We start from the raw sequence: 72,089 nt of genomic DNA, 5'->3' as shown, positions 1-72,089 counted from the left end.
AAGAAAGAAACCCACCTGACTCAGTGAAAAGTGTTATTTAAGTGTTTCCTGGTTATATTAAACGTTACTAGTGAGGTTAGTTAAAAATTATAGCATCAGAAAATAATATCTACTTTAGTCTGCATACTAAAATTGAATTTCAATGTACAATTAGAAAAAAATAAGAAAAGCAAAAAAGTAGATTCAGTCCCATTTGCTAGTTCCATTTAAAGGTATGTAATGAAAAATGCTAACACCAAAAGTCACTTTGAAAAAATGTTTTTTAGTAACAATCCCCCAAAATTTAGTTCGGATTGTATTTTTCATTTAATAATTTGGACCCAGCATGTCTGCAGTGTTGTTCTAATTAATCTCAATTATTATTATTATTATTATTATTATTATTATTATTATTATTATTATTATTATTATTATTATTATTTCATTTAATACAAAGAACCGACAAATGCACATGGCATATACACTATTTGGAAAATAAAAGATAATAAGATAGTTGATTTAGGGACAGTTACACATTATAGATTTATTCATCCTTCCAACGGCCTACCTCAGCTGTACTGATATAAAGCAGGACCTAACCTTCAATTGGACACACTGATTGTAGGACCCATTTAGATGTGGGATTAAAACAGGAGTACCCAGAGGCAAACCCACTGAGACACAGGGAGCACATCAAACAAAGAGATGTAAGGCAGAATCTGTGCTAACCACTACACCACTTGGTCATACTAGCTTATAATTGCACACAATTTGCGTGTATCATTATGATTTGGTTGATAAACTCACCTGAACTGATTCTGTTCTGTAGTGGACCCAGTGACCGAATCATACACTTTAGATGTTTCAGAAAAGCATATTCTGTAATGCTTTGCTTCCAACTGCCACAGTGATGCAACACTGTTTTAGGTTTATCTTTTAAAATACAGTATCATAGTATCATAGTATTAGAATGTCAGAAATAGTAAAATTTTAAAATATTTGAATTTGCTCCTATTTCGATACTAAATTATTACTTTACATCAATTTAACATCAATTTTTCCCAGTTAAACAATGAATCAACATTGAATTGGATAGTTGCATCCAAGTGCAATGGCAGCCTTGTGGTTTATTTCCCAAGTATTAGGCAAGAGGCTACCTCTGTAGGTGAAAAATTAAACAAATATACTTTTCATTCTAAAACAGCTTCATAGTGCATAATATGGAATACAATATCAGAAACACTAAACAATTTGTATCTTATTATATATAAGCTGTTATGTGTTTATAAATTAGTTCAACTGTTACTACTATCTACCGTGCAAGTGCATCTTCTGAAATAAATTTTGAGAGTTGGATTGAAGCAATGGTGGGAAGTGAATAAAATACAAAAGCTGCTTCTATTAGAAACTGATCTTTAGTATCTCTTAGCATAATCTGTGCCTCCAAATAGTAAGAACCACTGTGTATGAGGAAAGAGCAGAATTTTTCTTTTATCATTTAAAAGTGTTTGTACTTTAAGGACATTTAAAAGACACTTTATTCCTTTTCTATGCTAAAACACCTTGCCCTGTTATATTTTAGATGTTTAAAGCAAAATGTACCTTGTCTCTTAATACTTTTTATATTTACATAAGAATTGCCCAAATATTTTAGTAATGAGTTTAATTAGAAAGTGTCAAAAATCTGTTGCATAATAAGCCCAGAGTTATCTTGCTTTAGGAATGTAGAGTGTTACCTGACAGGATCTAATAAATATTATTTTAGAATAAGAAGAAATATTTATTTCCACATTTCTTTTCCTTCTCCATTTATCCTTATTGCTCTATTAAACTCAACAATTTAGGTATGTTGACAACCTTTAAGTATTACTCCTTTGGCTATGCTCTCCTTCTCAGGGGTTGGGGTTGATTTGTTTTTAATCCTATTTTTTGTAAAAATTGATCTATTTGTACAGAATGATTACACTAAAATTAATAAAATATAAAAGAAAAAAGAAGGAATGTAGAGTGTTACTTTCTTACTGATAAGAGATCAACTGGTTTGAATGTGAAGTGAAACAAGCATGCTTTGCTTTTTTGCTTTGCTTTGCTTCTGACATTGTAAGTTAGTTTTGGGACAGGTAAGATTTATGAGGCACCTGAATAAGAGCCAATTTCCCCAGGGGACAGGACCATATCATGCTTTAGATTTAGTTTTATAAGGTCAGTCAATGAGCCTGAGGTACATAGAAAAGTTTAAGATGCCAAACATCAACGTAAGAACAGAGCCACATGGAAGATTGAATATCTAACACTACCAGATGGTATTGTGGATTGCCATACCTTGATTTGCTTTTTTTTGGCATATGTCTGTAAGATTATAGGGTACTGCCATAATTCACCAAGTTATGACTCCAATTGGGACCAGCCATTTGGCCGTATGTCAAAATGTTGATCACAAACATGTACAGGTCATTGCAATTGAGGTTCTGTGGGTCTGGTATGGGTCACCAATACACATACTTCAACTGCTGAGACTCAACAGCCTTTTTTCAGGATGCCGTACAGTAGGTTTGCAATTCCACTTAACTGCTTTCATGCTGTTCACTCACCCTTCCATGCAGCTGTTTGGACGTGCCGCACATCTGTGCTCTGAAAACTTCAGGAGGAACCGCTCTCAGTGCTTCATATTGATCGATTGATTCTTCATGGGGATGCCCTCCATGCTTGTCATTTACATGTTAGTGCTTTGCAGTGATCGATCGATACTTCCCTGAGGAAAACTTATGTAGTTCAGTAGGGCTGAAGAAATCGGTCAAAAAGGAAAGTACCTGCTAACCTACTGCTAACCTATTATTTACACATACTGATCAGTAAAAAACAAAACTTGGCTGCCGTCTGTAAATCAGCACATGACCGTATTAATTTTTTTAACATTATAATATTAAAGTGAGTTAACTGTCTGCTTTTCTACCTTGGAGTGTGTGTGTCAGTTAGGTCAGTGGGTGAGATGAACACTCTAATGGAATTAATACAGTAGCAGCAAAATATAGAATAAAGTGAAAGCTGTTTAGAACTGATACAGTAGCATGGTACTGAAAAAATAAATTCTCCAAATGCTGTTAAACATCAGAGTAAAAGATGATAAAATATTACACTGTCATATCCACATTAAAAAAGAATCCCTTGCAGGTAAGAGAAGGACCATGTTTGGAAAAGAGGTGTCCCCAAAAGCCTTTCAATTTGGATGTATCACTTTATTATGCAAAATTAATGTGTTGGGTATTTTATATTTGTTGACTATTTTCATTTGTGATTTTATTCCTCTTATTTATCTAGGATTTTATGAGATATCCTGTGATTGCTTTGTAGCTTCTGGTGGCTTTGGCAAAGGATGTGGCATGTCTGTTACAATATGCAATGCAAAAATGACATTCACCATCAAGAGGCACCTTTGTTGAAGACCAGCAGCAGATCTTGGGTAAGAACACATGCAGTAAATCAGAGGTAATAAAAAAACCATGGAGCCCTATCCCACAAACTGTAACATAACAGGTCCTGAAAACAGATGTTTCATCATTTTACAGTAAGTCAAGTCAAGTTGGGGAGCATGCACTGGTACAATGGGTTGCCGCACCCACTACACAACGAAACAACTCGGGATACCAGTTGGCAACCCCCCAGGCAGACACGCGGTCCAGTCCCACCCTCCAGAAATGACCCTCTATCTGCCACAGCCAGGTGTTACGTGGGCAACCCCTTGGCCTGGTGCAGCCACTCGAGTCCCCAACAATGAAGATCTTACGAGCTGGATCACCCTCGGGGAAATGCGCCACATGGCTGTAGTGCCGCAACTGACACTCCCAAACAATGCAGGTAATGTGCCTCATTCGGGACTCCATGAGCAACTGCTCATTCGACACAAAGTCAAACGAACGGTACCCAAGGATTTTCCGGAGAGACACAGTACCAAAGGAGTCCAGTCTTCGTCTCAGGTCACTGGATAGCGTCCATGTCTCGCAACCATATAGCAAGACGGGAAGCACCAGGACTCTAAAGACTTGGACCTTTGTCCTTTTGCATAGATATCGGGAGCGCCACACACCCCTTTCCAGCGATCTCATGACCCCCCCATGCTCTCCCAATCCGTGCTACTGACTTCATAGGAAGAGTCACCAGAGACATGAATGTCACTGCCAAGGTAAGTAAACCTCTCAACAAGGTCGACACTCTCTCCGCAAACAGACACACTGCCGATGGCTGTGCCCAAGAGGTCATTAAAGGCCTGGATCTTGGTTTTTATCCAGGACACTCGCAAGCCCAAACACTCAGACTCCTCACTCAGTCTCTCAAGTGCCCCGATCAGAGCCTTACAGTAAGGAGGTATCAAAAAACTTTTATTTTCTTTGATGTTGCACATAGCCCACTATCTATGAAACAGTTCAGGTGACTCAGCCTCTGTTTTACTCAAAAGGCATATGGCTTACAATTTAGGTAGAATGTTGAAACTTGGTTAAAATATGTGATCCAACATAATTGAATGTATCTATACCAATTAAAGGAAAAATGAACACTGATCAAAACAATGTTGGTGTTTGTTTATGTCTGGGGTAAAAGGCATGCACAAGCGCACTCCCACACACACACATATTTAAGGTAATAAATACCAAAGAGACTTGTTGAAAGTATTTTAAAAACGAAAAGACACAATGCTAGAGCACACAGCTCTGGCCAAGCTCCCTATTTTATTGATGTTGCCCCTCCCATCCAATGACTTCAAGTCAAGTTAGTGATTCTAGACATTAGATACCAGCAAGTCAAAGGAGTAGAGAGAGTCAAAATAAAAGCATCATTATTTAAACTGAAAATAAAATATCATGCTATTACTTTTGTATGACACTTGTTCTTAACATGGCAATGGGTTTATGCCTATTATTGGGAATTTTCTCACCAGGACATGAGCACATGGGAATCTATTATCACTTCTCTTCCAATTAACAGTGATTACATCTCTATTCATCAAATACTGATGTTTCTTGATTACCTTTCAACCATGATCAGATTGGTTTAATCCATTTCAGGGTCATGAAGATCACAGCCAATGGTGACAGTATCAGATGCAGGCAGGAACAAACCACAGGTGAATAGGCATCTCTGAATTGCCCCCCAGTGAGTGAGTGTAGGTATGTGTAAGAGTACTCCCTGAGATGAACCAATGCTTTTATTAGCATGCAAAAACAGACTAATGATTTATACAAATAACAAGAATACATGTAATACAGACCTGTTTTTACTCCTTAAGAAACTGGTAAGCACAATACCAGAAACCGTTATAGTCATGGTAGATAGATAGATAGATAGATAGATAGATAGATAGATAGATAGATAGATAGATAGATAGATAGATAGATAGATAGATAGATAGATAGATAGATAGATAGATAGATAGATAGATAGATAGATACTTTATTAATCCCAATGGGAAATTCACATTCTTCAGCAGCAGCATACTGATACAATAAATAATATTAAATTAAAGAATGATAATAATGCAGGTGAAAAAACAGACAATAACTATGTATAATGTTAAATGTTAACGTTTACCCCCCCGGATGGAATTAAAGAGTCGCATAGTTTGGGGGAGAAACGATCTCCTCAATCTGTCAGTGGAGCAGGACAGTGACAGCAGTCTGTCGCTGAAGCTGCTCTTCTGTCTGGAGATGATACTATTAAGTGGATGCAGTGGATTCTCCATAATTGATAGGAGCCTGCTGAGCGCCCTTCGCTCTGCCACAGATGTTAAACTGTCCAGCTCCATTCCAACAATAGAGCTTGCCTTCCTCACCAGTTTGTCCAGACGTGAGGCGTCTTTCCTCTTAATGCTGCCTCCCCAGCACACCACTGCGTAGAAGAGGGCGCTCGCCACAACTGTCTGATAGAACATCTGCAGCATCTTATTGCAGATGTTGAAGGACTAAGGTAGTATAACCGGCTCTGTCCTTTCTTGCACAGCGCATCAGTATTGGCAGTCCAGTCTAATTTATCATCCAGCTGCACTCCCAGATATTTATAGGTCTGCACCATCTGCACACAGTCACCTTTGATGATCACTGGGTCTATGAGGGGTCTGGGCCTCCTAAAATCCACCACCAGCTCCTTGGGTTTGCTGGTGTTCAGGTGTAGGTGGTTTGAGTCGCACCATTTAACAATACTATACTCCTCCTCCAGCCCATTCCTGATGGTAGTCATTAGAGTGCTTGAGGTGGATCACAGAACAATATCTTTTTTCACAAATAACCAACCCAGTTTACAAATAATAAATGCAATGATGTAAGAAACTATACTTTTAATTCTTGTCGGGAATACATTATTAATATGTCCACATTGTTTGCTTTTTATGTGTGTTGTATTATTAACACATCTCTGAGGGTTTCATCTCTCCCCACCTGCTTCAAGCACACAGCCATTATCCCTGTCCCAAAGAAAAATGAAGTAGACTGCTGTAATGATTACCACCCAGTAGCAGTAGCTGGTACTAGAACACATCAAGGACACCATCCCTGACAGTCTGGACTCCCTCCAGTTTGCCTACCGTTGCAACAGGTCCACTGAGGATGCCATTTCCATAACACTTTACACCATCCTGTCTCATCTGGAGAACAAGAACTGTTATGCCAGGCTGCTGTTTGTGGACTACAGCTCTGCATTTAACACTATCATTCCATCCCAGCTAATCGCTAAACGCCTGGATCTAGGGCTTAGCTCTTCACTGTGCAACTGGGTACTGGACTTCCTCACTGACAGACCTCAGCAAGTGCGTATTGGTGGAAAAACCTCCTCCATCAACACTGGCACCCCACAGGGCAGAGTGCTTAGCCCCCTTCTTTACTCTCTCTACACCCATGACTGCATAGCTAAGTACAGCTCTAACCCCATCCTCAAGTTTGCTGATGATATCACTGTAATAGGTCTGATCAAAATGGACGATGAGACGGCCTACAGGGATGAGGTCAGACTCCTGGCAGAATGGTGTCAGGACAACAACCTTACCCTCAATGTTAGCAAAACTGAGATGATTGTGTATTTCAGCAAACAGGCAACAGAGCACAGCCCCATCTACATTGGAAGTGATGCTGTGGAGCAGGTCGGCAGCTTTAGGTTCCTCGGAGTTACCCTCACTGATGACCTTAAATGGTCATGTCACACAGCGGCATTAGTCAAGAAAGCCCAGCAACGCCTCTACATCCTCAGGAGACTGAGTAAGGCCCGGATGTCCTCCACAACCCTGTGCAGATTCTACAGGTGTACTGTAAAATCCATCCTGACAGGATGCATCACATCCTGATACAGCAACTGCTCAGTTCAGGACTGCAGAGCTCTGCAGTGTGTGGTGAATACAGCACAGCAGATCACGGGCACACAGCTCCCAGCAATCCAGGACATCCACTCTACATGCTGTCTCAGGAAAGTGAACTGAATCAGGCGGGACCCCTGACACCCTACACTGTAACTTTTCACCCTCTTCCCATCTGGGAAGTGACTAAAGTCCATTCGGACACACACATCCAGGTTCAGGAACAGTTTCTACCTGACTGCAGTCAGACTTATGAACATTTGGTAAACTTGTGTCACCTCCACTGCTACCTGCACATATACTTCTGCTACTGTATTTATTCCTAGGATTATGGTTTTATTCATTTACTTATTTATATTCATTTATTTATTGAATGTTTTTTTGTCTATGTTCACTGTCTGCGGGGGCACATGCAAGCAAGCATTTCATTGTACATGGTATTTGTACACATGACAATAAAGAATTGAATTGAATTTATGTTCTATTTTTTTATTTGTTATCATTTAGTGACATCACCACTTCTCCATTTTGTAAGTTTGCTTTTTGTTTGGGTGCCATCATTTTTAACTAAGGACACTCATATTACAAAAAATACTTACAGCACTTCAGGGAGCATCCAAACATTAAATGTGAAAACTTCAAAGTAATAACAAGACTTGAGACAACATAAAGAAATTAGAAGTGATTTTGGTTTTGACTTAAATGTTTGCCCTGCTCATTTGAACACAGACTATCACCATTACTTCTAGTACCTAACTTGCTCCCAAGGTTGGTGTAACTTTTGAATTAACTCTTAAAGAAGGATGTCTTTTTTAATCTATGCCAATATGTTAACATCTACTAATCACGCACTTCCCTAAAATCACCGTTGTGACACGGCATTTAGATACAATCCATCCAAATGAGAAATATCGCTTTAAAATACAAGTTCAAATTGAGGTGTGATATTTTCTACATTCTGACATATCACCTGGAGGTTCAGGCCTTTCATTCATTTCCATGGTGGTCTGAGATTATAGGAGAAGACAAATCATTAGCCCTTGGCTGCAAGCTAACCTAATAGAAATTATAATGCTTTCTACATCAGGCATCATCCTTTGGGAAACAGACAAATGTATAATCTTTTACCAAAATGGCCTTGCTCTTTCAAATCTAATTCTACTTTTTTTTTAAAAAAAAACCACCTTATTAAAAGTATTTAATTGAATTATACATTATTCATGTAATAATAGGCTAAGTCTAGATAATACTAAAACTGATAGTCGTAAAACTACTTTTTTTTACTAGAGTAAACGTTACAGTTTAAACTTTGATGCAATGCCTATTTTCAGTGTGTATAATGTGACAAAATTAATCTGCACTAGCAATTTTATTTTTATCAGTTTTGCACTGATTTAAAATGATATTACACACAAGCTAGTAAAATGCATTTAGGTCCAGAAATAAGAAATGCACCTTTGCATCTTAGAGATTAGTGCTGCTTGCTACCACAATTGCAATGCATATGTTTCCTGGAATTCAATTCCATTCTGTATAACTCAGTTACCATAATGTAACAGACATATTTGATGCCATGATTATCACTGATTTTAGATGTTAAGCTCATGCATATTTAATGGTGGTGGTGCAGTGGTTAACACTGCTTTCTCAAAGATCAAATGTCCTGCATTCAAATCTCACTCCTCATTGTTGTCTCTGTGGATTTTCCTCTGGGTTCTCCAGTTTCTCTACCAAATCCCCCAATGTGACAATAATGACCCTATAAATCTAAAAACCTGTGAAGGTTTGTGTGTTAGATTGACAGGTGATTTCAAATTAGGTCCTTTGATGAACTGGTACCCAAGTCTTTGCTGATTCTGCCTTGCAGCAAATGTTGCCAAGAAAGGTTTCCGCCTCCTGTGCCCCTGAGTTGGATTAAATGGGAATGTTATATTTAATTGCATCTAAACTTTTTGTAATATTCTCCATATCAGAATGTCTTCTTCCATTTTTCAGTTTTCATCTCTAAATGTAAAACATTCTTTAACCACAAGATGGAAGTGTTTTCATTTCATACACATTTCAGTTTGCTAAACAGGATGCTAATACAAAGGATGCAATTAATAAGTTTAAATACAAAAATGAAATCTCCCTTTCATGCATTTCTTGCCTTGTTTACTTTCTTCCAAATATACATTTTATAACTTTTTTGCACCTTTGCCTTACTGTCACAGGCTGTGGTTTTGAAGACAAAGCAAAAATGTGATGTTTCAAAGTGTCAGTTGACAAAAATAAGATATAAATACCTTTCATTCAAAGTGTCTTGCTACATTTGAAATGCCATATAAATAGATAATGAATTAAACAATAATAACATTAAAATAAACAAATTGGCAGTTATTTTGGTAGTGGGGTTAACATATGTGTTTTAAGAAATATGGCAAATACTGTAGTTTGTTACCTCACTTAGACTTTGCTAATATGTGTATAATAACCTAATAAAAGGAAATACACATTTGACATGAAGTTCACCTCTCTTGCTAATGGATGCACTTCATTGGGATGAGTTATATATTAGTTTGAGGCTACACCACTGACAATCTATATAATAAAATAGAATATTTAAGGGAAGCATCATCAAAGAAGGACTTGAACAGCAAAGAGCACTCAGTGTTCAATTGCTGATTTGTACAGCATTGTTTGTTCTTGAAAAAATTACTTTTCTTTCTTTTTTTACATAAGTCCTTCCTGTGGCCTGCTGAAGCCTGTCATTTTCAAGCTCTCTCAAGTCACAATGTGTAATGCAAGCATTAGATTAAACCTCATTCGTAGTCTATAGTACATGATGCGCATAGGACACTGATGTGCATAGGACACTGCCTTCCCCGGAGCGGTAGATTGACTCCCCCGGGTTGTAGCAACTCCTCAGATTCCTGCAGGGCTCCATGGGCATTGTAGTTTGGAACAGCCCTGTTGGGTTCCATGGGGGCCACCAGGGAGAGCTGCAAAACCAAATTTGGGTTTCCATCACACCTGGGAGTGCTTCCAGTTAACACTGATTAACCTGGAATCAGAAGGGAGACGACAACACTTACCAGAGGAGGAGAGGAGGTGGAAGGAGGAAGAGAAAAGGAAGAATGAAGGATTGTGTATTGGTGCTTGGACTGTTATTGTACTGTACTGTGTTGCTGTGAGGAGTGAAAGAAAAGGGATTCCCCACATATAATAAACATATGCATTGCAGAGACTTGTGCCTGGAGACCGTCTTTGTCAGGGTTTGGGTGACTGGAGCAAACCATTGTGGCCTCAATAGATAGATAGATAGATAGATAGATAGATAGATAGATAGATAGATAGATAGATAGATAGATAGATAGATAGATAGATAGATAGATAGATAGATAGATAGATAGATAGATAGATAGATAGATAGATAGATAGATAGATAGATAGATAGATAGATAGAATCCCAAATGCCTGGAGAAATACCCAGTCAGACACAGCTAGAACATGTAAAAACCACAAACACTATAAACAGTGAACTGTGGCACATTGACTCAAATATACTGGAAACAAGGACATACAACTAGCCTAAATGTGCTATGTAGTGCTGTAGAGTAAATGCACATATATGCAGGGTAAAATAACACAAGAACAAAATGTGAGAATAAAAATTACAGTAAGTATAATACATTTAGTAACTTGAGTTATCACTAATGTTTCAATTTCAGAAGGCGGAATGTGGGAATCAGAGGCACCTCTGCAACCCAGGGGGGCTACCATCTAGTGTCTTGGGGGAGATAAAACCCTTGAGCACTCTCTCTACCCTAACCCTTCCATTATACTGGCGTTGTTTATAATGGTAGTGGGTTGTGACTGCTTCGATGATTGTGCTCAATCCACTAAGGGACATACCTCATTCCTACCACCAGTACATTGTGTAGACATTTACTTGGGAAACGGTGAGTCACAAAACCAAACAGTTTGACAAACACTGTTCTAGCAGATTCTATACTTAATACTACTCCAAGGCACTATATTTTTAACATCTGGAGTACAGGCAGGTCACATGGCTGCCTCACAGTTATGTAATGATTCAGAGATGACGCCTGAACTAGTAAGGAACTCTATATTACCTAGTTGGTGTTATAATTTGAAAATAATATGAACAGCTAAGGTTAATTAAGTTACATCTGAAGAATACAAATAATTTTGATATTTTAATTTTTTTTCCTGATCTACTGTTCTAAATCTATACTGTACTATTCTACACATTCTATTTAACTTGCATTATACAGATCATAAACCACATTTATATAGCATCTCCATACCAACTGATGCTGTCCAAATATATTTTACTTACCATCACAAAGAGGGTACATCTTAAGACATAACCACAATTAGGGTTACAAGTTCTCATTCTGCACATGTTGGCTTTGTGATGGAGGACTGGAGGTACTAAAAGGTGGCATATTTCCGGATGGAACCAAGCAGTGCTATGTGAGAGAGAAGGAAGCATGCAGTGGTAATGTTGACATATGTCTTTATGTCAGTGCAGGAGAAGGAGCATAATCAGGGAATTCCTGTATGTATGCAGGGTGCCCTGGCAACAGTTTGGGGCGCCAATACAGAGAAGAACTGTGGTTGGGATGGAAGCTTATAATGTTCCAGGATGCTAGAGAGCAGTAGAATCAGATGTTGCCAGAAATACCTGACATCTTAAAGGAGTAATTGGGTCTCTTCCTTCCCATCTGGGGCCATAGGCTGCCTCCATTACCAAAGGGTCTTTCATCCTCTGGCCTGTCCTTTATGGCCTCATACATTCTTTCAGAGAGTCAGTATTTCTGAAAACTGCTGAGTTGTTCATCTTTTAGCATTCAGAGAAAACATTCCATGCCTTACTCTGGCACCCAGAACACATACTTTTTTTCTAAATTGGTTTGGCCATGTACAGTACATTGACAGCACCAATTCATGCTGCTCTCTCTCTCTCTCTCTGTCTTTGTCAGGGTCTTGCAGGGCACTGCCCCATATGCATGTTGCCCTGTCCTGTCTTCAAAACCCTTGTTTATACCACTATCCATCACAGGTGAAATGTAATGATTGATCTTGAAAAATGGGATTCGGGTGACCACGCCATGCTTGTTCTTCTGACAATCAATCAACTTGTTAGGATCTGTTTCTCTACTGGGAATTTTTCCATTCCATGACCTTCAGGTCTTCTGAAAAAGTAATGCTAAGTTTAGAGTTAAACAGGCCTGGTTAAAATACTCATTACAAATATTTCAATAAAAATAATCAATACTCATTAAAAATTAGAATTAGAACACCAAATACAAATTACGTCCAGTAAACTGCGCTTTAAATCACAGTCTAGGATTTTAATGGCTTACGCTGTCATGTCAGAAAACCAGCCATCTGGCAAGACCTAGACAGCTTTGCCATTTATTGCTTTGTTGCTTGGCAACAATTGCTATTTCGGTTCACAGGTTGCATAAATGGTTGGGCCAGCAGGGCTAGAAACGATAGATCCTGGAATCTGTCAGCCACTCCTAAAAAGAAGGTATGAGAGGATAGTTCAATTGAATGTGGCTTGTGGTCAGTGCATCATCATGATCAGTCAAAACATGATGTGGTTGCTTTATGAAGTAACATAAAAACAATCTGTCTCTAAAACAGGACAGTTTACTGTCACTTTTCATTGTAAAGATAAATTAAGAAAGACAATTATTAATAGGTTATTGACATTACAAAAGCAGACCAGAATGAATGGAGTTATTAAATCAGTTTTTAAATTCTTCAAAATAGTTTAAAATATATAGAACCACAGTCTAAATGTTGAAGAGTCATCAAGAAGTAAAAAAAAAAACAGTACAATACTATTCTGTTATAGAATAAAGACAAAGAGAAAAATAAAGTGTCATAGATTATAGCAAACCTAAAGAAGAAGAGAAGATGCGCAAATATAATAACTTGAATTTTAAACTAAAAACTGAGTTTCTATAAGATAATAAAAGAAAATTTCAAACGGTGAAGAGTATTGGTTAAGAACACTGAATGGCATAGTCGTGTAGTGGTCAGTGCTGCTTTCCTACAGCTCCAGAGTCTTTGGTTCAACTTCCAGCTTGATTAATCTCTCTGCAGAATATGTACACATGACCCACCTCTGTGTGCAGTTTTTTGGTTTTCCTCTCATATCCCCAAGTCATGTGTGTTGGGTTAGCTGACAGCTGTACATTGGCTTAGTGTGAGTGGATGCAAGACTATGCCCAGAAAGGAACTGGTGCCCCATTCAGAGTTGATTAATGCCTTTCACCTCCTGTTGACCATACATGTATTAAATATATTTAATGGCAAAAAGTGAAACAGCATTGTAGTCTCCTCCCACAGTCCAAAGGTGTGTTATTAGGTTGATCAATAACTTTATATTTGCCTGGTATAAAATAGTGTGTTTTGTATGTAAAGATGTTACAGTGGGTTTGTGCCCCACTTGTGGCTCATTGTTGCCTGAGTGGCATATACAATTACATATGTTTACTTAGCAGACAATTTTATCCGAAGTAATTTACAAATGAGGTCAACATGACTGAGTAAACACCAGTCTGAGGGACTGCTTGGGCACGATTGTTACAGGACAAGGGTACAAAATTGATGATCACAGATGAACAGTTCAGAAACAAAATACAAGAAAGTTACAATTCCTAGATTACAAACCACAACAGCTTATCAGTTAGACAAAAAGTCACCAAATAAGGGAGTCTTCTTGAACACATTCAGGGAGCCAAAATTCCGAATAGAGGTGGGCAGCTTATTCCACTAGCTATAAGTTACCTATGGAAAGAGTATGGACTGAGGTTTGATGTAACAGAGAGGTGGCATCACCAGACGCCATTCATCACCAGATCTGAATGGTTGAGAAGGAGCATAGGGCCTCCATATATACTGTATACAAATAGGTGCTGATCCATTGACTACTTTGTAGATAAGCATCAAGAGTTTGAACTTAATATATGCTGCTACAGGGGGCCACTGTAGTGATCTGGAAAGGCGAGTGACAGGTGCTTGTCTCAGCTGGTTGAATACCAGATGTGCCATGGCATTCTGAATCATCTGCAGCAGTTTAACTTGTGGTCATCTGCAGTAGCTTGGCTTGGGATAGAAACAAAATAAGATCTGACTATCTTTAAAGCTATTTAGTAACTGTGATGAGCAACAAATATAAACTATGTCAGGTATAGATGATGAAATGTGTTTCCTTGGTAGTATTGCAAATGTGCACTTTAGCAAAGCACTTAATTCTATTAGAATAATAATAAATAACAATTTAAATAAATAGTATGTACCTTTAGATGAAAATAACATATTTTTCAACCTGTTCAACCTAATTAATAGCTACAGTATTCGGTCCAAGGTAGAATTCAGTCCTGGATAAGTAGGACCCACTTATGTGAGCATGCATATGGGGTAATACAGACACCAACTATAATAATGCACATTTTTGGACTGCTAGAAGAACATCGTATTACCAAATGGAAAACACATGCAGTTATGGGGAGAATCAATAACCTAGACACAGATAAAGCCCAGGCTGTGATTTGAGCCCTGATGCTGTATCCATGAGGCAGTATTGATAATCAGTGTACTATTATGCACATTAACTTAGTGTTTTACTGAACAAAAAGAGACTTACTTTAGTCTGGGGTTTTATTACATTTGTTAAATAAGATGTTATTTTCAAAACTTACTTTTAACAATGGCAGCAAGCACTAGATGTATTTTTATGAATGTCTACTTGAATCATTTCCATATTTCTTTTACACTCATGGGACATTGCCAGAACCACAGGGTGCAGCTCCTAGTAAAGCGATACAGATAGCATGCTACAGCTCTCCTGCATGCAGGAGGCAAACTTTAAAGGCTGTCACACAGTGTTTGTACTACACGGATATAAGGGTTCTCTGTCTTTTGTTGTCAGGTCAGTGTGAGATTAATTTATTTGAATGTTATTCCTATTTTGAAAAGGGTAAACAATTTTGTGAGTTACCTATTAGTTATGTTTAAAGGTAAACTTTCAGAAGTGGCAATCTTTGTTGTATTTTGACAAATAGAATGTCCACAAGAGATTTGGAGTTATGTTTTAAAATTACTCTTAATACATTTCTCTTTCTGACTAAATTATAATTTAATTTGGTAAAAGACCAAAGATTTTTGCAAGACATTTTAGGTTAGTTTTACTCTATTCAAACATAGAAGTGGCTGAATGATGGATTTTTCAGTAATCATTATACTCTTTCTTAGCCTTTTAAGATTAACTTGGTTACTAAAAAGGAAGCAGACACGGACTGAATGCTGCATAATTAGCCACACTGCACTCCCTAAGGGAGCCCTCCACCCCAGAGTCAGAAAACACGAGACCCTGTGCAGTAATAATAATAATAAAAATAAAAATTATAATAATGAGTGATTTATTACTCTTTACAAGGGAAAAACATCAGTACAGAAGGACTGGGAACAAACAAAATGTGCCAGATGGAACAAGCCAGTCCTATGCCCCCGAACTCTGTGAAAACAATGATAATCTCTTTTTAGTTATTTCTGGTTTGTAGCCATTGGAAAGATGCTATATAAATAAAATGTATTATTTTTTATTATTATTTTGTTTGTGGTTATTGTATGGCTGCGTCTTTTGTTGTTTAAGAGATGGTGGTGCAGTGGATGGCACTGCTGACTCATAGATCGGGTCACAATTTTGGCCACAATAATCACTCCAGCATAGTTGGCAGATGCTTCTCTAGTCTTGGGAAAAATTAAAAGACCATTGCACCATTATAACTAAATCAAAACTAGTTCAGGTCCTACTTCACCATGCAGAGTTCAGCTAAGTTTCCAGACATTTCCATGATTTTGTAAAAACAACAGCAAAGTGAACTCTGTAGTGTTTGCTCTTCACTAATAATGATTAAACTAAATCTTCTCTAGAATACAGAAGCATGACCTGTAGATTAGACATTGGTCAATAGTTTTTATTATATACTGTACCAGCTGTGTAAGCCTGTGCTGTTAAAAGCCCGGGGTCCTAGAAACTACTGAAATCATCAGAAAAAATGGAAAAGTAAAGATGTCAGGTAATTGAAAGGAACTACTCTGGGCATCTCTCTCCTAGGAGGATTTGTTTTGCCGACGTGCTCACCTAGCTTGTGCATTAGCAGCTAAACGACTTTGTCCTTCTTCTGAGATTTCGTTTTGCTGACATGCTGGCCTCACTTGTGTTATTAGTGACTAAGCGAGTTTTCTGTTTCCTCTCACTTCTGGGCTGGACAGACAGATACACAAACTTCCAAGCGTAGACATTTATATATAAGATTGTAATGGACAAGTGGAGTCACTTATAACCAAATTAAAGAGGACACTTGTAGACATGAACAAAACAATTGCTCATTATTTGTTTTGCAAGTGTGCCCTGGACTAGCAGCTCTCTTTGGAAGTCTGCCACACATTTTGTAAAGAAAAATGAAGCAGGAAAATTTAAACAGCTCTGACCTAAACTAATGGGGTACGAGGTTGTTTAATGGGGTATCTCATAGAAATACAGAAGATTCACAAAGAAATGATGAACACTGAAACTTGTTGTGGTACATATCATAAACTTTAGAAATATTTTGTGAACCTTAACAGTTAATTTCATGGCATGTGAAGCTTTTTCATCATCATTATACGATATGTTTAAGGTTGGGAGTATTTTATTAAATGCACTATTGATTTAAATATTTCTTATTGTGATAGAAAAACACAATGTAATGTTAAAGATGAAAACTGTGGGAAAACACAAAATGCCAGCTGCATAAATTCAATGAGAGCAGGTTTTCCAAGGGTACACAAATGTTGAATAAAAAGTAAGACTTTACAAGGGAAGAAGTAAAGTCAGGAGAGAATAACAAAATAAGATGAGAAGTGTTTCCTGAGAGAGAACTACAAGGGGAAATATGGTCCTTCAGTATAAATAATGAGAGGAATTCTCCTAATTAATGTATCGACTCATCAAGAAAGAGCAATCTATTTTATACACTAGGTAGGTCAGTGTGTAAAGTACACTGCTTCCTCTTTTCCTTTAGTTTCTAAATTTTATGCACGACCTGATCCAAAATAGCTGCTGAATTGCCATTTGGCTTTCAGAGGTTTGCATTTACCTCTGAGAGGTGGGGTGCATTTCTATGTGTATAACACATTTGTATTTAACAGCCAAAATACATTTAAAATCAGTGCACCACAACAAAGCTCAGAGCTGCTGAGTGGACTTGCCATGCTACAGATGGCCAACATGACCAGCAGTACAAAGAAAGCACAGAGTGTGCTTAAAAATGTTAAAATGTTAATGTTACTACTTATTTTCACTGCTGATTTTTTCTTCTTGCATTTTTAACATAATAAATTGAAAATAAGTATATGACATATTAACAACACTCTTACACAATGTCCCGAAACAAAAAGATAACCTCCTGTAATTTGTGTATGCTCTGTGCCAGGCAGAGTTGCACGTGATACATGCAAGAGAAGCACCATATATTTATGATGGATGTATTTTGATTTGGAGAAAACAACCACGAGCAATTAGTCACTGAACAATAACCTTCACTAAATATTAAACATTGTGGTCTGGGAATTCAAATTCATTAATTTTCCTGCTGAATGAGATCTTAAACTAATTGGCTTCAAAAGATTTGAAGTCAAGGTCTGCAAATAAAGAGGCTGACGGCTAGCATGCAGTACACATAGAGTGTGCTAAGGAACAGAATCGCCTTTTAAGAGCAACTGACAACAAGAAAGAGTGCTCCCATAGCCCTCAATGATGTGAAACATGAACCATTATTATGTATTTCTTTCAATATTTATATTCTTCAGTTGTTGATTAATCAATTTTTTAGGAGATGCTGCTTTGCGCAGGAATGTATTTGCAAAAGTTTTGCTTCTGTACAGAGATGTCTAAAATGCTAACAGTGCTGAAATTCATATTTCATTCTTACAGCATGCGTATGATAATCTTCCTGAAGCACTCACCAGACCTAGGTGGATGAGCCTTGGGAATTGAGTAACCACTGGGCCATACTGTCAGAAGGTGAAATGAAGAAAGCCAACTCAGGCGAAAAGAAAAAAGAAATGCTCTGACTAACCCTGATCCTGGTGAGCCATGGTGACTGCTTTCCTTCAATCAAATCCATTTCTTTATTGGAAAAGAAACACAGTCAGAAACTTTCCCTGCCTTCACAAGTTCTGACAAAATGCTTAAATGTCTGCTTACTTTTATATAAAAAGTTATTGTGCTGTCATGTGGTGGTGGATAGGTGACAACAAAGCCTGCAACATATCCCTACCTTAAATAAAAAGAATCATTTTGTTGCATGGTGATCAGGTTTTCCTGAGAAAAAGAGATGAAATGAGTGTAACAGGACACGAGTACATAGAAATATTAGTGGTTCTCAGACTTGGGACTGAAACTCATTTCAAGTTATGACAAAGTGAAACTGAGGTTGCCAGTTACTTAACTCGATTGGAGGCATGTGAATGCCTTCGCTGTTGCCCAGTCTTTATGAGAGTATTTGATAATTCATATTATTCAAAAGACTGGAGTTATACATTGGATTCCCTGTCCACCAAGCAAACTTGATCCAGAAACAAGGAGGGACTCCTAACAAACTTTGCTTGGGAGCACTAGATTTTTGTGGCGAGTACTGATTCTTGAATAAAATATGCTATGTATGTTTATTGAAAAGGGGCATCTCAGCCTGGCACCTTTAAATATTTGGAGAATATGGGGAAAAAAGCATTTAAATCAAATGGTAAGTATTCCGTGCAGCTTACACTATTACATTATTTTCCATCCCTTGCAAAAGGTGTAAAAGCAGCACCCATCCATACATCATTATTAATTATTGCAGACAGCAATATGCGGGACATATCCTCATTTGGATATAGTGGATATGTCAGCACAAGGCACGAAACATAAAGCTAACACATTATTATTCATCAATTTTATATGTGCTCACTAAATTAAATTCCCGTTCCTTTCCCCACGGCAACTTAGCGAGACGTGTTTCTTGTACACCAAGGACTTTCCTGCTTCTTGTTCTTTGGAAGCGAATACGCCGATATTCCAGCACGTTTCTGTTGTTGGGAATGGATGTTGAAGTTTGGGATGGTGGATGTTGCTGCAATTACACAAAGTTTTGGCCACAGGCAAACTCAACATAAAACAACTATACAAGTTTATTTTGTCTGCAATATCTGCTCCACTGTTTGTGATTATGTAAAATGAAATTTTGTGCTTGTGAAACATTTAAAAACTATTATAGCAGCCCATGGTGTTGTCTTCTTTACTTTTTATTCTGAAGTGGACTTTTACTTTACTAGCTGTTCTTTTTCATGCACATTTATTTAATTTTTCATACTTATTTAATTTTCCAATAAGTCTTTTACAAACAAAACTGTATTTTAACCCAGGTTCTAAAAACCTACAAAGCATTATATTAACCTGTATATATTGTAAGGCTGACAAATATTAGCAAAGACCCTTATAACTTTTTTTTTGTTTTGTTTTCATATTAATTATTATATTATGGGTGAAAATTATTTGTGACAGGTTAATTACTCATGTTTTCTCTGTGATAATCTGTTAGAATAAATTTTGCTTTTGGGGAAACTGCCATCTGAGTGGGGTGCAATAGCTTCAAGGTTTAATCTTTTTTCTAGACATAAGCTGTCTTATGGCAGAATTGCGCTGAAACACAGATTGTTCACCACAGGCAACCTGGCTGACTTTAATAAATAAAAAAATGAAGAATGCCATACTGAATTGTGTTATTTTATATAGAAACGTTGATGGTTAGTTTATTCTGAACACATACTGTATAATGAATCAATAACAATGTAAATATTTCAGTCTTTGTGAAAATACTTAAGTTTTTGAATTTTATCATTTTGCAAAAAAGTGGGGAGTTTTGTTGCTTTAAAATTGTATATATTTTATACATGAAATCATGTATCTTCCATGGCAAACACCCTAGTCCAGGAAATGAGATGTTTGCAGTGCCCACCATCGATACTGAGACACAGAAAAGGCAAATTTGGTTTGTGATTGGGAATGTCAAAATGAATATAAAAATATCAGATTTTATGTTTTAGAATAATAGCAATTTGTTGTATTAGGTTTGCATTCCAAACCTTCATGAATAAATTAACTTAAAGTAAAATAAAACTTAATTTAGAGGTGGAAATTCTACATATAGAATTCTACAGCAGGAGTGGTGGCTCTGAGGCTAGGGATATGCACTGGCAATCGGAAGGTTGCCGGTTCGAATCCCGTAAATGCCAAAAGGGACTCTGCTCTGTTGGGTCCTTCAGCAAGGCCCTTAACCTGCAATTGCTGAGCGCTTTGAGTAGTGAGAAAAGCACTATATAAATGCAAAGAATTATTATTATTATTATATATAATAACTGCATGAATCCTGTGACCCATTGACATCATCACCACCAAACACATGCCTTCATTTTTGGAGTCTTTGGCTGTAGCCATCGACAGTTGCTGTTTGCTTGCTTTGTATGATGAAACTGAAGCAAGTGAAGACCTTCCACCTGAATGACTTGGTCAAGCTGGCAATGTGTTTTCATTTGTGTTATTCCCTGATAAAAAAAAAATATCTTTGGAAACTTCCAAAACTGGTCTGCTACTTGGACCATCCACCTAAAAAATGTAACACTAACCACACAGATTAATGTAAACATTTCAAAAAGCTGACACGCCACGTATGGTGTAACCACAAGGGCAGTGATTCACCAAGCTGAACTAAAATATTAACAGATACTGTAAATGGTGATATTTATTTTTTTTAGTGTGAATGCTGTGAAAAATCCAAATAAACACACACAAACTATAATTATCAATGTCTCAACAATAAGTATATATCATTCTATATTCTTTAATAAGCACGTGTAATTATATGTAATGTGATATATAATACACTAATATGTTTACATGTGAACTACTGACTCAGTCAGTGAATAAGATAATTCCCTTAAATGTCACAGTATGCCACTTGACCCTTATTAACAAGAGTATTGGAAAATTTAAGGCCAAGATTTGAAGACTTAACCTTTGCTAAAAAATTAAACAGAAGATGCACAAATAAAGGTTTCAGAAGCAATTGCTCAAAAGAAAACTATATAGGTATGAAAGAGTGCAGGTTGTATTCCATGTATTGAAAAACGAGATGTTCAATACAAAAGCATGAGCACATTACTAATTACATAAAATAACAAAGTTCAATGCAGTAAACATCATTATAGACAGTAAATTAAAATGAATGCAGTCATTTTTATTTCCCTAAACAATATTCTGGACTGTTTTCATCAAAGTTCCCCTCTCAATAAAATGACTAGATTGAGCCCTCGTACATGTCATTAAACTTTAAAGACAGGTCGTGTTATTATTCCCAGCTTAGCACAAATAACTGAACATGCAATACCCTGACATATGCTGACATGTGTAACAAAACATCTGCACCTCAGCTTTAGGTATGCATTTAAGACCTCAAGGGAGCTTAAAGAAGCAATTCTGAGGAATTAACATAACTGTGAGTGTCGATCTGTGTCAGCTTTTCCTATAAACTGCACATGCCCTGTTATCTTGAAGAGGAAGAATTTTTAAAGATAACAATGTTGATTTAAAAATATATTTTAAAAAGTCAAGTGACTTTTGATGAGAAATACAAGCACAGCAAATTTCTTTAATGTACATAATGTGTATATACTGTACATAAGTATCTAATAATTTTAGACTATGCTTGTAGTGAGAAGTCAAGCAAAATGTAACTTTTAATTGGCTAACCAGAAAGATTACAATATGCAAACTTTCACAGCAACTAGGGCCCCTTCTCTGCCTTGAAAGCTTGCATATTGTAATCTTTCTAGTCAGCCAATAAAAGGTGTCGTTTTGCTTGACTTCTCACTACATACATAATGGCTAACACGGTACAACACACTAGTACTACAGACTATGCTGGTCAAATGCTACATAGTCAACAGTTTATATCCTTCTGATTAAATTTCTGAAAATAACCCGTGTCACGTAGATTTTAGAAATGGCCATTGTAAGTAACCAATCAGATGTGGATGGTATCCTGTTTTCCCAAAAGACAGATTTACATTGACAAGACGAACAAAATAATCAGTTGCTTCTCAGAATAAATCTGGTAATGAAACCCTGTGGCTGATACATTAGTTTTTAATTATCTTATTAATCTTAAACCATTTACTGTTTTGTTTGCATAACATGTCTAATTGGAAATAGTATTTTATTTCTGAGAATGGAGTTCCTAAATGTTTACTTCTGTACAATTTTACTCATTTTATATATGAAGGAAAGTTCTTTCTAGTAAACCTACTCATGAAGATTTTTCTCTTTTTTTGTTAAAAATATTAAATATGCTGTGGATTGAATGCACACCCAGCTAAGCTTAAACAATATTTGTTTACCTCCCAAATAGTGTATATGCTCACAATTAAAGCATAATAATCTCAAAAAGCAAACAGGCGAGGAAGAAACATAAGTGAAGAGAACTAACTTGTACGGTATATAATTAAAGTAAAATGTCATTACATTGTTGCAGAAAGCAGCTTTGGAATTAAACCAGGTGTAAAATTCATGGACAGAAAATTACATCCATTACTCAGAATTCAGCAATGAGCAAGTTAAGCAGAAGGACAGATAGTCAAGGACTGATTCTTAAATCAAACCCGTAAACACTGATTTAAAGATGTGATACAGAAGGCTCTGTGGAAATTGAAAACAGCGCTGTGAAAACTTCTTATCCAGTTTATTGAACTCATTACAGGTTTTTGAGTGATGGCTCAGACGTCAGTGCAATTTCCTAGTCAAATTTTATAAACGGTCCCTAATTCTGTTTGTTTTATTGTAGTACTGCTTGCTGTCTCAAATTTGTCTCACTTTCTTTGTCTTGTGTATGCCTACATCACTTGCTCCATCTTATTTCTTTACTTATCGTTCCTCTTCCCCCTGACCTTCAGTCATGGAACTTGCTGAAGACTTACAATTGATCATTCAGGACAGCATAGTGGTAGAGGGTGACATTTGTGGACAATTGTGCTAGTCAGTTTTATCAAGGTGGCTTTTCACAAAAACTTAAAATTACTTTACTAAACCTACATGAATAACAGTTTAAAGACTGACCATAAAAATGTTCATACTGTATGTTTTGTACTATTTCTGTTTCTCATTTTTTTCTCTTATGGTTTCTTCAATCTACAGGCATTAGACATGGCTACAGCAGCAGTACACTGTTTCAAGATTCCCTGTGACGTACAGCACTATGTTGAAGGTGGGTGACTTGGATAATTGTGAGCTTAATGATCCATCTTGATCCGCAATTCCTAAAACATAAGGGCTTTGAGTATCTTGAGTGTTATATCGTCATCCAGGCAACTTACACCATCAAGAGTTGATAAGGGATAGCAAGGGCATTTAATAGCTTTTATTTTACTCTTGTGTCAAAATACACCATGCCATTTTTCCCAAACCCAGCTAGCAAACCACCAGATATCTGAATACTTATTAAAAAATAAATGGCCCCATTCCTGTAAAAATGTTTGAAAACTGTTCCATTATTCACTTTGTTTCTGTGATTACAGTCAACATACGTAACAGTTCCTTTAGAAACTCTGTCTTAAAATACGAATTCAGTATGAATATGAATATGAATGACTAACAAAAATGTAGAGATACTTAAGCGTCTTTGCATGCTAACACATTAAGACATCCAGGGGCTCTCGTCACTATAGAACAATATCTAGATTACAGCATTGCATCAAAATACATTGATATGTTCAAGGAACCTCTGCTCAATGACTGCGTTTGAGAATGGGCTCTTAAATTGGTTTTCTATTCTTTTAAAATTTGCTTGTGCTATTTTGTTTGATATGGTAATATGTATTGCATTGTCCAGTGTTAGCTCAGGTTCAGGTCTCAGTACTTTCTTCTACTTATGCTACAAAAACTACCTCCTCAATGTCAAGTTAATTACAGTCCTTTAATAGCAGTTTTAGATCAGTTTAAATGAGTCAATCTCTATCTGTACTTTCCCATGGAGTTTATCTTGAGTGAGAATTATGTTTGCCTTGGGCATTCATATGCTTCAAAGTGGTAATAATAGATTTTCTGCTCCTTTTCTTATTGATTTCTGAATTACACTGTGTAGTAAATGGTGCTTTGTTCTTCTTCTTTCTCTTGAAACAGACAGAAACATATTAATTCTGCATGTTGGTTTAATTTTCTATTTTTGTTAAGTTGCTTGTATTCGAGCCTGTATATTATGTGGTATAGGAAGCCACCTACATTTATGTTGTCTAAAAGAATTTGTTTTATTCAGCTTGTCTTGACACTTTAGCTGTTCAGGACAATGCTGCAATAGTTGAGTTTCCACAACTGTCTCAAATACCTGCAAAAAAGAAGTGTGTAAGTAATCATGAGCCCATATCAAAGGTCAGCTGATTATATTGCTGTATTGATGTATACTGTAAGCCAGGGGCTATTATTGCATAAAACAGGCTAACTATATTTGCGTACACACTTTTAGAGTATATATGAGTAAATGACTAGTGTAAAGTAATCAGAAGGGTATTACAATGATAATATTTATATGGTCTAGTTACCTGTTCTTCATCTCATTTGTGGCTTTTTCTTAAAAAAAAACATCATATTACAGTACAAACATAGCTGAGATGATGACATTTCCAAACATTTACACAATATGCACAGTATTTTTCTAAGCATTTAAAAAAATCTATCTATCTATCTATCTATCTATCTATCTATCTATCTATCTATCTATCTATCTATCTATCTATCTATCTATCTATCTATCTATCTATCTATCTATCTATCTATCTATCTATCTATCTATCTATCTATCTATCCTCAGACTGGGAAATGTATACATTAGCAATATTCTGACTAAATGAAGCACCCATTATTTCTCACTTAGTTTGGCAAAAAATTGTTAAAAATAAAATAGTTGTGCTTTAATGTAATATACATTATGTAAAGAGCTGAATGAATACCGGAACCAATAGTTATCTTGAATTTAAGACATCAGTGTTGTCCTAAAGCATATTTTGTATTTAATTACTCTATCCAAATATCTAGTAGCATTGCATCTGAACAGGGTACATATTGTAGCTTAACCATAAAAGCTTAGTTGTTACTAAATTATGAGTCTGTATCTCTGAAAAAACAGTGCAACTTTTAACCATGTATCAAATGTAGGTTTACCAGACATCTGGCAAAAGAGGACATGTCCTCCTTTATGGCATTGTGTCCTCAGACTGGCAGGCATTGTCTAAAAAGGTGAAAATGTCCAGCTTTCATCAATCACTGACTTAGCCATGTTATTGGATAAAATTTCACACTATAATCTCTATGTTTTACATAAATCATCTATATTTAATCAATAACAAAACACGGCTAAGTGATACCCAGCCTATTTCCAGCAACTGAGAGGCTGTTGCAGTTATTCCCCATCACGAAAGCATACTTTCACAGCATAAATCATAAATGCTGATGAAGATTTTTTTCAAGAACAATTTTTCAGAAGTACTGTATATTTGTGGTTTTTGCTTTCGCTGATGTCATTATGTCAGGCGAAAACTGCAGCTATTGAAAGGGAAGAAACATCAGTGTTAGAAGTTTGTACTATCCTACAGTCAACAAAGCAAACTCTGCTTAGCAGAGAGACTGAAATTTTTATTTCCCTGAAAGTGAGAGAACTTCTGAAAAACTGCGTGAAGACAGCCAAGATGAAGAATGCAAGACCAAGTGTGCCTTGATTATTTGTAAAAGTAAATGACACCCTTCGATAAATTTCAGTGCTTTCGTTGGATGTTTTTAAACAAAGTGAAAGACAGTACATTCGATGATCTGTTGCCATGCGTACAGTACATGAGCGAAAAGGGTATTGTTCAGTTGTTTGACCAGTACTGCAACCTGAAATCATTTGCAGGACAGAAAGATGACACATTTTTTGACAGTCTCCTTCATGAATAGCAGTGTTCATACTTTCAAAGTTGTGCAAATGAAGCCAGTTACTCAGAGCTGCTTAAAATCTGCTCATTTTTCTTTTTGTATTCCTGGGCATAATGCCAACATTGAAATAACATTTTCCTTGATCTGGAACAGACTGTCTGCTGACTGTCAGAGGAATTCTTCTTACAAAGTACAATTTTAAGAACGTATCTTGTCTGGAGTTCCACGCCTATGTTGCCGGGAATGATGATCTGCTGCAAAAAGACTGCTTGTCTGAAAAATATGAAACTGCATAGTTATACTATAACTTTTAATTTTAATGACTTGTTTTGTGACTTGTTGAATTAGTTGTTGACACTGTGTTCCACGAATAGAACAGGATGCATTCTCATTTGTCCTCCTTTATCATGCCTTTGTCCTGCTTTATGACCTTCGGTGTCCTCCTTTGGGTTCACAGGTATCTGGTAACCCCAATCAAATGGCACTTTGTCCAAAAAGAAAAACACAATAACATAAACAGAAGCAGGAAGTTTTCTTAACTGTTAGGGTATATTAAGCAAAAATATTTACATAAATCTAATTAACAAAGAAGCACTTGAATAAAAATATTATCCAAATCAACTGATAAGTAATCCAGTCAAGGCTAATTGTCCATAAAGAATCTACATAGAATCGATTTAAAAATTATTCATACCTCTTCTCTTTCTGCACACTTATGCTGTAGATTTATTTAAATGGAAACAATTTCCATTTTTACCCATCAATCTACACTCAATAACCCAAAATGTTTGCAAATATATTTGAAATCAAAAATTGAAATCTCTCATTTATAAAAACTGTTTACCTGCAATGTCTGAACTATTACGGGTCACAGAAGCAGTTTCTTATTAACCTGAGGTAAAGAAGGATTCTTGCTTGGCTAAGCAGATAGTCCTGGTGATGTCAGCTGGGCTCTCTTTCACTCCACTCTCAGCTTGCTGCATGTATAGCTCCACTGCCTCCACAGTTTTCTCCTAATCTATTAACACAAGATGGAAACCTACGGCACAGACCGTAACTGTCTTGATGTGTTTATGAGATTCATGTGTTATGTTGTGCTTTTATATTTATCTCTATAAATAGAGTAAATGACTGCAATACAGAATCTATCGCCAATACTATTGGCCTCTCAGGGGTCTGTCAAATCCATAGGAATCTCTGACATCAAATAAAAAAAAAATACCAGTGGCATTCTTTTAAAAAAAATGGCAGTTCTTTTACAATAATATACTACAGCAGACTCTTCATTAACTGGAACTCAAGCAAGTGGCACTCTCAAGCAACCTGGAAAAAAATAAAATGAAATTAAACAGATTTCTTGAAAATGTAAGTTAAAACTTGGTGCGCCATGTGCCTGCGCCCAATGTGTAAGACCATGCCTTGCGGACCAGTACTCACATCCCAGATGCTTGCCTACCTCTCCCTCGTGTGTAAATATATGATCTAACCTCATCTACCCTTTCTTTGACTATAATACAGTTGGTTGGTATTTTTTGTATTTCAAATTTTTTTTGCTTATCCAACCCTAAGTATGCCAAAACAGGCACAAATTAAGCATAACAACGTTTTGGTTACCCTCAAGCAAATGATGGAAATATATAAGAGGCTTGAGAGGGGTGAAAATCACACAGTGCTTATGAAGGAATTTAATCTCGGTTTATCAAAAATCTATGCTCAGTCTCAGAAGATAAAGGTGTTTTACTCTAAGTCAGAGAGTGACAAGAGTGTGGAAAAGCATCATGCTCTTCATGCACTGAAGATGGAATTGCTTGACCAGTCCCTTTATGAGTGGTTTTTGCTGAAAAGATCTGAGAGTGGTTGTATTTCTGGACCCATGTTGCAGGAAAAAGCGAGAGAGTTTCGTGAGAAACCAAACAATGAGGGTCAGTGTTCATTTTCAAGTGGGTGGCTTACTCGATTCAATATTCACCATGGCATTTATAAGCTAGACTTGTCAGGTGAGCCGAAATTTGCAGATTTTGAAGCTGCAGCTTCATTTCGTAATGTGTTTAGTTTTAATTGAATTGGTTGTAGAAAATAAGTTGACTGCAGAGCTAATTTATAATGCAGATGAGAATGAGTTAATGTGGAATTTTTTGCCCAGTTGTACTTTGGCTGGTATAATAAAAAGGTAGCTCACGGGTTCAAGCTAAATAAAGAGTGTATAACTGTGCTCATCTGTGCAAACACATCAGGAAGTCATAAGGTTCATCATCCACAGAGGAACAGTTGGATGGACGCTGAAATTTTTAAGAAGTGGTTCCACCATACATTTGTTCCCAGTGTCAAAGAAAATTTAAGAAAGAAAGGAATGTCAGAGGATAGTAAAGATCTGTTGTTCCTGGATAACTGTCACGCACATCCTCCTGCTGAAGAACTTGTTAATGGCAACATTTTCATATGTTATTTTCCAGCTAATGTCACAAGTTTGATCTAACCAATAAATCAGGCGGTGATACAAAATATAAAAAGGTTTTACAGGTGTGAGTTCATGTGGAAAATAATTAATTTTGATGGGATAATTCTGGACTTTCAGAAAAAATATAACCTCAATATAACCTCAAGGATGCTATCTAAACTGTTAGTTGTGCTTGGAATTCTGTGAGAAGGGAAACATTACAGAAATGTTGGAGAAAGTTGTGGCCAGCTGTGATGACTGTGGATTCCTCATCCAACGACAAATTTTAGGAATTTCCAGTTGACACTGCAATTGCCAGTAACAGTGTTTATGACGAAGTCTGTGAATTAGTCGATTCTGCTAATGACAAAATGAATTTGTCTCGTGATGAGCTCTACGAATGGCTTGCTGTCAATCATGCACTAAATACAGAAGACATAATAGAAGCTGTTGTGAATCGTGGTAAAGTGAATGTTGTAGAGGAGGAAGAGAGTGATAACAATGGGTGTGAGGTGGAAAAAGTATCCTGGCAGAGTGGTATGGCAGTATTTGAATCTGTAATAGCCTTTTCAGAACAGCATCCCTTCTTCACTTCTCAGCATGTTATGCAGCTGCACATCATGCAAAACATGACTTTTCATGGGAAGTGAAGGGCCTACAAACAAGCTGATATTTGTACATTATTTAAGAAAGCTGCAGATAAGTTTTCGAGTACAGCATCATCTACTGATGTGGATCCAAAACCACCCACATCCACTTCTCCTGATTCCCTCCCAGTTACATTATCATCAGATTGGGATGCGATGTTCACTCAGTAAACTCTCTGCTCTGCCGTAACTATTTTAAGTGTGTATTTTTTTAAGTTACTTCAAGACAGAAAAAAGTTGTGTTACTGAATTTCATTAGGTTAAAAAGTTTATTGACTGTCATTTTGCTAAAATTATTGTAAACAGAAGTCTATTTTTATAATTAAACTGTTACATTGTTACTTTTTTAAGTTACATTAGTAAAACCATGAGGATCTATATTTGATGGTAAGTACAATATAATATTTTATATTAAGTACAATATAGTATTTCATTTGCTTTTAATTACTATGGACTACACTATTAGGCCTATTTTTAATAGTAACTCTCAAGCAACCAGAAACTACACTTTTCTGGCATCTACCAATCCCAGTGGGTGCCAGTTAACTGAGAGTCTACTGTATTCCTTTGTAATGTGTAATCAAAACACTTCTAAATTACTTTCAGATTCTTAAGTTACTCATAATATGATTTATCGTTGTCATGTTTTCAGTTATGTACATGTCCGTGTTCATAACTATCATTATAAATACTTCCTTGTCAGCTGGTTTATTTAAAATATTAGAGTTTTACTGTTAATTTTCTCAGTGCTTAACATTACTCTTTGGAGATGATAAGTTCTATAATACTGAGAATCAATGAGTTGGAATTTCAAAATAAAATTAGTAAATGTTTGAACACATGGATCAATGTGTCCTAGCAGCATGAGTCATGATGTAAACAAGAAATCTACCATATTCTTTGAATGAATCGCTGCAGCTGTTGCAATAATAACAGAGATGCTTCACTGTATCTGCACAGAAAAAAAGGTTTTGCCTTCTGTAAAATGACAAGTTGTACATAAATCAAGGGTTTTAAAGTGCGGTAGTCATTTCTTAGGTGTATTACTCATTCACTGAAAAATAAGCTTTGGCCTATTTAAGGACATGCAATTTCCTACAATACTAATATCTATCTATCTATCTATCTATCTATCTATCTATCTATCTATCTATCTATCTATCTATCTATCTATCTATCTATCTATCTATCTATCTATCTATCTATCTATCTATCTATCTATCTATCTATCTATCTATCCATTTTCCAACCCGCTGAATCCGAACACAGGGTCACGGGAGTCTGCTGGAGCCAATCCCAGCCAACACAGGGCACAAGGCAGGAACCAGTCCCGGGCAGGGTGCCAACCCACCGCAGTATCTATCTATCTATTGCAATGACAAAGAAAATGTAACATTCTGTTTTAAAAAAGTGCAGCCAGTTAAAGAAACATTGATATTGAATTTTATGTTGCTTAGGCCTACTGAGCAATTTCCATTCCATTGTCTGCTAGGAGTTTCAGATAAGTGAGGTGTGGTCTGTTGTTAAAAACAGTAAGCGTAGAAGCTTTTTTTAACAATCTTCAGTTCAGCCACTTGTCAGACATACATTTTCAGTGGTGAGGCTCAGAATATTAATAGGTCAGTAACTACTTGTTGTCAGATATTAAAATTAAATAAAATGTTGCTATTAACTTTAACTAATGCCATGTAGCTAAGGAAAATATGACATTATTTGTTTTCATCTAATTTCACACACCTGTAAAAATATAAAATCTACTTAGATTCTGAGTTCCAGATCAGGTCTAAGGACTGCTCCCCACCAAACACAAGAAGAATCTGGAAGTATCAAAGTGGGTCAGGATGAAGGCTGATTGGTGAGGTCAGATTAATGTGCTGCCTGACAACACTGGTGGTTGTATGAATATTTTCCATGTATGGTGAGTTTAGCATTTGGTCCATCCATCCATCCATCCATCCATCCATCCATCCATCCATCCATCCATCCATTTTCCAACCTGCTGAATCCAAACACAGGGTCACGGGGGTCTGCTGGAGCCAATCCCATCCAGCACAGGGCGCAAGGCAGGAACCAATCCTGGGCAGGGCGCCAACCCACCGTTGGACACACACACACACACACACACACTAGGGACAATTTAGAATTCCAATCCACCTAACCTGCAAGTCTTTGAACTGTGGGAGGAAACTGGAGCACCCTGCGGAAACCCACGCAGACACGGAGAGAACATGCAAACTTCGCTTCCCAGGTCTCCCATTGTCCTATGTTATGACAAATATGAGACACTGAACATAGAGGCCTCTTGTCTATTTTGCACAGTTTAGAACTCCTATCTTCCTTTTTCCCTTGTGCTTGCATTGTGTGCATTGAGCATCTACCTGTTCCCTTTTGGTTGTTAATTTTCACACATAGAGCAGCCCATCCATATGACAGAAGACAAAATCAAACCTTTTGATCTTGTAGTACTGAGTTGCAGACTGCTATGGCTGAGTTGTTTGGGATTTCACACTAAAGAAATGGCAGTCACGACTTGACACTGCTCGATAAAATTAGGAAAATCCAAGCTACAAATGAAAATCACATGTAGTGTAGTTTAACACAGATTGTTCTAAATCATGGTCATGATGCTTCTGTTTGTGCTTCTGCTCTAGTTATAAATATTGGAGATGTATTAGATTCCTCTTGTCATCTGATTCATGCTTTAATACTCTAGTGAAAGCATTCATTTTACTTCATATATCCATAATCATAGTACAATTGTTTAAAATGACATTTTTCAATTGGTTGGATTTGCTAAACTTTATGCAGTAACTGAAAAGCTCGGATTGAGCTGTAGCTCTTGGATTAACAATATATCGGTAAGGGCAAATAAACAAACATATAATAAGAATTGCCTGATGATGCCTGTTGTGTGTCTTTGATACCCTTTTAAGTTTTCCAAGGCATGTATGCTAAATAAACTTTAATGCACTCTACATAGTATGTATACAATTTTATAAACTGGTTACTAAATATAGATTTCTTAAATCCATGTGTTTAAGTTTAAACTGTCATAAATCTGGCTATAAAATCCCATCACCTCTGAAAAGATGATGCTCCAGCATAAGTGTGCAACATTCATAACCACAGTTCAGATGCTGTCAAACAAAATACATCATTAGGTGAATTGGCAGGAGGAAAATAACATTCTTTTTCTGTGAGAAAAATTGACTTTATAATACTTTTTGCTCATTATATTTACATTAAAAAAGTACAATTATCATTAAAGTAAAATATACTTATTTTCAGTGTGTGCCTGTACTCCCACAGTCTAAAAATAAATAGCAGAAGTCTTTTTGGATTGTAGTCTTTCATGTTAAGGGAATATCAGTAGGGTTATCAGACAAAGCAGTTGTCAATACAGTAAGAAAAGAGACTGATAATCTAAGTTCACGTGGCAACCAAATTCTGAACCATGTTGCATCGCTTAAGTACTAAAGTTTCCATGAAGTCTTTCATTTAGTTTTATAAAGTTTGGACCCTGTAAAATAGCTAGGTGATATTATATAAGATGATCACCATAATGTTATGTATAACACTGTGCAGGCACCACATTTCTGGTGACATATCCTAGGAGGAACAAATGAAGCCTTGGATTTAAATCATACCATAGAAGGTACATAGGTGGTCTAGATTTTCCCCTGAAGAGTAACTGGAAACTCTGGGTGTCAAGCGTTCCCCCTGGGAGGTCACAGAGGTGACTGAAAGAGTCTCACCTTGTGCTGGTACTCCCTCAGGTGGGTTATAAATGGAGATGGAATAAAAAAAATTGGTCAGTTTTCTTGATGTCTTCCATTGTGGGGGAACTCTGCTTGAGATCCTACCCAAATCACCCCTAAGGCTGACACAAGGGTCTGACTGTATTTTTATTTTATTAATAACCAGCCTTACTGTTGTTAATAAACATTACAAGCATGATTGGAATTAAAAACCTTCTCTGGAATCCTGTTTCTTGGATTGCTTAGCAAACCCCTACAGGTTCCACTAGCTAGATTACAATATGCATCTGCGTTGTATTCAAAGTGATTTGGTCAGAGTCCACCTTCAATGGCAGACGTTTGATGTTCCTACATTGATGGATTAAAAGCCAGAAGTCTACATGACCATCATCATCAAGTCCTTCCATGAGAACCCTGAATACAATGAGTACTGATTGAGGTCATTTATTTTAGGTAGAATGCCCAGAGGGGGCTAGGTGGTCTCATGGTCTGGAACCCCTGCAGATTTTATTTTTTTTTCTCCAGCTGTCTGGAGTTTTTTTGTTTTTTCTGTCCTCCCTGGCCATCGGACCTTACTCTTATTCTATGTTAATTAGTGTTGTCTTATTTTAATTCTTACTTTGTCTTTTTTTTCTCTTTTCTTCATCATGTAAAGCACTTTGAGCTACATTATTTGTATGAAAATGTGCTATATAAATAAATGCTGTTGTTTTTTCTCTATTGCCAACTAATGACTCTCCACCTCCATTTTTCTGGGTAAGGCTTACTCTTTTAATTCACAAAATGATTTTCTTCACACATGCCATGCCACAAGTCTGAACCTCATTCTAGTCATGTAACAACGGTCAAGGGTCAATGCAAAGTACTCTATGCACATTAACGGACATGGACTCAGGTGACCCCTGTTGTTTTTCTCTCAATAAAATCTCCTTCCACAGTAATTCAATTTCTTCTAAACAGAAGAAAGAAACATTTCAAACCATCAGGTGCGATGTCACACTAAATAGTCATTTACAGAAGATACAAAAACAAACTTTTATTTAACTATATTAAGAAGTAAATTAGTTTTAGCATAGAGAATGTAAAGTACACCTGAGCTCTTTTTAACTGAGCACTTCCTGGCTTTTTATTTTTGTTTGTGTACACCATATTAATAATTAGGCTAACGTCTACTGTAGTAAAGTGTGTCAAATAATCATTTATTTGAACCAGTCGAAGGAGCACAAGAGGAAATATAATTATACAGCGGTTACCAGAAAAGGATAATGTATGCCAACAGCTGTTTAACAAACTGAATACATAAAATAACCCTGGAACTAGCAGATTATAAATGGGTATAACAGTATAAAAGTGTTGTTAAGTTTTTCATCTCTCTTTCTGCTTATAATGATTTTCAGGCAAGTGATTGTTCGCTGTTGCAGTCTGATCTCCTGCCTGGACGATGCCCTTGAAAAGAGTAGATGCGTCTCAAGGACTTTTTTTTTATCTCTCTGTACTGAAATTATAAATAAAGTATACAATCAAATAAAAGCACCAGCCGCCAAGGTCCTCCTCTCGCTCTTTTGCCTGAGATTCACTGCCTGCAATTTCCCGAGGCATGCCTTCACTAAAGCAAGCTGAATCAGGAGGTATGACCCTCTGTCTGTACTCATTGGTCATATTTTTTTGTGCCTTTCACAGAATGTTCCTATTGAAGAAAATACATTAATCCATTCCTATCCTTCTATTTCTTAGCAATTTCACATTCATAAAGTGGATTTTACCTTGCTTCTTCATGTGGCCCCATACTTAATCAAAGCTACCTTATTTAAACATTATTCTCACTATTTGGTATATTTGTGCAATAAAACAGAGTACTTCACATATCCAACTCATTTTAGTTATCTAATCACATCAGTGCAAGCTTGTTTACATCGGTTATATTATATTCACCTTCTCCTTCAATACAAAATTGACTTATAAAGTATTTTAAAAGCAATTGGAAGGTCTATTTATTTCTAAATATTTCAAAGTCATGGTGCACTTTTATTTCCTTTTCTGTGAATCAGACTTACTGAATGACACATAATTTCTCAGTTAACTAGTTCAATTTCAGTACATTAAAACTGTTGCTTACAACATCAGAGTACCAACTTGAAACATTTACTTTTTACTTCTTTCTTTTTCTTTTCCTCCTTACTAACTTAAACAAATTCATAAATTAAAACAACATCCAACCTTTTTTATGCATTCATTTATTTTACAAACAAGACACTTTTACTGTATATAGTTGTTTGCATATTAAACTCTATGCCAAAGATCTTTACAAGTATAGTACTTTAGTTATGAAGTGGCTTACACATTTTTTTTCTAGTATATCACAGATATCCCAAGACTATTGTGGTTTACAGATCAGGGCTCTTACCGCAAGACCACACAGCCTGTGCTTCTGCTGGGACTTATAGAATATTTCTGCCAATCCACAAAAATCAGTCATTTCTGAGGCCATGTGGTTCAGCCAATGTGAACACTTTTCAAATAACATTTTGAATGCAAAACTACGTCATGTTTTATCTGCATGCTCAAAACTCAAAGGGAGACAACACTGCACCTCCAATCTAATACAGTAAATCTGGACGACTGAAATTTCCAATCTAATATACAGACAGTAGAATCTCCACTCCAAATAAAAAGTGCTAAAGAATTTGATCTCCATCCCTAGCCTGTTGGGTGACAAATAGAATTAAAAACATGTAGGTATGTTGCCCATCATTAAAAGTGCCTTTTGAAATTAATTGGGATTAATTAACCGATGTGTGGGTTGGCACCATGGTTAGCACGGCTGTCTGATGAATCAAGCATCCTGGGTTTGAATCCAGCACTCGGTTGTCTCATTGGAGTTTCCATTTCCTTCCCATTTCTGTAAGAATTTTCCACATAGTACTATAGTGTTTGTCTCACATCCTCAAAGAAGTATAAGTCAGAATAACTGGCAATTTTGAACTGGCAGTGAGTTTGGTTTTGTAGTTCAATGGGCCCTGTGATGGACTGTGGCCTCATCTTGCATTGCGGCTAGTGTGGCTGGGTAAGTATTCAGGTCCCTTGCCACCGTGGTTTTTGTAAAAAGTGTGTATTTAGACCTCTGCTGGTAAAGTTGCTTTACACTTAATAAGGGTTACTTGTGGCTAAGGTATGGTGGTCACCTCTGGAGTCAAGTGTCGGCCTCCCATTTGCTCTTGGATCACCAGTTTAAATGTCCCAGTACTAAGCATCAAAATGCAGTTCTGGGTTATCAGAGTGTGCAGATGGAGCCCTGTAATTGGTAAATTTCTAAACCTAAGTTCAATAAGTGTAAAACCATTTAGGAGTGAGAGAAAAAAATAAATTGTAACCATTAAAGACAACAACAACCTCTCCTACCATGGCACACTACCATCCAAATAATAGCTCTTCAAAAAAAAAGGGTCTATATAAAGTTAAAGTTACTGATGCCTGCAAAGACTTCTGAGAGGCTATGCAGACAGAGCAACCCCTATGAAGAAGAAGGAATAAGAAAAAGGGGAAATTTATAATTAAAATTAGCGCTGTGGCATGAACCACAGCAACCAGATTTGAACCAAGGGCACAGCAGCTTGCCACTTCTATATACTGGAGCCAGATCATCCATTAATCCATGCCACCAAAATTTCAAGTAAGGTTAGATTATAGAAATAGGATTTCCAGTTTAAAGACAGTGAGTCAAGTGATTTCCAGCGAGAGTTTAATTTAGGAGCAATGGTACCCATACAGACAGAATAATCTCAACTGGATAGAAGTCAAAGTAACAAAAAAGTGGTTCAGGAGAAGAAATACATGAAGCAAAAGGGGAATATTAACAGAAAATATACTGGAAAGGCAATTGGAAACATTCATCTAAAATACTGAAACTGGAGGGCAGAACCAAAAGATATGGAGAAAAGTGCCAGGAACATTTAAAGGACACAGGTGATATATGGGATCAGCAGCTAAACGCATAGCATAAGGCTTTCAAAGGGTGAGGTTCAGGGGATGGGCAAATTTAAACTGCATATGCTAATAATTGGGGCTTTTGGAGGATGCTGACATTGTTAGGGATAGTTTTCCACAAAATGGAATGAGAAGAAAGAAGGTCACGCTGTGCATTTGTTTTTCTAGTCACCAATCATTGCACTGCTTCTTTTCTTTGATTCTTGTTTTCCATTTTGTTTTTGATGTCTGTTTAATGTGAACTTTGGTCTCAGCACTGGCTTGTTTACTGAATTATTGCATATTCTGGTCATTTTCATCTCTTTTACAGGGAGCATACACACATAACATGTTTTAAAATATGACATTTTATCCAATCTGTTGTATCACCTTATGCATTTAGTTAGTATGGCAGGCTTTAGGACATAGTGACCTTGGTCAAGATGAAATAGTTATTGAAATTTATCTGCGTATCAATTTACCTTTGTTACAGGAAGCCTGATTCCCAATTTCACAGACACACAGAATGGCAGGAAGTTATTTTTGTCTTGATTTGTAAGCTTTAGATACTCATAGCACTCTTTTTTCAGGTGATCTGCGTTTTTGTAGAAATAGCTTATTGACAATGAGTGAATGATATAAGAGAAACCTAAATGTAAGAGCCAATCTTAGATAGGTAAGGTTAATGTTAAAATTTGCTTATGGTTGTCTGCTTAATTTATATACAATATCAGTTTCTTATAGTTACTCCCGGTACTGTATATAGAAGCTTCCTTGCTATATCTGTATAACAGAGTGCTAATTAAGTCGGTTAGGAAATAGTGTCACTATTATGGACTGTTAAATTTGTTTGTAAATGGGAGATTGACATACAGTTTTCTGTCCATTTTTAATATGAATGCTCTACATGTGATATGACTGTATGACCAAAGAGAAATGAGGCAAGATAAATAAGCATTAAACAGAACTTTTCTTAAACAAGAACTTTTCTTTTCTTTTCTTTAGTATCAATTTTTCTCTGTTTTTGTGTGATCTGTCTTGCTTTGAATTTACTAAAACTTTTAAAGCAAAGATATTTGATCCATGGAATTATTTGAGAACACATCATACTATTGCCAGAACTGCCCTATGAAGCAGAACTTTGGTCATTTTGAACAAACACAGCTACACTAAAAGCTATAATAGCTGCTTAGCTATTATTATTAATAAGTAAAATCACAAATTAAATTCTAAAATGAGTTTGACTAAGATTTCTGTACCACAGGATTAAGATTGAATGTTGTGATGCTTTTCTTTGAAGCTTGTTATATTTGTGTCTTTGCTGTTTGGCCACAAGTTATGCCAGACTTAGATGAAGTTTACCTTGCATAGATGTTGACATTGTGAATGTTGCTCTAAATATCTAAAAGCAACAATTTTTTTTGACCACACAAATCAACTATAGCCATGAATAACTGACACAAGTTTTATTCCCAAAACCCAGGCACATTCATTCATGCCACATTCTTAATGGCCTGTCATGTTCAAAGCTTTACTCCATTTAATTTATTCCCTTATAGTGCTCTTCTCCAAGAATGGGAACAGAGTGATAACGCTAAATTACTAAAACATATGATATTTAATACATAAATCAAAAGAATGCCATTGATTAAAATAAACAAAATTGTATTTATATGAAGTCCAGTTAATTCCATTCCTGGAAAAGATAAACCTCTATGGGTCCATGGTCCTTTATAATAGTCAAAGCAACAGTTTTAATGACCTGGACAGTGAGCTGTCTTCCCCTTCCTCTATTCAAACGTAATCTGAAATTCACAACTGTATAAAGCAAAGTAAAATGAGAAGCACTGATGTTGCAACAGTAACTGTTGAGTTTCCAGGCTCCCAGAATCTCTGGCGTCTCATTCTTTCAGCTGTAATAGTAGTTTGTCAATGTAGCAGTTGCCATAGAAGGATATCAAGAAGAGAAATAGAAAAGAGAAGGGTGAGTAACAGTTCATAGTGATTGCCAGGCGTGTGTTTTTGAGAAAACATTGCAATACAAAGAGCCCAATCAGCAGTATTGAGTCTTCATGCTGAATTTAAATGCCACAATTGAAGGGGCATCTCTTATACAAGCAGACAGGTAATTTCACAGTTTCACAATAGGTTTATTTATCTTTGGAACCTTTAAAAACTGCAACCTTGAGATTGTGATGTGTGCTACATCATGTACACATTGATAAGGTCTGTAAAGAAATTAGGACCTAAGATAATTGACGTTTGTTAAAAAGAGGACTTTTGACATATGCTCTAAACTTTAGTGAAAACTAAAGACTTAAGAGGTGAAATTTTATGGTAGTAATTAATGATATTTTCGGCAGCATTTTGAATTAGCCCAAAAACTACAAAATGGATTATTTAAGCAGGCTGTGAATAACACAGTACTCAATTCTCCTAGAAATAAATGCATGAATGCATTTCTTTGTATCTGAGATGCTAACAAAATACCGTCATGCTTCTTGTTACTAGGAAAAAGCAGGTTTTGGATTATGCAATAATGTGTGTGCTGTAAAACAGTTGTGTCAAAGATAACATCTACAGTGGATTTAGAATCATTTGGATCATTTCAGTTTCTGCATATTTTATTGTGTTGTAGATTTAATTTTAAAAAGATAAATTGCACCTCAATCTACCCTTAAGTATACATAATGACAAAATGGAAACAATTTTTCAGAAAAGTATGGAAATTTATTAAAAATCAAAAACTGAAAATATTCAGCCCCTTTGCTGTGGCACTCCACATTGTAGTTGGGTGCATCCTGTTTGCTTAAATTACCCTTAGGATGTGCTTATAACTTGACTGGAGACCACCTGCAGCAAACTGAATTGATTGGATAGAGTTTAGAAAGGCACACACGCTGTTTTTTAAGGTCCCACAATACACAAGGCATATTAGGATAAAAAATAAGCCTTGAAGTTTGAGGAACTCTCTGTAGTCTGCTTCAATGAAATTGTGGTGAGGCGTATATCAGGGTAAGGGCATAAAATCATTTCTCAAGCTTTTAGTGTTCTCAAAGGTATGGTGGCCTCAATAATTTGAAATGGAAGAATTTTAGGAACACATACATTCATCCTAGAATTGGCTGTTCAGCCAAAATGAGTAACTGGGCAAGAAGGGCCTTGGTCAGAAGTCCTCTGCTGAAATGAGAAAACCTGTTGGAATGACAACCATCTTGGGAAAATACCATCAAACAGGCATGTATGGTAGATTGGCTAGGTAGAAGCCACACTTGAGTAAAAGCCATTTAACAGTGGGACCAAAAAAATTGAACATTTTGGGCAGAATTTCAAACTCAGATTTAGGCAAGAACCAGGCACTGTTCATTACCTGCCTAATACCATTCCTAGGGTGAAGCATGGTGATGGAAGGATCATGATATGAGAGTGCTTCTCAGCACCAGGGACAGGGACTAGTCAGAACTGAGGAAAGGATGAATAAAGAAATATAAAGGGAGGTCCTTGAAGAAGGCCTGCTCTAGAGTGCACACCACCTCAGACTGGGGTGATGGTTCATCTTTCAGCATGACAATGATCAGAAGCAAACAGCCAAAACAACACTGGAGTGGCTTTGGGACAAGTCTCTGATTGTCCCAGAGTGGCCCAACCAAAGCCCAGCCTTAAACCCAATTCAACATTTGTGGAGTTACCTGAAGATTACAGTTTGCAAAAGCTTTCCATCCTATCTAACAAAGCTTGAGACATCTGCCAGGAAAAATGGAATAAACTGTCCAAATTCTGATGTGCAAAGCTAATATAGACTTACCCAAGAAAATTCAGAGCCGTAATTACTGCCAAACTGGCTTCAACAAGGCACTCAATTAAATGTTTGACTACTTACTGTATGTGAACAAAAGATTTCAGTTTTTGATTTTTTTTTTAAATGTGCAAACCTTGTAAAAACGTGATCACTTTGGCTGATGGACAAAAATGGCAAATCTATCCTTTTAAAATGAAGTCTACAACACAATAAATTGTGCAGAAAGGAAAGGGTTCCAACTACTTTCTGAATCCACTGTATGCTGTGTATACATTCAGCAAATGCTGGTTGACATTTATAACATTCCTGCCATTTAATAGATATGTTTCTTTATTTAAAGAAAAGCATTTATCATTCACAGAATCTTCAAACTCATTGACTATTTAATTAGCATAACATAAAAGAAAAATAATTAGGTCAGAAGGAAAGATAAAGATTAGTATCATCTAAAGTCAATATCACTTTTTTTAATGATATCTTTCAACAGTAGACTGAAAATAATAATGACGCCAGTACTAAACCATGGGGGAAATTATCTCTCAATGTAGATTTTAATGATGGAGTAGTCACGTCATATACATAATAAAACTGATTTGATAAGTATGAACTAAACCAGCCAGAAACACTGCAGGATAGCCCAATTTAATTTCAAGCCACAATGCAACAGAAAGTGTGGTCAAGAATGTCAAAAGTAGAACTTAAACCAAACAATTTGCATCATTTACTCCAATAGACGACAGCAAGAAGCCATTGACAGCGTAAGTTTATTTTCTTTCTTTACTGTGACTGGTGAGATTGTCAGACTGGAATTTTCCAAGTTGTAGTGAAAAAAGGTGAGCCGGAGGCTCCAAGGCTACCCATTTTTCAAGGACTTTCAAAATTTGTTTATTGTTATTTATCATTTAGCATATTTTTGTCTAGGTCTGATTTCTCAGTAATGTTTTGTTTTAGTGCATTAGGAATTGTGCCTACCTCAGTGATCTAATAATAATGTTAAGAATGGATGATGCATTAGGTTATGTGTGACAAGGTACAACCTTCACTTCAGCTGATTTCCTGCCTCTTTTCCAAATTACATGTTATTTAGGAGACTAATAATATACCGGTATGCCAAACAAAATAGGACATTTGTGATCATAGCATTTCCAAAGAATATGTGTTCTGCTAGTGGAAGGAAAAGGAAACAGAAAGATATTGTTTCAGGGACCAGGAGTAAAAGAGAATCACAGTCCCAACTGAGCTGAAGTCAAAACCAAGTGATTTCATAAACTCAAAAAACAAAGTGCAATACTTAAGCCATACCTCATTTGATGGAAAACCTAGTTAAGTTCAGAACCTTTTACAAATTGAAAGTTTATTAAATATACTGCAGACCTTGTCTAGAACCCATGACCTTGGACAAAGTGAATAATACACCACCATCTTAAATAGTGGTGGCACACTGACATTATACTACATTACTTCCAGTCATCAGAGACCTCATTGCTAACAACAATAAATGCACAAAATGACTTTGCCCAACAACAAAATGGAAAAGAAAAATGCAACGTAAAAATTAAAGATAAAAAATTTTCAAATGTGAAACAAAAACAGCACAAATGTAATTTGCATTAAACCAAACTGAGCTTCATGATAATCAGTATAGTTATGTTGAATTTCTGTTGCCTTAAGATAGGAACAATTACAACATACTTCATTGACTTTTGATTGGTTTTTGATTCTCCTGGGATTGTAAAATAAAAATCTCAGTCAAAAAACCCTACCAAAGTTGGTAACAAAAAATCAAAGAGATCCATTTGTTTCATAACTCAAAAATTGTAGCTAAAACACAAAGTTCTATTTACCAAAGCAATTTGTTAGCTAACTGTACCACAAAATAATTTTCCACATTATCCAATATCTTGGACACCAGGAAGTGTGCAAAAACAACATTAAAAATGTTATTAAAGTGATGGCATAATGTGTTACAATGTCCAGTCATCACCAGGTAGCAATTAGTGTTGAAATGGTAGTATAAAACAGTAAACGTAACATTCAGATCATTCTGAAGGTGGGATATGGGTGGAGTTTTGGTAGGGGAGGTGTAAAAGGGAAAGTAATATGAGGGGTCAAGAGTTCAGTTTTTTTGGTCAGTTATTGGTTGTTATGTTCTTTGTTAAGCTAAAACGATCTCTGTGTCAGGTAATATAATAAAAGGCAAATGCGGAGCATTCAAGCCACGTGTGTTGCTCCCTGCTGTAAACTGGGACAGGGAAACTCAAGATCAGAGTTTTACCCTGGAGCTTCAACACTCTGGCCTTGGAGCTGCACAAAACAGAAGACAGGCAGGAAAGGTCATATTTGTAACAATAGAAATCCTTCAGAAGCAAAAAGTAATGGCATATAAATACCAAAAATAACATGTTAATAATTAGCAACATTTCAAAAATGAAATTAAAAGCCAAAAAAATTAAAGAATTGAGCTCTGCACTGCAAAAAACCCTGAAGCATATCACTTGGCAGTCTTGATCTCTAAAGTGATGCTGGGATAGGCTCTGTGGTCCTGAATTGGATTAAGCCGGGTTGAGATTTATAAGATATATAACTAAAAGTTAATAATTTCAATTTGGGGAGGCCAGTATTCTTCAGTAATTGTTTGGTTGGCAGTTGTAGTTATAAAAGTAGGTTGTCTGCCAGAAGACCTGATAAAGGGGCCTGTATCAATTCATTTCCTTGCCAATAAAGTAGACAATGTGGTCTAAGGGTGAACTAATGGATGACACCCTGAAGATAATAACATTATGTCATAGTTTGGATATACTAGAGTGTAAACACAACAACTGACAAATCATTTCCTGCCTAATGCTGTACTTAATTGAACCCTCAACCTATGTAGGGGAGATGAATTTTATGAGCACTTCCTTTAAAACACTCCAAATTCTTCAGAACACCCTTGTATAAACATTTTATACCGTATATTGTGTGAAAAGAAAATACAGTAGTTTTTTTTCCTACCATTCTCTCCCCTTCAGAGGATATGCTGTCAACTAGTGTCAAAATGTAGGCAGCGATTTGGTAGCGTTTTCATATTTTACATATGTTGATGTTAGACATGAAGAGAGAGAAATATATTAAGATGTCCAGGAGAGCAAACACAGAAACAGCATGCAATGCTCCAGTACCTTCAGCCTTAATAGCTTCCAAGTTTTAAGGTTGTGTTTAAAATTCAGTCCGTTATAATAAAAAGCTGATTGCAACTGAAAACTCACAGTTGTGCCTAGTCTGCAGCATCATTTTTTTCATCCTCAGCTCTAAACTCATCCATTATTTTTCTGAACTTTTATTACTTTAGAAGTTAACAAGACAGTGCTGATTAATATTTAAAATTCTCCATAGCAATACACAATAACTCTTCATGGACAAATAGTGGGCTCCCTATATTACTGCAATTTTCTTTTTCTTTCTTTCTTTCTTTCTTTCTTTCTTTCTTTCTTTTTTTCTTTCTTTCTTTCTTTCTTTCTTTCTTTCTTTCTTTCTTTCTACCTTATAAGTAAGTTTCCAACAAAATGTCAGTTTTCCTCCATTATTCAATGATTTTTATTTATAGAAAATACCACCTTGCTTATATTGAGATTTAAGACTTTATTCCAGATGTGACCTTCATTAAAACGAGGATTCTGACTATATCCAATTAGACTTTTCTTTTCTAGGTTTTTCAGATGCTCATGATGTTGGTCCATAAGTTGCAGGGTTTGCCTTTAAATAGCTGTCAAATGTTTCACTGTATTCTTGAAAGTAAAGTCTGATTAGAGGTTAGAATAAAATAAAATGTAATCATTATCACTTATTCAGAATAAACACTTAAATTCAATGTATACATATATATAGGTAATACTTTATTATATTTTATTCCACATATGTGCAGTAATGTTCAAAAATAGGTAGTGAGAAGTTAACCATTTCTCTCGATTATAAAAAGAAATCCTGTCCCCTGTCCTGATAGTCTACAACAGGGGTAGGCAACGTCGGTCCTGGAGTGCCACAGTATGTGCAGGTTTTTGTTCCAACCCAGTTCCTTAACGAGAACTCAATTATTGCTGATGAAGCACATATTGCTTAAGTGACATTTTGATGCTTCATTTTAGTGGTCTCACTTGTTAAGGTTCTCCAACCTTAATTGCTTATTTCAATCTTAAACTGCTGCATTCTGTGTTTTAATTGCTCCTTATTAGCAATAAGATGTAAAAGACAAAGCAGCCAGCAGTTCTCCAGCTAGCTTTTTTCCAATTACATCTGTGTGTGTTCATCATGCACGGTTTGATTTAATAAAACACTGAATAGAAAAATGTGACAGACTGAAAATGATCTGTTTTAGGCTTCAAATCATTTGGATGATATCCTTGGAAAGGAAAAAAATCTACGATATAAAAGCCTTACATTGCACAGACTAACAAGCCATAAAATTAAATAAGGTCTGAGATTGGCAATGATTGGTTTCTAATTAAGCAATTGGGTTGGAATGAAAACCTGTAGCCACTGCGGCTCACCAGGACCGACATTGCCTACCCCTGTTTTACATCTTATTGCTAATAAGGAGCAATTAAAACACAGAATGCAGCAGTTTAAGATTGAAATAAGCAATTAAGGTTGGAGAACCTTAACAAGCGAGACCACTAAAATGAAGCATTAAAATGTCACTTAAGCAATATGTGCTTCATCAGCAATAATTGAGTTCTCATTAAGGAACTGGGTTGGAACAAAAACCTGCACATACTGTGGCACTCCAGGACCGACGTTGCCTACCCCTGGTCTACAATATGTGATTTTTTTCGGAAGATAATTTAAAGACCCGCGAGACGAAAGAGACCTGCCACGGTGCGTCTCACGGGAGCATAGAACGAGAGTCTTGCAAGACACATCCTACTTACAAGTAATATATAAAAAAAACAAATCAGTAGTGTAAAGGCAGTCATGCAGCACACACAGCTCCAGGGCTCAGTGCATATAAAGTGTATAAGGTTAATACGGTAGAAATGAAATGAATAGGGTAGAAATGAAACATTGACGATTAAACGAAGAAGAAAGAAAAGCGCTGAGAAAAGAGACTCAAATGTGTTGGACAGAAAAAAGAGCAAAAAAGAATAATCGAGGTGCAAATTCAGAAAATAAGGAAAGTAATTATCAGCCCGGAACAAGAGGAATTGAAAAAAAAGCACGTCCAATCCGGCTCTTAAATAAATGACAGTGAGTAAAATGACAAAGTAGAACTTCATAGAGATGTTTACAAACGTTGGCGCTAAACACATGCAGAGCAGGTTAGAGATTATGAAACCAGGGAAATTAGAAAGGCTCAAAAAAAAAAAAAAAAAAAACGTTGGCGCTATACACATGTGGAGAAAGTTAAAGGATATGAAAGTAGGAAAATTAGAAAATATAAAAAAAGAAAGTAAAGATCACAGTAGCGCAAACAAACAAACTGCCTCATTTAACTATGCACCTGTCTAACTTTGGTTTTGCATAATAATTACTACACTATTGCACCTTAACACTTAATTCTACTTTATTCACATAATTTTACTTATTTATTATGTTCTACTATACTGTTATCTTTTGATCTATGACTTTTTGTTAATTTAACTGATATTCTTCTAACTTTGCACAGTTTTTGATAAGCGGATCAGGATGCATTTCACTACGTGTTGTCCTGTATTACTATGCATGTGACAAATAAAGAATCTTGAGAATTTCAGAAACGGAGTTTACCGCACATGCATTTATTGGTTACTTTGTTAATGTATATATATTTATCTGTCTGCTTATTTAAAAACCTAAATTTACCCCAGGAGTCAAAAATGTTCTGTCTAGCCCTTGTACAAAAACCTAGAGAAAATCTGGGGTATCACCTTGGTAACCCCATGTACTTTTGGAACTGTGAGAGGAAAATAGCACGACTTTACAGACAAGAGTCCAATGCAGAACTCTACTTACTTTGTTACTTTGTAAAAAAAAATTACTAAATGCTGATGATGTAGATCGTTTTGTCTATGCTGAAATTCCAAACAGAGAAACTTGTCCTGACCTCATTAAAAAGATTCAGCATATTGGGTCTCGCAAGATTACAAATATTGTTTTTACAGAAGTTCTGAAATAAAAGTGAAACTAATGAAATAGCAACAATTCAAAGAAAAAACAATCTTAAAAGTGTGTATCCGGAAAACCAAATACGGGGGTTGGCGAGCGAAGCGAGCAGGGGGCAAAGCCCCCTAGTTTTAAAAAAATGATAAAAAATAAAGAAATTAATAATGAATATAAACATAGACTATTGTAAATAAAAATCATAGCAATGAAAAAGAACAAAAATATTTTGTTTAACATTAATACAGACATTTCAGTCAGACCTCAGAAGTATTTTGAATTTTTTTCCATTGTTTAAATTTTGTTTTAGAAACAATTTCGAGTTATGAATCATGGAAGTGTATCAGCCAAACCACAATGACAGTAATTCATGATTTAAGCAACATCATCACGATATCTGACAATAATTCACTTGTCATTTCTCAGTTGCTGAAAAGGTATAAACAACCTAATGCTCAAATGAATAATTTCTTATTGTTTAAAAAAAAGTTTCCTTACTTGCAGTTATAATAAATTATCCATTCAACCATATTTCCATACATTTCCTGAGCATATTTTTCCAGTTCAGGATAATTGAAACTGAATAAAAATACAAATAAAATAGACCATTTCTCATTTGTAAAGCACATTATGTCTATCTGTTAAAATAGCCAGAGGCAAATATTCATATTTTAGGGAAGCTACAGACCTCATTCACCATTTTAATGTACAGTAGTGCATACATTAAACTCTGATGAACCAGCAGTATATTAGACAATATTGGTTAGCCCACTTGACAGAAGCAAGATATCTGCAGGTTTTTTAAAGTCTATTAATACATTTTTCTATAAATAGTTAACCTATACAATATAATAAAGTTTTTCAGAACTAGCATTAGAATGTTTAAAAAAAAAAAATTTAATCAAAGATAATATTTTCTAGATATACAGTATGTCTATCTACAGAACATGGCTGTGAACATACATACATAAACACACACACACATATAAAGTGAATTTGGAGTGTTGATCAGCAGCTGACAAGAGGTTAGCAGAGGACAAGGCAAAAAGTCCTGGCTTCCAGGGAGAGAGAAAGACAGGGGCAGTAGGACAGTCTAAGGGGACAGTATATCCAGCATGTGTCCTGTGTACCCAAAAGGACAGTAGGCAGGTGGACCAGCATTAAAGAGAAAGAGAGAAACATGTTTCTGGCAGGGATTCCTGACTCCTTTCTGTACTCCTTAGAACATGGCCAAGGAGGAAATGCTAGAGGTGTTAGGTCTCTTCTGGACACACAGAGCACCAGGTCAATGGAGGGAATGTATGAGAGCATGCTTTTATTGGGTTACTGCCCTAGGTGACCTGCTGATTTAATGGGAGTGTAGGAACACCCGGAACCACTACAGTGAGTTCTAGCCTGGTGTCCCTGGAGCAAACGGAAGGCTGCCCTGACTTCCGAAGTGATGAGATGCCTCCTTCCCATAGATCATATAGGTGAATAGTTGAGAGGAGAGAGAGACAAGTGCTCAATTGGGAAGAGACTAAGAGAGACAAGAGGTAAAGAGATTGCCTATGGGTAATCCACCCAACTGATAGACAGGGGTTTCAGATCTGCTTTGTTGTCTTACTTACCTACTGTACCTTTTCTGCATTCCTGGTGGTTATTTTTGTTATAACCTTTACTTTCTGTGTTGTGTTGTTTTCCAAAAGGATGCCTCAAGAGCTTCTCCCTGTAACTACAGTATATATACTGTAAATTTTACTTGTGCCTTTATTCAAAAACAAAAAACTCTAAACCCTTTCTAGGCTTTGCTTAAATATAATAAAGGCCAAAATGCTGTGGCTTAGTGGGCGCATTTACCCAGAAGAACCCATGCAACAAGCAATATTTCATGGTTTTGGTGGAGCGCAACATGCACCTCTACCCTATTTCCTCTCTCTTTATATTTCTCCTATTTATTCATTCTTTTCCCTTCCTGTATTTAAAGTTATGCTTAAGTGGTTAGGGTCTTCAGTGGATGCCAATTATTACTGATTATGGCATAATAAAAGGGCCGCCACAAGTCTCTGTAAATTTTCTTTCTTGCCAGTAACCCGCTTCTTCAGTCTAGTAGTTTGCCATTTCTGGCTATCGGTTTTGATTTAGGTTATAGACATAAAAGGAACTGCTTTTGCCTCAAAATAAACTAGATTAATGTTTAATTAGTTTATTTAAAACACTTCTAAGCAAAAAATATTTACTTAATGTTTAATCAAATTAATCAAACAACCAAACAAAATAAAAATAATACAAATAATATAATTAGTGATGAGCAAACCCTGCAAAGTTCACTTCGTTAGGCAAAATCGCGGAAATGTTCAGTAACCTCACTGAACTCCATGAAATGCATTAAAGTCAGTGTGGAAGAAGAAATTCAAGTAGTTTTAAGTGGATTATAATGATGCAGTGGTCCTTTAAGTGTTCCTGAGGGATAGGGAAGCATCTGCCAACTATGCTGGACTGATTATTGTGGTCACAAATGTGACCTGTGCTATGAGACAACAGTACTAACTACTGTACCACCATGCCTCAAAAAACAAAAGGCAAAGATGGAAGACAAAAATATAGATACTGCTCAAAAAAATAAAGGAACACTTTTTAATCCGAGTATAGCATGAAGTCAATGAAACTTCTAGGATATTGATCTGGTCAGTTAAGTAGCAGAGGGGGTTGTTAATCAGTTTCAGCTGCTTTGGTGCTAATTAAATTAACAACAGGTGCACTAGAGGGGCAAAAATGAGGTCACTCCCAAAACAGGAATGGTTTAACAGGTGGAAGCCCAGACATTTTCCCCTACTCATCTTTTCTGACTGTTTTTTCACTAGTTCTGCATTTGGCTACGGTCAGTGTCACAACTGATAGCATAAGGCGATACCTGGACCCTACAGAGGCTGCACAGGTAGTCCAACTTCTCCAGGTTGGCACATCAAATCCATACCATTGCCATACATTTTGCTGTGTCTCCCAGCACAGTCTCAAGGGCATGGAGGAGATTCCAGGAGACAGGCAGTTACTCTAGGAGAACTGGACAGGGCTGTAGAAGGTCCTTAACCCATCAGTAGGACTGGTATCTGCTCCTTTGGGCAAGGAGGAACAGGATGAGCACTGCCAGAGCCCTACAAAATGACCTCCAGCAGGCCACTGGTGTGAATGCCTCTGACCAAACAATCAGAAACAGAATTCATGAGGATGGCCTGAGGGCCTGGCGTCCTCTAGTGGGCCCTTTGCTCACTGTCTGGCACCGTGAAGCTCGATTGGCATTTGCCATAGAATACCAGAATTGGCAGGTCCACCACTGGCACCCTGTGCTTTTCACAGATGACAGCAGGTTCACCCTGAGCACACGTGACAGATGTGAAAGGGTCTGGAGAAGCCGTGGAGAACGTTATGCTGCCTGTAACATCATTCAGCCATGACCGGTTTGGTGGTGGGTCAGTGATAGTCTGGGGAGGCATATCAATGGAGAGAAGCACATACCTCTACAGGCTAGACAACGGTACCTTGACTGCCATTAGGTATTGGGATGAAATCCTTGGACCCATTGTCAGTCCCTATGCTGGTGCAGTGGGTCCTGGGTTCCTCCTGGTGCACAACAATGCCCGGCCTCATGTGACGAGAGTATACAGGCAGTTCCTGGAGGATGAAGGAATTGACACCATTGACTGGCCCCCACACTCGCCTGACCTAAATCCAATAGAACACCTCTGGGACATTATGCTTCAGTCCATCCGACGCCGCCAGGTTACACCTCAAACTGTCCAGGATCTCAGTGATGCCCCAGTCCAGATCTGGGAGGAGATCCCCCAGGACACCATCCATCGTCTCATTAGGAGCATGTCCCAATGTTGTCAGGCATGTATACAAGCATGTGGTGGCCATACAAACTACTGAGTACGATTTTGAGTTGCTGCAATTAAATTTCGGCAAAATGGACTAGCCTGCCGCTTTATTTTTTCACTTTGATTTTCGGGGTGTCTTTATATTCACCCCTCTGTAGGTTGATAATTTTCATTTCCATCAAACAATGTGGTATCTTTTCCTTCCTAACACATTACCCAGTCCATATCAGTATAGATATCCAGCATGATTTTTTTCCCATTAAGATCTGATGTGTTTTCAAAGTGTTCCTTTAATTTTTTTATATCATTGCACTGACATAGCAGTAGCAGGAGATTGGCTTGTTTCCATTGTGACTGTGGGTGTGGCTGGACCGTCTTTTTTTTTCTAATCTATCTGTGCAGATGCATTGCCCTTTTTTCTTCCATCACATGGACTTGAAAATAGTAATACATCTTTTGTTATTATTATTGTGTGTTTTCTGACTCAAGGTTGGAGTGGGCATATTTTAACTCATACCTGCAATATGTTATAATTATGCATGCATTCAGCCTGCATACGAAATTAGCCATGAGACATTGCATGGTGATGAGTGAATTAGTCACTGCACAGGGATCAGTTTTATATATCTGCTGATAGATAGATAGATAGATAGATAGATAGATAGATAGATAGATAGATAGATAGATAGATAGATAGATAGATAGATAGATAGATAGATAGATAGAGTGCATCCAGAAAGTATTCACAGCGCATCACTTTTTCCACATTTTGTTATGTTACAGCCTTATTCCAAAATGGACTAAATTCATTTTTTTCCTCAGAATTCTACACACAACACCCCATAATGACAATGTGAAAAAAGTTTACTTGAGGTTTTTGCAAATTTATTAAAAATAAAAAAATTGAGAAAGCACATGTACATAAGTATTCACAGCCTTTGCCATGAAGCTCAAAATTGAGCTCAGGTGCATCCTGTTTCCCCTGATCACTGTAGAGATGTTTCTGCAGCTTAATTGGAGTCCACCTGTGGTAAATTCAGTTGATTGGACATGATTTGGAAAGGCACACATCTGTCTATATAAGGTCCCACAGTTGGCAGTTAACGTCAGAGCACAAACCAAGCATGAAGTCAAAGGAATTGTCTGTAGACCTCCGAGACAGGATTGTCTCGAGGCACAAATCTGGGGAAGGTTACAGAAAAATTTCTGCTGCTTTGAAGGTCCCAATGAGCACAGTGGCCTCCATCATCCGTAAGTGGAAGAAGTTCGAAACCACCAGGACTCTTCCTAGAGCTGGCCAGCCATCTAAACTGAGCGATCGGGGGAGAAGGGCCTTAGTCAGGGAGGTGACCAAGAACCCGATGGTCACTCTGTCAGAGCTCCAGAGGTCCTCTGTGGAGAGAGGAGAACCTTCCAGAAGGACAACCATCTCTGCAGCAATCTACCAATCAGGCCTGTATGGTAGAGTGGCCAGACGGAAGCCACTCCTTAGTAAAAGGCACATGGCAGCCTGCCTGGAGTTTGCCAAAAGGCACCTGAAGGACTCTCAGACCATGAGAAGGAAAATTCTCTGGTCTGATGAGACAAAGATTGAACTCTTTGGTGTGAATGCCAGGCGTCACGTTTGGAGGAAGCCTGGCACCATCCCTACAGTGAAGCATGGTGGTGGCAGCATCATGCTGTGGGGATGTTTTTCAGCGGCAGAGACTAGGAGACTAGTCAGGATAAAGGGAAAGATGACTGCAGCAATGTACAGAGACATCCTGGATGAAAACCTGCTCCAGAGCGCTCTTGACCTCAGACTGGGGTGACGGTTCATCTTTCAGCAGGACAACGACCCTAAGCATACAGCCAAGATATCAAAGGAGTGGCTTAAGGACAACTCTGTGAATGTCCTTGAGTGGCCCAGCCAGAGTCCAGACTTGAATCCGATTGAACTTCTCTGGAGAGATCTTAAAATGGCTGTGCACTGACGCTTCCCATCCAACCTGATGGAGCTTGAGAGGTGCTACAAAGAGGAATGGGTGAAACTGGCCAAGGATAGGTGTGCCAAGCTTGTGGCATCATATTCAAAAAGACTTGAGGCTGTAATTGCTGCCAAAGGTGCATCGACAAAGTATTGAGCAAAGGCTATGAATACTTATGTACATGTGATTTCCCAGTTTTTTTTATTTTTAATAAATTTGCAAAAACCTCAAGTAAACTTTTTTCACGTTGTCATTATGGAGTGTTGTGTGTAGAATTCTGAGGAAAAAAATGAATTTAGTCCATTTTGGAATAAGGTTGTAACATAACAAAATGTGGAAAAAGTGATGTGCTGTGAATACTTTCCGGATGCACTGTAGATAGATAGATACTTTATGTGTCCCCAAGGGGAAGTAAACATTTTACAGAAGCTTCAATACTCATAATATCCTCATTATGGTAAGCTAATGTACCCCTCAAATAAAAATACTGGAATTTTTTTTTTAAGCATTCAGGATGCAAAATTGGCTGAAGTACTGATCGGGTTGTAACATAATGCATGTATGAAGGAGATCAGGCACCAACTTTACAATACACATGTATGATAGTTCTCACATGGCTGCTACAGCTCTGTGATGTCACAGTAGCCTCGTAAAGCACCATGGAGTGCTGGGGAAAAAATGTCTCACTCTTGATTAAAAATCATCATATCACAAGCAAATGAGTTTACTCCAGCTATCTAAAAGATTAACAACAACATGGTAAATAAAAAAAAAAGTTACTGTTGAAAAGAGAACTTTGTCACAGAATTTTCATGAGAGGCATGGTCTATTCTTTTCTAACCCAAAAGATGTTAAATCATTGTTTCAAGCTGGTAACAGGCATTCTTCAATAATTATTAAGAAGACTTATGTCTAAAAGCAGTTTTCATATTCAAAAATTTCCAAAAGAAGCCTTGTTAATGCCAATCAAAGATTATGGAGAGAGGGATAGGGAAAACATTGAGCTTTACATCATGACCACCAATTAAACACCATTGAGTCAAAAAGTAAACTTCATATAGCAATATTTCATTATAAAGAAATACCTTTACTCTGGAATATGAAGCAAGAAAATAGATTCAAATCATGAAGCCTTGCTAATTAATATAATGAACACCCATTCTGATTCCAATGAAACATATGGACTGTGTTTTAAAAAGCACTGAATAGTATTTTTAATTTTTTGGTTGTAGTGCCAGGTGATTATTCAGCCAATTCCAAACTGCATAGACTCTCCACCCAAAAAGAGCATTTGATATCATTATTTGATAATATTTTAATCATTTTCGTACCACAATCAAAATACCAGTATCAGTGAGCAAATATTTCATGACAATTGAAAAGAACTAAATAGTTAGGATGGTGATATCACAAAATTGTTAAATATTTATAGTCACCTTAGGAAGCTACAATTTTCCAATGAGGCACCACTTTTAGAAACAGCAAACACCAATAAGATGTGCCCTGCAAAAGTAAGACTTTGGCTGCAATTTACTTTTAAATGCTTTGAAAATCTTGACTCCATTAACAGCTTGCTTACAAACATATGGTAAACTGAAATAATTTATATACTGTAACATCTATCTATCTATCTATCTATCAAAATCCTTCATTACTGCCAATTCTTGATTTCTCTCTGTGCTCACTCACAACCATCTTTTTACACCATTCAGTTTATGCTGTGGACCTGCTTTAAAAATGTAAAACACATCTATTTTTTGCTGTACAATACACAGATTATTTTTATACACCATTTCCTTACAGTCGATTCGTAGGCACAGTTAAATGACTCAGGTTCACACAGCAGGAGGAAAGTAGGATTTAAACTGGCAACCCTGTAGTTTAGAGTCCAGCTTCTTAGCCACTACACCATATTGCCTGTCAAATTTACTCCTGAAGTCCACTACACGTCCAGGCCGTATGCACTTGTTTCCGTGCTCTTTGAGACTTGGCTAACAAATGATTCAATTTTAAGAATATGCAAAACTGAAAGCTATACTCTTTACAAAAGGGTTTCAATTGAAGATTGTAATCTTGACTACCACCACGAGTAATATTAAAAGAATATTCAAAAGGATATTTTTACCAGTTTACCACTATATCTATCAGGCAGTGACCTGTTCAATGTAAAGTACTTCCATACATCTACTTTCTGAATCGTGGGTGTGAACAGGGGAGCTGGTTTGCCAAGAATGGCAGTGTTTTTTGTATAGCAGGTAACTGGGCCAGCCACAGAATAAGTAGGAATAAACGTCTGTGTAGTGGGACCCAGAGAAGTTTTGCTACTTTGTGTCCTTCCACTATTTACTCCATCATTGTGTTTTTTCTTTAAATAAACATGACATATTTATAAAGAACTTGTTTTCTGTTACTGTATTTCTTCCAGTATAAAGTAACACAGAGAAGTTGCTCCATCACACTTTTATAAATTGTCCTTCAAAGACCACACCAGCATAGGTGCTTTACAAATCAAACTAATGTACATTTAAAAATAAGAATACAAAATCCAAGCTCATTCTTAACACAACAGACAATCTTTGAAAAGTCAACCTAAGGAACGATGAACTGAAGATACATGTAACAGATTGACAGTATGAGATGAAAAGTAGACTGAAGATCTCTTGAGTAACAGGAGGTACTGACAAAAGGTGAATTTCAGCACATGGGTTGAATGTCGCAGTGATGGAGCTTCTTAAACAGATTTCTGGTGAGAACTGCAGAGACCAGGAGCCTCAGAGTTAAATGAATTCTGGCTTAGACTTGCCTAGTGATGTTTGGAACAGTGAACATTAGAGGATCTTAGGTATTTAGACGTTTTGCTCAAGGTAAGAAGTAAAGCTAGGTGATCTGAGCTACTGAAATTAACAAGTGAGTAACAGAATTTTGGGCATAATACAATATTTTATAGGTAGTCAGTGGAGCTGAGCCAGTTAAAGAATAATATGCTTATCGGCTGACTGGACTGAGCTGTCCTCCATCAAAGGCCACCCCAATGCATACACTCAAATCACAAATGGCCAATTTATATTTGCCAATCAATATAAAACGCCCTTGGTTTTTTAAAGGACTGGTTTACTTGTGAATCAAACAATTATGATTATAGTTAGGGATACTGTACTGATCTTTAATCCACAGGTTTTGGCACATATTTCAACATGATCAGTTTTTATAAAGAAATAGTTGAAAAATCATAAATAGTGTCATTCATGTTATTGCTTATATTGTTCCATACTTCAGTCTCAGGGACACTGCAACATTGGTTATCTAATTCTTTTCCAAAGTGCAAATAAAGAGTATAGTTAAAAAGTAAGTAACAATCTAATAGCTAACAAAGAAGGAATAATGGCTGTCCTTCATCAATAAAACACTGAATCTCAGAATGGTCAGTATTTTGTATCTTTTGTGTTCTGGGTAAAGATCTTTCTGCAAATATAAAAAAGAGATTATCTTACTGTATATACAGTACAACTGTGTTATCTTCTTTATATCTGAAACGAACTATGCTGAAAAAAATTATGGCCAGGAGGAATCTTTCATTTACTTAATTTATTCTGACAGAAGCACAAACAAAGACATTAGTGTCCTATTTGAGCATTGTGCATAAAATCTATGGACATCTGTTTAATGGTGATATCAAAAAAATAAAACTCCTGCTCATGAAACTAATGCTATTTAGGGGTTCATTTAAAAGGATGGTGAAAGTCCCATCAAAGATAAAACAAAATTAGAGACTTTTATGCAGCAAAGCAGATATCTTTAATATTAAAGTTCACATTCATGTACGTATATTCTCATTTATACATATAGAAGCAAAATCTTTACTTGCATGTCTCTGGCATAAACTGTTAATATAACACCATACATTAAGTACATCATATTATATATATACTGTATATATAATATATTGTGGCGGGCGGCTGGGACCCATACCCAGCAAGGATGCCTTTCTACACATGTTCCAGGGGAGCAATCATGGACTGTTCAATACCAGGACGCTTGGTGACAGCCTCCCTGGCTGAGGATGGTGTCTCAGTTTCCCGCAGGGCTCCATGGGAGATGGAGTTCTACACAGCCTTGTTGGGATCTGGGGTGGCCGCCAGGGGGTGCTGCGTGGGTCCCTGAGCGGGTCTGGACAACTCTATAGCCCCGCCCGGAAGTCCAATCAGAAGTAGGTGATCAAGCACTTGGAGCACTTCTGGGTGGGCTATAAAAAGGGCCGGCAACCACCATTCAGAGCCAGAATCGGGAGGAAGAGGACGAGGTTGCCAGGGAAGAGTGGTGGTGCCAAATAGGAATGTATTTGTGGTTTTGATAAGTGCTTTTGGGACTGTATATTGCCTGTGGGGTTCACGGGGAAGACGTGCCCCAGAGGTGAAGAAAATAAAGTCTTCTTGTGTGTTTTACACGTACAAATATTTATATACATAAGAAACATTCATGATGTTGTCAACATGAGCAGCTATAAGGTAACTTTTTGATATATGGATAAAAACCATTTCTGCATCTAGTTATGTGAATGACAGTTGTCCTAATACAGTGCAAGATGGCTATGGTCTTTAATATCAATGTTTGGCTATCTAAGGCAACATCCACACTACTATATTTTCATTGAAAAATGCAGACATTAGTCTCCATTTTTGCCTTTCACTAACACTACCCCAGCGTTTTTCAGCCCTAACAATAAAGACAATTGAAAATGCTCCCCAGAGCTGTATAGTGTGTTCCTAGCTTGTGAGCTTCATAATTACAGAACATGATTGGTCAGATCTTGTCCATTTTAAATAGAACTGGTTAGAGTAGTGATAAAACACAATATATTGACTGTAACCAGGCACTGCACACTTTGTTGTTTGCATACGTTACAGCAATGATAAATTACATTATGAATAATGCTACATTAGGAAATCTGCTTAATTCAACACAGGACTAGTTATATGGCAGTAAACATCCCTTGATAGAGTTCCAGCCTTTCACAGGGTACTGAGAAATTTGACAAGTCTAAAATATGGTGTCTTTTGTACAGGGTGCAGATATAGCAGAGCTTCCCAAAACCAGCCATCCTCAATGAAAAGCTGAGTTGTCAGGCCGTACTATAACATATTGCTTTATGAAATGCTACCAGCTGCACAAAGCCAGAGTGAAATGCAGATTCAAACAGGCCATCTTAAAAAAAGCACAAAACAGTCGTTAAAATAAGCAAGTTTTAGTAAGTCCAAATACCAATAGGAAATGTCATAAAGCAAACAGAGGGTCATAAGGCAGGCTTAGAGAACACCAAAAATCCAAAATGGTAAAGGGGTAAACCAAATTCAAAAATCGAGCAGAGGGTCATAAAATGTAAATTCAAACATTATATCATTGCGTAAATTGTAACATTATGCCAATTTTTTTTATCAGTCTTGAGTCTGTCTACCTTAACTTATGTTCTGCCATCTTTTTTGGAAATCTTGATGTTAGCAAGAAAAATAAAATGATTCAAATTATAACATGGAACAGTAAATAACAAGATCTGTGATGGGGACTAAAGTTATACTCAAGAATGAAGAGAAATGAACTGAGTTAAGGACTGCATAAAATATTTGTTATCTGACACTTGCTTTGCTAATGCTCTTTTGTTGCTCTTTCTCTTTGTGGCAGTGTATTTGAAACATTTAGAATGTTGTGGTAATTGTCTGTACGATATCTTTAAAAAATTAAATTGAGCTATTTGCTCAAAAGAAAGAAGCAGATTGCTGACATGAATTTGCAAGTGTTTGCCTCTTATATGTGTGAGCCTCACATATAAGAGAACTATGACTGGAACTAACTAGAGCTGCGTAAACAGAGAAAAATAAAAGACACAGAGAAGTCACCTAGAATGACTTAATAATAATAATAATAATACATTTTATTTATATAGCACCTTTCCCATGATCAAGGTGCTTCACAGAGTCTCAGAAAGAAACAGCAGGTATTTGTAACACTGGACACAAATGTTTCGTGAATGGAACACTAAAGTGGATAGATACAGGAAACACAAAGCATTAAAAAGAATAAAAGACAATAAACCAGAGTAAAATAATAAATTCAATACTAAAAGAAAAAACGTGAACAAATGACATAATTTGCGATATAACACACCCACACAAATTATCCTGAGTATCTGGAAAGAGCGGTAAACTGAAAGAAGGAGCCGAATACAAATATTGACTCCTGGTAGACTTCATTGGTATTCTAGGAGAAAATGGCTCATGCTCATAGCAAATAAAAAAAATCCACAACATGCCTGTTTTTTAAAGACAACCTGAGAACTTAAAGAAAGGTCCCAGTGGGTTAGTTTTGTTTCATGGACCACAGTTTGTGCAGCCCTAATTTAGACGAGGAAATAGTTTGTAAGTAGTGGATGCTTCTGTGGTCTTTTTTCCAATACTATTATGTTGGAAAACATAGTATATATTTTAAATTAAGGGAAATTAGAATAATAATTTGGAAAGTCAGTTATGACTACTTTACTATTAATCTGACTTTAAGAAAAAGGCAGTAGACTTCAAATGAACAAATTAACAAATTTCATGACATTTTTTACAGTCTTAATATTAATCTGTATCTAACAAACCGAACAACAAATACAGTTGCAACTCTTTTTCATTCCTAACATGATCGTACGTCTTTACCTTTTCAAATGGCGTTTAGTGTATGTACTAATCTAAACCTATGCATAATGAACTTTTGAATACATTTATGTAATTAATCATAAAAACAGAGGTTAGCCTTTCCAGTTTCTCCAGCACCTCCTTATGACTCAGGTTACTGTTGTCTATGTGTACCCATAAATACCCAAGAGAGAAAATGTGCCTCATTAAAACACTTGATAGCAAGGTTTTCGCACCATGCTAAATGTACTGATTTAAAGCGAAACTAGTAACAATCAAGACATTTCTCAGATGTGCCACAGTGGTGATGCAAATGAACAGACTGATAGTATGTCTGAAGGAGGACAAACACAAGGACAATGCAGTAGTGCTGGTAATTAAATTAAACGTTTGTCTTGAAGCCTATGCAAACACAAGGAGAAATTTATGTGTAGCAAAAAGCTTATATGCAAAGTGTTGATCTATGACTTGCAAAGTCTGATAATGTGCATAATGACCCAGAGCAAGTCGCTTAACCTGTCAGAGCTTCTGCTTAAATAATTTTTAAAAATTAAATAAAAAATTCTAGTATGAAAATTGAATGAAATTAATCATGAGAAAGAAGTAAAATGCACTATGTAAAGAAAATGTATAGTTGAGTGGAATGCTTTGTTCTCAAATAAAGGAAGATTATATGAGTACTAAAGTATAGATTAATGCATTACACATTAAAACTAAAACATAGCAAAAATAGATTTATAGCTGGTAGACAGGTAATGAGAAAGAAACTTGATCCAATCTTAATACTAAGATAAACATAGCTTGGACTCAGTAAGTAATATCTACGCTAAGGGCAGTATGCCAGCAATGGTAGAAAGCAACATATGTATTTTTCAACGATTCATAAGTCTAAGGCTGAGTGAAGTGAGCAACTCAGGCCCAGGGGACTGCTGTGATTGAAGGGATTATTTTTGTATCTCTAAATTGGACAGCTTTCTTGTTTAGCTACAGTATTTCTGCCTCCTTAGTATCTGTCTAAATATGATTTTCTTTAAAAGAATATTATCATTCATCTGGATTGTTTTCTATTATTTTAAATCACAGGGCTTTTTCTGTTCACTCACAATTCTGACTGGTCATTTACTTTTGTCTAAACTGACAGTGTGTTGAGGTATTACATTGTAATCTCCTGTTCTGAGAAGTAGTAGTCATGGTATTTAATGCTGACCACTCGCAGTTTTCCAACAAGAATTAAGTGCAGTCAGAGAAGAATAAATGCAACTTAATTAAAACAAAAAGTTTTCCAAGAAACTTTCTTAATACTGCAGGGTATTTTTTTAATTGCAAGTGTTTTTATCCAAGTTTTCTTTCATTACCTGAACCTCTTTGTCCAAGGTAGAAGCAGGCGGATCAGAAACCATCATGGCAGCAGTAGCCTCAAAGCAGGAATATTTGGATGAGTCACTGGGCAGGGGAGACTTCAAATGTTACAGCTGACAGATGTCAGCTGATAGGCCTGTAGCCTGAAGTCTCGTTAAGCTGAACATTAGATACAGTGCATGCTGGGAAAGCTGGAACACAAAGTTAGCTTTGAGTCCTTGAGAAAATAACCTTTTTTTGTTTTTTATATTTTTTGCTGATTAGTGATAATGATGTCCTATAACATTTTTGGCTGTCTATTCTGAAAAAAAAACTTTCTGTGAGTTTTGGTTAAATGTAATATGTCAGCATGAAAAACTGAGCCAGGTTTTTTAGACAAGAATGGAGAGTTAAAGCTAAAATTTTCAGATAGTATTCTCTGTCTTTCTGTATGATGTAGCGATGGGCGGCACTGACGTCCCAGGAGGTTCTGCGGTGCTACAACTAAAATTAAACTGTTAATCATGATTTATTTCATGTTGGATTTCAAACAGTTCTTGTGTTTAATGTTGGGTTATATCTTTTGGCAATGGGAGTGTTTTATTAAAGTTTAAAGGGGGGGGTTGGAATTTGCCCACCACCACTAACCTATGCTGCCTGGTGTATGAGTCCGTGTATCAGGACTAAAGAGGAAGACTTAAGTTGAAAATTGCCATTTTGTAGCGATCGCATTACTTGAATGTACATCTCTACCAGTATTAACAGAAAAAGTGTTTTCTTTATACATTGAGTGTGTCTATTTGTCACAATATCTTCCTTTATTTTGAGAACACATTATCTCCAGTAAAGGAACTGGACCACAATGGACGTTCACCAGAAGTCTTGCTGTTGCTGATGGGAGTTGCTGATGAAGACTTAACCCACCCATATTGTATAACTGTATGGATCTCTTTATCAATATATAGATAGAACTGTATTTATCCCTATCATGGAAAAAAATGTATCTATCTTTGAAGAAGACGGCCCTTTCTTATATAGTTCCTCTGGGTTATGAGGCCAGTCTAGCCTGTCATTGTTATAGACTCTCAAGTACTTATAACAGTGTACTACCTCCAGTTTCCATCCTTGAATAGTGTGCTGCCTAGAGGCCCTTTGGTGTGGTAAGCCAGTTCTTTGGTTTTGCTGATGTTATGTTGCAGACAATTCTCTTTTCACCAAGAAAGTTCTCCACCTGACTGCTATATTCTGCGTAATTCCCCTTATTAATACAACCCATTAGTGCAGAATCATCTGGGAATTCTGCCAGTGACATAATCTGGTGTTATATTTATAGTCTGAGGTGTTGCTCATATTCACATCAGAAGAAGTCTTTGAGCCTTACAAACTGCAGTCTGCCCGACAGATGGTCCATTATCCAGGACACCATGGCTTATCCATTTGCATATCCCTGAGCTTACCCCTTAACAGAGATGGCTACCTGATACTGAAGGCACTGGAGAAATAAAAAAAAAGTATTTTGTTGAGTGCTCTCAGTTTTGTTCAGATGAGAATAAGCCTTGTGGAGCAAATACTGTACATAGTTTCATCTTTCATTCCAATCTTTGTCTGATAGGTAAACAGCAGTGGGTTCTTGTGGTCTTTCACATGGAAGGCTCATTTGGTCCAGGACCAGCCAGGTTTATGTTGTGGGACGTAAGGAGCACTTTCAAGAGGGTCAGTGACAGACTAAACAAGTAACAGAGGATACCACAAAGTTGTTCAGCACACTCCTTAAAAACTGCATCTGGTCCTGCAGCTTATCCTGCATGTAGTCTTCTCCATTGTTTCCTCACTTGGTCATCAGTTTTGGATAGCCCATACTGACAGTCAAGGATGGACTCATCACTGGCCATACTAGCTGTAATGGTTGGAGTTGTTAATGCAGTAGTGATGGTGTGGACAGACTGGCCATTGGATGAACTTTGTCCACATTTCCTTCTAGCACCTCAGCCCTTAAGTTAAGTAATTATGCCAAGTCTATTCCAAATATTTTCCATGTGATTCTTAGTGAATTTGTTTTCTATGTTAGCTCTGTAAGCTTCCTTTGCTTTACTCAGATTTTTCTTCAGCACACTCTGTACACCCTTCAGCTACTCCTTGTCATGACATTAAAATGTTCTCTTCTTCTCATTTAGGATACTTTTTAGCTCCTTAGTAATTCAGGGCTTATTGTTTGGAAAACTGCACACTGTTATTGTGAGTACAATGCAGAAGTTAATATACAAGTCAAATTCTGTTAAAACAAAGTACTCAGAACTGAAAAAACACTTTGTTATTATAGGGATTCCATCATAATGGAATTGGAACATACTTTCAGCATGTACAGTTAACAAAGCTGACTGCAGAATGCTGAACTCGATGGCAACATCTTTTTTCTTCTTACTGGCATCAATGGCAGTGAGAAATTCCAACTTTTTCTGTAAAGTAAACTGCTGTCATTAGTGCCAATTGAAGCTCCTTGAGTTACATAAATGATGGCCCTTGGTGGTCAGTATTATTACTTTGAGGTCCAGGGAATTGGGTCAGTGGTCCTACTCAGTGCCTGAAACACACAGCTCTTTAGCACAGCAGAGTGGAATTGCAGCCCACAGTACCTATGAGGTCAGTCACAAAATGCCCCAACATCATGAAAGGCCCTCAACATCATTCATGAAACACATTGCATTACACTATTATTAAGATTAGGGTTGTGGGAGGGTTATCTGACTCTAAGGGTGTTTCATGGCAGAGGTTATGGGCATTAAATACAGTTTTACTCATCTCTTTTAGTTACCAAAAGGTGCCCCTCAGTGTCCATACTGTAGACAAAAGCAAGCGTCATTTAAGTTACATAAATGGCTCACCTATGTGTCCAGAGTGTGCACCCCTTAACTTTCATAATGGTAGCATATGTAAAGATCTTGATAAAAGTTTGAAGAAATAAAGGTCATTTTTGAAAATAAGAATGATTAGGTGCATTAAAATGGAAGAAAAAAATGAAAAAAAAAGATTATGGTATTCAGGTGTTCACAGGGTAAAATCTTAACGAATTTATGAAACATGTTGGAAATTGTGTTGAATAACATAAACATGAGGGAAGCAGCAGTTTTGCTGGAGGGTAAGCCAAAAATGATAGATAGATAGATAGATAGATAGATAGATAGATAGATAGATAGATAGATAGATAGATAGATAGATAGATAGATAGATAGATAGATAGATAGATAGATAGATAGATAGATACTTTATTAATCCCAATGGTAAATTCACATTCTTCAGCAGCAGCATACTGATACAATAAATAATATTAAATTAAAGAATGATAATAATACAGGTGAAAAAAACAGACAATAACTATGTATAATGTTAAATATTAACGTTTACCCCCCCCTGGTAGAATTAAAGAGTCGCATAGTTTGGGGGAGGAACGATCTCCTCAATCTGTCTGTGGAGCAGGACAGTGACAGCAGTCTGTCACTGAAGCTGCTCTTCTGTCTGGAGATGACATTATTTAGTGGATGCAGTGGATTCTCCATAATTGATAGGAGCCTGCTGAGCGCCCTTCGCTCTGCCACAGATGTTAAACTGTCCAGCTCCATGCCAACAATAGAGCCTGCCTTCCTCACCAGTTTGTCCAGGCGTGAGGCGTCTTTCCTCTTAATGCTGCCTCCCCAGCACACCACTGCGTAGAAGAGGGCGCTCGCCACAACTGTTTGATAGAACATCTGCAGCATCTTATTGCAGATGTTGAAGGAAGCCAGCCTTCTAAGGAAGTATAACCGGCTTTGTCCTTTCTTGCACAGCGCATCAGTATTGGCAGTCCAGTCTAATTTATCATCCAGCTGCACTCCCAGATATTTATAGGTCTGCACCATCTGCACACAGTCACCTTTGATGATCACTGGGTCTATGAGGGGTCTGGGCCTCCTAAAATCCACCACCAGCTCCTTGGTTTTGCTGGTGTTCAGGTGTAGGTGGTTTGAGTCGGACCATTTAACAAAGTCATTGATTAGGTCCCTATACTCCTCCTCCAGCCCATTCCTGATGCAGCCCACGATAGCAGTGTCATCAGCGAACTTTTGCACATGGCAGGACTCCGAGTTGTATTGGAAGTCCGATGTATATAGGCTGAACAGGACCGGAGAAAGTACAGTCCCTTGTGGCGCTCCTGTGTTGCTGACCCCAATGTCAGACGTGCAGTTCCCAAGACGCACATACTGAGGTCTGTCTTTAAGATAGTCCACGATCCATGCCACTAGGTATGAATCTAATCCCATCTCTGTCAGCTTGTCCCTAAGGAGCAGAGGTTGGATTGTGTTGAAGGCGCTTGAGAAGTCTAGAAACATAATTCTTACAGCACCACTGCCTCTGTCCAAGTGAGAGAGGGATCGGTGTAGCATATAGATGATGGCATCTTCCGCTCCCACCTTCTCCTGATATGCAAACTGCAGAGGGTCAAGGGCGTGTTGAACCTGTGGCCTAAGGTGGTGAAGCAGCAGCCTCTCCATGGTCTTCATCACATGTGATGTCAGAGCAACAGGGCCGAAAGTCATTCAGCTAACTAGGACGTGATACCTTTGGGACTGGGGTGATACAAGATGTTTTCCAAAGCCTCGGGACACTCCCCTGTTCCAGGCTCAGGTTGAAGATGCGCTGTAGAGGACCCCCCAGCTCCGATGCACAGACCTTCAGCAGTCGTGGCGATACTCCATCTGGACCCGCTGCTTTGCTGGCACGAAGTCTCCTCAGCTCTCTGCTCACTTGCGCTGTTGTAATTATGGGTTTAAAAATTTAATTTTAAAATTTAAGTTGAATTTAAAAAATTAAAAATGAATCATTAATCTAGTCTATCAGTGGCAGACCTCTTCCGCAAGTAGAACTGAAGTCAAATTTGAGTGACAGTTATCCTACCCCTAGATTGGCCCAAAATGTCTCTGGTTCTCGAGCTTCAGTCCACTGTAAGAGCATAATGAAAGTTAAGTAAACCAAGTTACACAAATATGAAATCCAAATGAATCTCAGGTTTTGGGCCAAGGTCAGAAGGAATAAATGCTTTGATGTTTTTTTTCATGAAAAATTATTTTTTGTGATGAATTTTGCAGTTGAAACAGACTTCACTATAATTGAGTTTTAACATTAGTTCAATTGGAAATTGGCCAAAAAAATTAATTAAATTAGAATTTGACTTGTAATCTGTGATGCAGTGAATATATCCCTCAATGTTATCTCTATGCGACTCTCATATCATTTGCCTGTCTGTCTTTTGGAAGAAGTCATTTAGAACTATTTCAACCTTCAAACTCCACTTCCACAATATCCTGGTTAATGTAACTGTCTAGTAACTGTCTTGTAATTGGGAGTAAGATGGATCAGATTGTTGTCAGATCTGCCCAGAGGAGCTATAGGTTTGCATTTAAAAGCATAGTTAACATTTCAATAAACCATTTGAATAGTATTTACTGACTTTGGTTAACAGCATAAGGATATGTCCTTATTAAGTCTCCTATTGGTGGTAAACTGCGGTGAAGTTTTAAAATTAAAGACTGCCTCATTCAGTGTGCAGCCTGTCATAAAAATCAGAGGTTAAACATGCAGGGTGCATGTTAAGTCACATAGGGTGCAGTGAGTCACATAAGATGTTACAGGTAACAGTTACATAACTGGCTTAGGCATTTCTTCCTATCCCCCATCTAAAAAAGAAGGTTAAGGTTAAGGTTGTGTTAGGTGCATTTCATAGGTGATATGACAAAACAAAAAAAAAAAAAAAAAAAACAGGCACAAGTCATTTTAAGAACACACTCACACTGTACCAATTAACCTAAGTTTGGAATATGGAATGAACTGAAATACTAAGGTAAAAACCCACAATGACATGAAGATAACATTACAGCTCCCCACAGAGAGTGCCTGTTCTGAGATTTGAAACAAAGATTTTAGATTTGTGAGGTACTAGCATCGATTACTGTGGCACTTTGCTTTCCCATATTTGCATAAAGGTTTCAAAATAACAATGGATTGCAAACAATACTATTTGGTATTCAACATGTACTCTTAACTAGCTCTCCTCTGAGGATACCTCTGTATCTTTGTTAAAGAAATTCTTTTTAAACTAACAGTTGGCATCAACCCTCTCTACTTTCTAGCTTTTAGGATTCTTATCACACGTTTTCATTATTTTTGTTGGTTCCTTCAGTCTTTCCATATTACTCATGCCCTGCATTACATAAAGAGGTCTACTATTTCCACGCCTGACATTTTCCTAGGTCCTTCAGATTATTCTTTATCATAAAATCGCATCATATTCTCAGACCAGTTTAATTTAATACAGGGTTGGGAGTGGGGAGTAAATCTGCTTTGGCAGCATTGGGCATAAGAAAGGAACCACCCCTGAGTACCAGTGGATAGGAAATCCCACTCACACACATGCACAAGAGGCCTCTTTACATACTATGCACATATTTAGGATATTGGGAAGAAACACACAGATGTGTGGGAGCAACATCCATACTCTACACAGACAATGAAAGGGCATAGGATTCAAAAGGTTGTGAGGTAACATCTCTAATCACTGTGGCATCTTATTGCTCACAATGTTCTAGATCTGGTCACAAATCCACATTAAAGCTTATACATATCACATATCTGTTCTTGTTCTTCTAGTCCTGAGACAACATTTCATACCACAGATCACTGTATTCTTATTAATTGCCTTAGTCAATGGGTAGGTTTTTCAGGCAGTGTCTTGTATTGGTTTCAGTGTTATTTAACAGGTAAAAACTTCTTTCTTAGCTGTGGTGATTGAAGTTTGGGAATCCATGATATTGTGCAGTATATGGTGTACCATATGGATCTATTCTTGGTCTGCTGTTAATTTCAATCTACATTCTCCCATTAGGCAAGATTATATAAACACAAGGTGGACTACCAGAGATATGCAAATGACATCTGACATTACTTATCTATATAACCCTACAACCTGAGCCTTCAGTAGCTGCTAGACCACTGGATCTCCAGCTGATCTCCCCAGTTAAATATTGCACAGACTAACTCATCCCAGTCCCATACAGGCCTACTTTCAATTCACATTTAAAATCTTTTTCATTGTCCAAGGTTCCCTGGCTGAGATCTTTGTTCACCTACATTATGGCCAAGAGATTTTGAGGCTTCTAGTCAGCCCTCCTTGTCCCCCTCCTCTTCCTTTCTTTTTGTGTTAGTGGAGGGTTAATCATTTCAGGCACGTCCCTGGTGTCCACTGTTTTCCTTGCCCTCTGGTGTGCTGGCAGACTCCAAGCTTTCCCTTTGCTAGACAAGAACCTCATCACACCATATTAAATAAGAAACCATTCTCATTTACAGCTTACTGATTATGCTTTATTCAAATAATCATTCTGTACCTCCATGAAAATAAAAAATTCACTATTTTATTTATACAGTCAGAACTCATATATTCATGACCTGAACAAAAAGATAATATGTGGAATATATCTAGTTTACACATTCTGACACTTGCAGTGATCGTAGTGAAGTGATACGCTGGTGTTAAGGCTTGCCTTTTACTATGTTGGTTGCAAAATGCTTGTTTATGTACACAGTCTGATTCTCCAAACAGCAAATCATGTGGCTTCTATTCAGCACATAACATGCAGCCATGGTTAAGAGTTTTAGTTGTTGTTTGACCCAATATCAGAATTGCAGAAGGAAAAAGACTTCCCGGCTGTTAAACTGAGACACATTATCTCAGGGCATGACAAGTAGGCCTACTTTCCAATTAAAAACATGAAGACCAGATAGAAGCTGATTATAGTGTAACCTTTGTTCTTGCTGATTCGCTATCTTTGATGGCAGTGGCAGTCGCTCAAAGACAGCTCGGTGGCTGCTTTGCTCTGTATTTCTACCGTGTAAGGCCAGCAGCTGCACGCTGATACTCTCTTAGCTGTGAGCTGACTCTCTATTAAACAGTAAACCAATGGCAAAGAGACACAGCTGCCCTTCGAAAAACCCCTTCTAAACAGTATTTCAATGAGAAACAAGCATACTCTTAACTGTCCTTTTGTGGGAACAGCTGGGGTTTTGCTCTCTTACCATGTAACATGCATGTTGTTTAGAACATTTAAAAGACTGAGCCCCGACCAACCCAATGGCTCACTCTTCTGTCCTCTCTCCCACAGACCACATCTGCCCCAGTGGCTGCTTCCAAGCCAGTGAACCTGCTCAATGAAGAAGACTTTGGGTTCTTTTAAGCTGAAGGGTGGTGCTAGAGTGGGACGTTTGCCAGTTGCAACCTGTGCGCTTGTGTGCCAAAAATAAACTCCTGTTGAATGAAGTCTTCCGACTGTTCCTGCCTGTCCAGCAATAATGTTAATCTTCCTTGGAAATCTGGTCCCATCTTCCTGTCTCCTGTGCAGGTTTACGACCCAAGCTTGACAATAGCTCTTTATCTTGCTTGGTCACAACACAGGAGTTAGGAAATGAATTAGGACAAATATTTAACGGAAAGGAACAAAAGAGGCCATGGTCCAGAGACAGAGTAACAGATGGTGGGTGTAGAAAATGCTTCTGGTACTGAATCAGTGGGCAAGTAGGTAATCCATCTTTACTGAAAAACAGGGATCAACACCTGTAGATGTTGCAGCAGTGACACCTATGGGTGATAATTATTTGTCTTGTACTCTTTATAGATTAGCACAAAAAGTGTGGATGTACAGTTTGAATATATCAAGAGTTATGGGGGGACAGTGCACTTCTAAGTTGTAAGTAAGATATCAGAACTGGCATATCACAAGTTTTTGACCTTTCAAAAAATGCATTAAAAGAAGGATCGGTGTAGAAAACAGGAGTCCAGAGAAAAAGTAACATGGAGAACAGAAGACCAATTGAACTAACATGCAGAAGTCAGCATCTGCATTATAAGAGAATAACCTTAATGCAAGATGGTGATCAATCAAACTGGTTTCATGTACAGAAAGACAGATGTGTGAAGGTGAACTTGCTCTGAACTGCAACTTGGCCTGAAGATTAGTGCCATTGGATATAATTGCTACATATTTCTTTGGTCAGGGTCCTTTTTGCATTCTTCTTTTTTGCCATCTTTTAGCTGGCAATAATTGAGAACCCAAAGGCACTACAGACCATTTATGATCTGAAATAGACCATTTTGCACAGTAAACTGTGCTTCATTTTTTTTCAGTTTGTGAATGTCTATTTTTGGGAGGTAAAGTGATGTAACACCATTTTGGACAATATGCCTGTGTCTGGATTTGAATAACTTATGGGTGGTTTTGTGTATTGATTGTTCATCAGTGTTTAAAGGGATTAGTGGTGGTCACTTGGCCACAGTTTTTTCTTTTTCTTCTCCTTTACTCTCACCTAATGGGTTAGTAGATCTGATTGTGCTGCTCTTTGTTGATCATTCAATTTTTGGGTGCAATGCAAGGCAGACACAAAAAGACAATAGTTTTGTCTTTTTACTCTGTTTATTTTGTACTTGATATATGCTCTGTATTAATTCCTCCCTTACGGTTAAGTTATTTCTTTAATAAAATATTTTGTTTGTGTGTATTACTGCCTTCTTGACGTTGGTCTGAGTTGGAGGAATTCTAGGAGAGATACCCTTCTTGTTTACTGCACAAAGCATAAAATAAAATAAATAAAACAAATGTATATACAAAATTACATATATAAAATTTGGAATACTTCAGCATGTTTAACAATGTGCATCTAATGTAGATAAAAATCAGAAAAAAAAGCACAACAAAACATCTACAGTATGATAAAATGTGTTAATTCAAATAATGCTTTTCCACCTGTCTGCTGATGGCAATTTTCAGCACATATAATAATTTCCAAATAAATGCACACCAGCTAAGTCCAGCATTACAAGGCCCTGTCATCCTTCTATGTAAAAAAAAAAACAAGTGATTAGAAAGCTACCTGTGTTAAGGTTGACATTTTAGAGTGGCTGGAAATCCATTTTAGAAACAAGCTACTGAACCTGCTCAGCCTATTTATGTGTGGTTGCTGCTTTTGGGGAGAAAAAGGTTAGATGAAAAGCTGCGAACCTTAAATGTCTGAGATTGGAGTATCGTTTCTTGAACAGGATTACTCCAGAGTATGTAGTTCTTTGCATTGCTTTACCAAATGCTTTACTGGTGAGTGTATTAAGAGGTTTTAAGTTATCCTTAGGTTGTCAAAAATCGGATGATCTTTTCTCAAAAAGTGAGTGAGTCAACAATAGGACACCTGACACTCTAATGAGAAATCTTTGATTTTGTTCTTCCTATAATAATCCATGTATTCATCTATAACTCTAATGTACCCATTAAAATTGCAACAGGGCCCCATGACATTTTCATGCAGTGGTTAGCCCTGCTTCTTCACAGATGCAGTTTCCTGGGTTTGAGTCTCACATCCTGTTTCTGTCTGAGTGGAGTCTCCAATAAAACATATAAAGGTGACAAGGTGGTATAATGATTAGTCCTGGTTTCAAATCCCTTTGTGGGGACTTTCTTTTAATGGACTAAATGATCTCCTCTCTTTACTCAAACTGCTTATTTATCTTATGATTACATCTATGATATTTTATAAAAAATATAATAAATAACTATCTACTCTGAGTATTTTTCATTATATTTCAGAAACAGTTGATCAGGGGTAAGGTGTATATAGGGCATGGTGATTTGTGATTCTATTAAATACAATTAACTTCTGTATTCTTGCTTATCCTGGCACCAGAGAGTGGAGAGCTGTTGCGTGTTGGTCAGACATGCACATAAGAATTTCACTAGACTCTGTATGTTACACTGCTAATACTAGTAATAATAATAATAATAATAATATTACCTGCAAGGAATTTGCACATTCTTCCTATGTCCAAATAGATTTCCTCTTGGCATTCTGATTTGCTCCTGCATCTCTAGTAAAAGCAGCTTAGGTTGACAGGTGGCCTTAAATTGTATTCTGTGGATAAGTAATTGTGCTTGTGAGGCTGACCTTGCTTGCAATGGACTTGCAGCTTCCAATGTTGGGATCCCCCTTGGTTTAGGTCCTGGCCTAGCACAACTGTGTACTGGAATTAGTGGGTTTATAAAATGAAAAACATTGTCTCATTCATGTAACACACTGCCCTGTTAAGGTTAGAACCTT

Source organism: Erpetoichthys calabaricus, chromosome 12 (assembly GCF_900747795.2).
Source record: "Erpetoichthys calabaricus chromosome 12, fErpCal1.3, whole genome shotgun sequence".
In the NCBI taxonomy this organism is placed as follows: domain Eukaryota; kingdom Metazoa; phylum Chordata; class Cladistia; order Polypteriformes; family Polypteridae; genus Erpetoichthys; species Erpetoichthys calabaricus.
Note: the sequence above shows the minus strand (reverse complement) of the source record.